A 70,520-nucleotide genomic window follows, 5' to 3' on the forward strand; every position below is an offset into this window, starting at 1 on the left:
CAGACAACAGTCTGTCTTTTCTCATAAACCTTCTAATAAAGGAGAATTCATTAAAGGAGCTGATAAATAACTTAATTTCTGTTCACCCCAAAAATTTCATAATTACATTGTAGTACGCAGTAAACAAGAACTGAAGTAAAATTATATTTTTAATAGTAAATGACCAAAATATCATTCCATCCACATTTGTTATTTTATTATTATTAGTTGTTGAAATATTTCTATATACTACTTATAATTCACCGAAATATTGTAAATTTTTTATTAACTCTTGAAATTTTATATGTACACTAATAAATTTTGTTATTATTAGTTGCTAAAATATTTATATACATGTAAATTTACTTATAAAAATTCATAAATTTTTGGACTACTATTATAATATAAATTGGAAGTTATAAATTTTTATATATACACTCATATTTTTTTTATCGCCACATGTTAAAATGCATATATATACGTATAAAATAATAAATAAATAAATAAATAATATTTTGATAATTTACCATCAAACATATATATATTTTGATTTTGATGCTTTGGTATTACCGTATAATTTCAAAAATCGCGTGGTGCTTAGTAAAGTCACTTTTGCCGCGCTAAAAAATTTTCCCATAAGATAGAAATATGAAATTAAATAAAAAAGAATATAAAAAAAAAGGGCCCTTTTCAATTGGAGAGAGATGGCTGAGTGGACTAAAGCGTCCGAAGCTGGAGGACGTTGGATGTTCTGCACCCCCACATGTATACTGGTACAATGTCCCCTTATCACTTTGTCGAAGTGTTTTTATATAAATTAAAATAAAACTCTCTTAATATATATATTTGTAAATTATAATTAAAAAACTGTTTTTAATACATTTCAAATAAGCCTCTAACATGTTTAGAATCGCAACTAATACTTGTAAACGCAGCTTTTAAAAATATGAAGTAATTTATGAAATATGAAATAAACAGATAAAATAAGTTTTTTTGTTTGGGTTAAAATACGGGTCCGGATTGTCTCAGCGGCGCGTCCCTCAGCGTCCCAATATCTACCATCAGATTAATCTATAAGCTCACAATATGCCACATCATCAAGCTATTAAAATTTAAAAAATCTAATTAATGCTATAAAATTGCTTTTTAAAAAAAACTATTTTTTTGAAAAAAGAATTTTGAGTGCACCATCTAATTTCTTAGATCTATTTGTTTTATTGTAGAGTTTAATAAGAGTTCAAATTAATATAATTGAGTCAGATAGGATAATAAAAAGAGGTAGAGTTTTGCCATCAAGTATTTTAATTAAAAATTTTAAAAAATAAAATACTTGATATAGTTTTGCCACTCTTTATAGTTCTGTCTAACTCGATCTGTATCATATTAAATTTAGATAAATCTTCCAGTTTAAGATGAATAAATCCAAAAAATTATATATAAATATATGATGGTTAAGTTTTTTTATTATTTATGTTTATCTGAATAAGTCTGGAGTCTAAACATTTCATAAATTTTTTAACTGGCAAGCACCCCAAACCATGGTTTTGGGATCCAAACCATGATTTGGGAAAATGTTAGCCAAACACCCTTAAAAAAATCAAAACCATGGTTTGGGTTCAAAACCATGGTTTTGGAAAAGCAGAAATTTTTTACTTTTGGAGAAAAAAGAGAGAGTGTGAGAGCCTATAGGATATGTATCTTGTTGTTTTTTTTATAAACATATTTAATCTTATATCTTATAAATATATATACATATTAATTAATTATTAATTATATTATTTATATATTATTAATATATGTTAATAAAAAATATATTATTAACAATTTTATTCCTTCAAATTAAAATATATCATAAAATATATTTTTTCTATAATTATCATATTAATTTATGCCAATTTGTATATATAAAAAGTACTTCTAATAACAACTATCCAAACACTCACACTTCTCAAAATCACTTTTTCACAAAATCTATTTTTCCTAAAATCTATTTTTTTCAGAATCTATTCTCCAGAAAACTATTTTCCAAACCATATTTGGTTTCATCCAAACACACCTGGTAAAAAAATTGGATATTTCATGCTAAAAATATCCTAGTTGAAATCTAGTAAAAAATTCTACACTATATTTAAGATTTATTTCTAATTCTAATTTTTAATAGCACCATAATGTGGCATAATATGATCCGCGCTAGATTTATTTTAACGGCTGCGATTTGGACGCTGAGGGACGCTGAGAGAAGAGGACGCTGAGAGTATCCTCTTCCGGGAAAAGTTACGCTCATATGAGTATTTTATAATCCATCTTTTCTGATCTCGAAATCCCTAAACTTCTTAATTAATTATGGAATATGCCTATTCTTTCTCCACTTTGCGCTGAGGCATCAAAGCAGAAGCACTACTGTTTCTCACCGGAGTCAGTCTCAGTCGTCCGCCATGCTTCGATCCTCAACTTGAAATTAGCGTTCAGTAATTTTCTCATCATCATATTCCTATTCTGTGGACTCGACTCAACTACTGTTTCCCACCGGGGTCAGCTGTCCACCATGCCTCAATCCTCAACATGAAAAAAAGCGCTCACCACTCAAAACGTGCAGTGTTTTGGGTGCTGGGCACGGAATACAAATATATCAGAATCAACTCAATAATTAGATATTATATTAATAATTAGAGAAGTATTTCTTTTAATTTTTTTCCTTAAATTTGTAGTATGGATTTACTATTTAGTTTATAGAAAGCTATAAATTCAACAACCATTTTATTTACTAACTCATGGTTAAAAAGAGATGGTGATAGTATTACTGTTTTCATCGGGTCAAGCAGACAACAATCTGTCTTTTCTCATAAATCATTCTAATAAAGGGACAATTTCATTAAAGAAACTGATAAATAACTTAATTTTTGTTCACCCCAAAAATTTCATAATTACATTGTAGTATGCAGTAAACAAAGAACTGGAGTAAAATTATATTTTTAATAGTAAATGACCAAAACATCATTCCATCCACGTTTGTTATTTTATTATTATTAGTTGTTGAAATATTTCTATATACTTATAAATTCACCGATGAATAATTGTAAATTTTTGTTTTAACTCTTGAAATTTTTATATGTACACTAATAAATTTTGTTATTTTTAGTTGCTAAAATATTTATATATATGTAAATTTACTTATAAAAATTCATAAATTTTTGGACCAGTAGTTATAATATAAATTGGAAGTTATAAATTTTTATATATACACTTATATTTTTTTTAATCGCTACATGTTAAAATGCATATATATATACGTGTAAAATAATAAATAAATAAATAATATTTTGATAATTTACCATCAAAACATATATATATTTTGATTTTGATGCTTTGGTATTACCGTATAATTTCAAAAATCGCGTGGTCCTTTGTAAAGTCACTTTTGCCCTGCAAAATTTTTCCCAATTGTAAAGCGTTATGTGATACAGCTGGAGGACGTTGGATGCTCTGCACCCTCAGATGTACACTAGCAGAATGTCCCATAATCACTTAGCTGAGGTATTTTTATGTAAATTAAAATAAAACGCTCTTAAGTCTTAACATATATCTATATTTATAAATTATAATTAAAATTTTTTTTAATACATGTTTAGAATCGCAACTAATATTTGTAAAAGGAGTTTTTAAAAAACAGGAAGTAATTTATGAAATATGAAATAAACAGATAAAATAAGTTTTTGGTTTAGGTTAAAATACTTAGAAGAGTTTATATTAAACAACAATCATTGCGCATGTTTCCCGAAATCCCCAAAGCCTGCAACACTACTGTTTCAATTCATGCCTCAATTCATGACTTGTAATATCTTTTTATTAATATCAAAAAATAATAAGAAAAAAGTTGAAAATTACAGGATAGTAGTTTACAAGTTTAGTATTGTAAAGCATTAAATAAAATGTCGTCATCAAATCTAATTTGAAATTTAATAATTTTTAGTTTTTTTATCATTTTTTAAATATTTAATGTAAGAAATTAAATAGATTATTTAATGTTAATAAATGTGACATGATTTTTTTAAAAAAATTTCTTATAATATTAAATTATATATTAATTTATATATAAGATAATTTAGTCTAAGAAAAAATAATAAATATAAAAATAGAAATAAAGTAAGTTCATTCATTTAAATGCAAAATTTGATTGCCTCGGCGTAGATGCTTTGTAACAGGCTTGACTTCTTCTTTTCATATTAATTTTTAGAAAAAAAATTAATCTTCTGGTGTTCTAAGTTTTAATTCACTTATACTTCAATCCTTCAACTATGACTCGGGATAGCTCAATTTCTAATTTTTTCAAATTTAATAATTTAATCCTTATCATATACTCCCTCCGTTTCTTATTATAAGAGACAAATAATCAAATTACGTATAAAAAAACAGTTAAAATTAGTTGGGACAATTAATGTGTAAAAAGTATAATGTTTTTTCCAACAATACCCCATTAATAAGGAGAGAGAGTATGAGAGAAACAATTAAATTATTAAAAGAAAGAGAAGTGGGAGGGAGAGAGAGTATGAGTGGAAGACAAAATAAATAGGGATAAAATAGGAAATCAATACAAAAAAATAGAAACAACTTTTAAGTGTCTCTTATATATAGGAACATGCCATAAGCATCAAATGTCTCTTATAATAAGGAACGGAGAGAGTATAATTTATTTTAGTCACCAAATAATTATCTTATATGGCAAAAAATAATATTTTATGCCACTAAAGATTGCTGACATGTCATCCAACGCAAGTTATACATATTTAGTACTTTTTTTAGGGGAAAAAAACAGAGCTTGTCATCTTTCTCGTCCAGTAGAAATGAAAGGAGAGTCATTGTTATGAGGGACTAAGTTATAAGTTAGTTAAAATTTAAAAGACTAAAAAATTAATTTTTATATTTAAGTATAAAGGAGTAAGATTCGGTAATTTGTTCTCTTTGATTTCTTCTTTTCAATTTGATTATGTGAACTGAAATTATATTCTTTCGTTATATTGTGAGTTGACAAGTTGAATGCCTCGGTGTGGATGCTTTGTAATATAGGTGTCACATTCAAGAAAATTAATTTTAACTGATTTTTTATTTTGGTACACAAATTAGTCTCATAATAAGAATAAGATGAAGTATTAATTAGTTTAAACTTCAGAGATTAGAAGCTCAACAACCGATTTAAATATGAATAGGTTTTAAATAAAAAGTGTTTCCCGCTTCTGCCGACGGAGTGAATGTGCCAATCAAACAAGAATCCGTCCTCTCTCTTTTTCTTATCCACCATTCTGATAAAGCACTCTGTCATACAGCTGGACTGTACAATACACAGTAATTATTTCAGACTGACTCTTTGTTGGCGGCAGCACCTGCAAAATAAATAGTTAATCCGAGTCACGTTCTAAAGACGCTATCCTTAAGAGCTATTCCACAACCATCGGTAGATAAGGATGCGGCACTCCCCAGGATTAAACGGATCCTTCCTATATAACAGGGTGAGCAGAACAACAGAAGATAGTAGTAAACTCAGCTGGTAAGAGAACACACAAGAGGGGAAGAGAGGAGCTCAAAAACTCTAGAGCGTGTGTTCTGAACCTTAGACCAAGCACCCTTTTATAGGCCTCCATGATCTGAATATTGCTTGCCTCTTAAAGCTAATCAAATTTCAGTTTTAACGTTGCACATTAAATGATTTAATTGCATAATGTGAACGGTTGGAGGCAAAGAGATAAAGCTTCCGTTTTGTATTTCATAATCATTGTTTAATTTATTAAAAGGAATAAAACCGCACCAACACTCAAACATTTCAGACGTTACTCCATTTTGAAATTCATGGCCATCATTTAATACATTAAAACATGTTTAAAGCCCCTGGATATCAAGGGTTTCAAGGTGTTGGATAATCATAGAAAATTTCCGTTGAATAAATTAAATGCTTCAGTATTAAAGGATTTTAATGGGCCACTTTTAAATCTTGTAATGCATTGGAAATCCATTTAAAACTCTTCTACATTTGATTTTCCTATTCATAATAATAATAATAAGAAAATCTGTCCATGATTAATGCTCAATTTATTTTCATCTTCCCACATTCCCAATTAATGTAGGATCCTTTCTTTGACACACCCAAAAATATTACAACAATCCCCACATGTGTCAAAGAAAATACCATTAGTTGAGTTACACGCATGAGTACAATCATTGTATCTGGTGGTCCTTTGAACTTAAAACCAGACCTAGACCAATAATACTTAGTACACAAAGGTGCCGGTGGTTCTTATGAACTTAAAACCAACATCTCTAGGTGTGTACTAGGGGTATTAATAGTCAGACTGTACCCCCACATTCCTGTTGTTAACGGCGTTTTTGCACGTTAAAACGGCCATGCGCGTGCCTGGTGCATAACGAATGCTCTAGAGATTCTGTCACGATCTTATAGGAGCGGCCCCACTCCACATTCGTAGAGGTGATTTCATTAAGTGTACCTGCAATGAGCACACCGTCCCGTGAGACTATGAAATCATTAAGAGCTTCTGCTCAGCCTCACCAAAATGCATTCTAGCACTTTCTCACACACCATAGAAAAGGACTGCTACTTTATTTAGTGCTAGCAAAACTAACAAACGACTTGTTCTTACCCATTGAACCTTCTTCATGGGATCACCAATCACAAAGGTTGGGTTGCTATCGCTGTTAGTTTCAAATTGGCTTCAGTCCCATTCCCCTCGATGTTTCATAAATTTGTTTCCTCCCTAGAGGTTTTGTTAACAAATTCGCTAGGTTCACTTCTGACCTCACATAATCGACTGAGATTACTCCATCTTTTAGCAGCTGCCTTATAATATTATGTCTCAATCGAATATGTTTACTTTTACCATTAAAGGTTTTATTTTTAGCCGTAGCTATCGCTGATTGGCTATCACAATGTAAAGACACTGATGGTGTTGGTTTTTCACCCAATAGAATATTCGCTAAGAAGTTTTTCAACCACTCGGCCTCAGAACCAGCCAACTCCATTGCAATAAACTCAGAATCCCTTGAGGATTTTGTTAGTATAGTTTGTTTGGCTGACTTCCATGTTACTGCACCACCACCAAGATTGAAAATATAGCCACTAGTGGATTTTGTCTCATCTGAGTCTGAAACCCAGCTAGCATCACTGTATCCTTCTAATACAGCGGGAAATCCACTATATAGTATACCATAGTTCATGGTACCCCTCAGGTAACTCAATACCCTTAGCAAAGCCTCCCAATGCTTACTACTTGGGCAGTGAGTGTATCTGCTCAACCTACACACAGCATAGGCTATGTCCGGCCTGGTATAGTTCATTAAATGCAACAGACTCGCGATAATCTGTGCATATCTAGATTGAGGCATTGGATCTCCTTCATGTTTTGTTAAATGCATATTGGAATCATAAGGAGTGCTAAAGGAGAAACATCATAGTGTTCGAACTTTCTCAGGATTTTCTCAACATAGTGTTCTTGAGAAAGTAGGATACCATGTTTATTCCTTATGATTTTTACGCCCAATATGACCTTTGCTTCACCCAGATCTTTCATGTCAAAATTTGAAGCAAGAAAACATTTTGTCTCACACAATATTCATGCTAGTACAAAAAATAAGCATATCATCTACATATAAGCAAATAATCACACAATCACTATTTACAAGTTTTGTATAAACACAACGTTCTACCTCAACAGTAGAGAAGCCACCACTCAACAAAACTTGGTCTAGCTTTTCATGCCATTATTTAGGCGCTTGTTTCAAACCATATAAAGACTTAACAAGTTTGCAAACTTTGTTTTCTTGTCCAGGAATTATACACCCCTCAGGTTGGGTCATATAAATTTCTTCTTCTAAATCACCATTTAAAAAGGCTGTTTTAACATCCATTTGGTGAATAAAAAGCTTGTGGATCGAAGCTAAAGCAATCAGGATTCTAACAGAAGAAATCCTAGTCACGGGAGAAAATGTATCAAAGTAATCAACGTTTTCTTTTTGAGTAAAACCTTTGGCTACCAATCTAGCCTTATGTTTATCAATTGATCCATTTGGAAAATATTTTTTCCTAAAAACCCATTTGCATCCAATAGGTTTTGCTCCTGGAGGCAAGTCAACCAAAACCCATGTTTTATTTTGATTTAAAGAATTTATTTCAGCTTTAATAGCTTCTTTCCAAAACTGAGAATCTGGAGAAGAAATAGCTTCATGAAAATTTTTCGGATCACCTTCTACTAAATAAGTATAAAAATCATCTCCAAAAGATGTTTCTTTTCTTTGTCTTTTACTTCTCCTTAAATTCTCACTCAAACTATCATTTGAAGTTTTTTCCAAAGAAGAGTTTTCAATTCTTTTAGGGACATGCTCAACTTTCAAAGGAAATATATGTTCAAAAAATTCTGCATCTTTTGTTTCAACAATCGTATTAGAATCCAAAATATCACTTTTCAAAACTAGAAAATGATAAGCAGCACTTTTTTGAGCGTAACCAATAAACATGCAATCAGAAGTTTTAGAACCAATCTTTCTCTTTTTAGAATCAGGTAATAAAACTTTTGCAAGACACCCCCACACTTTTAAATATTTGAGGTTAGGCACAAATCCTTTCCATAATTCATAAGGTGTCTTTTTAGTTTTCCTATGGGGTATTCTATTTTATAAAAAACAAGCAGACAACAAAGCTTCACCCCACAAGTTATCAGGTGCAGCAGAACTCACAAGCAGAGCATTCATCATTTCTTTTAAAGTTCTATTTTTCCTTTCTGCTATGCCATTAGATTCAGGTGAATAAGGAGGAGTTACTTCATGGATTATACCCTCTTTTTCACAAAAATCATTTAATAATAAATATTCTTCTCCTCTGTCTGACCTAACTCGTTTAATCTTTTTATTCAGTTGATTTTCTACTTCTGTTTTATACAAAAGAAACATTTCAAAAGCTTCATCTTTATTTCTCAATAAATATACTTTAGTATATCTTGAAAAATCATCAATAAAAGTGATATAATATCTTTTGCCTCCTCTAGTTTGAACTTGTTTTAAATCCCCTAAGTCAGTATGAATTAAAGATAACAATTCAGTTTCTCTCTGAGTAGAAAAATGTGGCTTCTTAGTTAATTTAGTTTCTACACAAACTTCACATTTGTTAAAATCATTACTTTTAATTCCATGAATTAACTCAAGATTTTGCAATCTCTTTATATATGATTTATGAGCATGTCCTAATCTAGCATGCCATATGTCAAAAGAGTCAATCAAGTAAGCAGAAGAATATGCATTTTCATTAATTTCAGCAACACTTAAAACAAACAGACCCTGATTACAATATCCCTTCCCAATGAGAACATTGTTCTTAGTCATGACAACCTTGTCAGACTCAAACGACACTCTAACCCCAGCTTTCCCAAGTAGCGCCACAGAGACTAAGTTTGCCCTAACATCAGGCACATACAGAACATCATTCAGTGCCAAGATCTTCCCCGATGTGAGTTTCAGTACCACTTTTCCTTTTCCCTGAACCTTAGCAGCTCGAGAGTTGGCAAGGTAGATGTGGTCTTCCCCTTCTTCAAAGGAGGTAAACATCTCTCTGTTTGCACAAATCTGCTTAGTGGCTCCTGAATCCACTACCCATTTCTTCACATCAGTCACAATGAGGGCTTGAGAGACCACTGCAGCTATGACTTCATCATCACTGCCATCATCTCCTTCAATCAAATTCACATTTGGCTTAGGAGGATTATCACCCTTTTGAGTAGCCCTTTTTCTACATTGCGCCGCATAGTGCCCTAGCTTTCCACAAACAAAACAATTGCCTTTCTTTTTGAATTTGGGGTTAGAGTCCTTGGATTTGTAATCAGATTTCTTATTTTTGTTATTTTTGTTTTTGGGATCATACCTCTTGGAGCGCAGTTTTGATTCCACCAGGTTTGCTTTGGCAGCTATTTCCTTTCCTTTCGCAGCTTGTATAGCCTTTCTGTTTGTGTCTTCAATTATTATGTGGGTAATTAGATCTGACAGGGACAACTGCTTCTGCTTGTGCTTTAACTGTTGTTTGTAGTCACTCCATGTTTCTGGCAGCTTCTCGATCAGTATACCAGCTACGAACTCATCTGGTAGATTGATCTTCTCAGCACGAAGCTCCTCCAGCAACTTGTGGTACTCATTGATTTGGAGCTTGATGTCTTTCTCTTCAGTTATCTCCCATTTGTAGAAGTTCCCCACCACAAACTTCTGTTTCCCATCATCCTCAGCAGTGTACTTGAGGATAAGAGACTCCCATATCTTGTGTGCTTCCTTATAGACACAGTACACATCGAACAGGTCATTAGATAAAGTACTGATGAGAGTGTGTCTGCAAACCTTATTAGCATGTGTCCAAATATCTTTCTGGGCTTGATCAGCATCTGGAGTTGGTTCGGACTGAGTAAGAGCAGCAGCTACTCCATGCATGTCAAGGACAGAGTAAACTCGCTCCTGCCACCGCCTGAAATTCCTTCCATCAAATGTCTCTATTTTTGAAGTGTTAGGGAACGGCCTAGGAATAGGAACTGCTGTTGGAACAACAGTGACTGGGGCAGCATCATGGTTATTCTGAGTAGCAGTGTTGCGGGGTTGTTCCATGATGTGATTAGCTCTTAAGATTGTTGGCGGCAGCACCTGCAAAATAAATAGTTAATCCGAGTCACGTCCTAAGTACGCTGTCCTTAAGAGCTATTCCGCAACCACCGGTAGATAAGGATGCGGCACTCCCCAGGATTAAACGGATCCTTCCTATATAACAGGGTGAGCAGAACAGCAGAAGATAGTAGTAAACTCAGCTGGTAAGAGAACACACAAGAGGGGGAAGAGAGGAGCTCAAAAACTCTAGAGCTATGTGTTCTGAACCTTAGACCAGAGCACCCTTTTATAGGCCTCCATGATCTGAATATTGCTTGCCTCTTAAAGCTAATCAAATTTCAGTTTTGAACGTTGCACATTAAATGATTTAATTGCATAATGTGAACGGTTGGAGGCAAAGAGATAAAGCTTCCGTTTTGTATTTCATAATCATTGTTTAATATATTAAAAGGAATAAAACCGCACCAACACTTCAAACATTTCAGACGTTACTCCATTTTGAAATTCATGGCCATCATTTAATACATTAAAACATGTTTAAAGCACCTGGATATCAAGCGTTTCAAGGCGTTGGATAATCATAGAAAATTTCCGTTGAATAATTTAAATGCTTCAGTATTAAAGGATTTTAATGGGCCACTTTTAAATCTTTTAATGCATTGGAAATCCATTTAAAACTCTTCTACATTTGATTTTCCTATTCATAATATTCATAATAATAATAAGAAAATCTGTCCATGATTAATGCTCAATTTATTTTCATCTTTCCACATTCCCAATTAATGTAGGATCCTTTCTTTGACACACCCAAAAAATATTACAACACTCTTCCCCCAGAGTCCTTCTTCTTCATCATCACATTTCTATTCTACGGACTCAACTCAACTACTGTTTCTCACCGGAGTCAGCTGTCCACTATGCTTCAATCCTCAACTTGCAATGGCATTCAGTAACTTCCTCTCTCAATTTCCTCTGTCTTTCCTTTTGATCATTATCAGGTGACCTCATTTTCATCTTCCTGTGTTTGTTACTTCTGCTTCTGCCTTTCCACGATTGTTCATTCTCTAATTGGACAGATTCAAGGTTGGTCGCTCTCTGAAGTTTCTCTGCGCACAATAATCTTCATCCCTTCATTACTTTGCTCGATCAAATTGCATGCATATTAAGGAAAGGTAGATGATTTTGTATGTGCGGGAAAAGTAGATTAGATTTATTGGCGAAAACTCAATCCCCAAACTGTGGAACTGTATATATGACTTCAATTTTAATTATTATCACTTTGGTTCTGTCTCTGTATATATATTGCATATGCAGGAACAGTAATAATGAAAAAGGTAGTTGGTGGGAGGCCAAAGGATGATGATGTGTGGCGACACGTTGTGGTATTGGAGGAAGGACGAAGATGGAAGTGTAAATATTGTAAATTGGAATTCGCAGGAGGTGCCACCAGAATCAGATCTCATATTAAAGGAGGTAAAGGCGGAGGCATTCGAGCCTGTGCAAAATATGTTCCAGACAGAGGAAACTCCAATGATCTCAGAGACAACCTCCGACATTGTCACCAAGGTTACGCGATTATATATTATTATGCTCCCTTCTATCTTTTTAATAATTCCTGCAGAGGGGATTTTTTCTTTTTGTTTTTTTGCCAACTTGATATTTATTACATTTCTCCCACATTGCCGTTATTTAATGTTGACCCAATTATTTAGAGTTACGCTATACGATAGGTTTAAATGAAGATAAAATCAATTAGATACTCCTTTACTTTTCGGACAGAGGTGAAGAGTTTTAACTTTTAACTCTTCCCTTAGTTCTGGTAAATTTTTTTACAAGTCATGCTCAGGGAATTTTATTTCATTTTATTTATATTTTTTCCTTATAAGAAATCTCAGTGGACGGTATAATAGATTATAGCATGCCGAACGAAGCAGGACAAAGTCAAGCTGATGCCAAGTATCAGAAAGGGGTTCGAGTTGTTGGGTCTTCTTCTGTTCCGATGGGGAGACTGAAGACTTGAAGGTTATACAATATGTGTTTGAATGCTTAAGGTTAGATTCATGCTTCTCACTGTATATGTGCTTCTAATATGTGTAGATGAATGTATTTTATTTTTTGTTTTCTTTTTTCAAATCACTCTAATTCATGTTTTGATAAATATATCATTTTAATTAATTCTTCAGTCCTGAAGATAAGGTTTTTGGTTCCCCACTTTCATATTTGACTCAAGAAGAATTTGCCACGCTTAGACCAGGGGCTTTTTTGGATTCATTGGTGAGTATTTATTTATTATATTTTTATATTCTATTTTAATATTAATGAAAAAGGTTTTATTTATATTAATGACATTCAGTTTCATGCATCCTTAGGTAATAGATGCTTTTGCGGAGATGTTAACTCATATTGAGCGAAAGAAGAAAATTACACCTTCGAATTGTTATCTCCCTGTGACATTTTCGGTGATTTCCTATTCCCTTTTTTGTTACATGATGCATGTCAGTAGTTGTTTAATCTAAAGCTAGTTCATTGACAATAACTCTTAATGGTTCAACGTAATGTGATCATAGGAGGCAGCACTCAAATACAGCATAGCTCGCTTCTTGGACTTTGTCGATCGCCAAAAAATAAGAGAAAATTATACGTCTGACTTGAAATCCTGTGAGAAGGTATGTCAAGTCTTTTTAACTCTTTATAGAAAACTTTCTTTGTCGACCTGATTACCTTTTTTTTTTTCCTGCTATATATATCAATTTAATTTTTGTTATCACAAATATTAGATATTTATTCCTGTTCACATTGGAGCGAAGTCAAATGGTGGACATTTTTATTTATATATTATCCATTTAAAGAATAAAGAGATTGAAGTGTGGGATTCTCTACTCAATACATTTGTGGCTGAAATAGAACGTGATGAGACAACCAAAAAATTGGTGAGTGTTAGATCATTGCAATATTGACAACCTTAATCGATCAATTATTCTTTTGATTTTGTAGAATTTATGCTTTATGTATCTAGTTGCTTGCCATGGAAAAACTCTTCATAGAGGTAGCATTTACGGAATTTCGTTCGAAGATGGAAACTGACATCCTCCCACAGCCCAATGGGTGAGTCGACAATTATTATGTAAAGTTATATAAACTTTACTAGAAAAAGCTTTTATCAGGACTTTATCATATATATATATATATATAAATTTGTAGATTTGACTGCGGTATCTTTGTTATGAAGTTCATGGAACAATCATGTAATTATGTGAAGAGAAATCCTTCATTTCAGGTATGACTTCTTACAAACATATAGTCATAGATTCATAGCTCAGCACTCACACATGCCCACACATAGTCCTACACGGGCACGCAAAGTAGTCTCTTCTACCCCATGAGGCAAATGGACGGAAGGATAAGGGGGAGAAAATTTTAATAAGGTTGATTTAAAAAAATTGAAGAAATGGGATTTTAAAATTTTAATAAAGAGAATATGTAAAATAAAAAGTATTAAAAATTAATTAAACATTTTTAACCCAATTTCTTCGATTTTTAAAGTCGGCCTCATTAAAATTCTTTCTTTCCTTTCCTCCCCTCCCTTTTCTTCATCCCAAACAGACCCTTGGTCATATAAATGATACGGACAACTATTTAGTTTGACAGTGAAAAAGAAAGGGAAGATTTGGCTATGAAGTTGCTCAACAGTGACCTGAACCAAGAAAAACAAAGTCTATATGATAAAGCAAGACGCCACTATGCACAAGTTGGAAAGCAAGATGGCAATAAAAGATTACGAGTTGACGGAGTGAATAGACAAGATCGTTTAGAAGAAGGTATGAGTATCAGCATGTAAAATTTATATCCACCTCCATTTATTTGTCATTTATGAATTTGTTGAAGTTTTTAAACTCTTAAAAATTTTCATAACTTTGTTTTTGGCCAAAAAAATTGTCATAACCTAAAAAAATTACTCTCGTCAGATTGTAAACTTCTCTCATATTTTCCTCTTTGCCACTCTCTTCTCCATAACTTTTTGATTACTTAGTGATTGATCTTGAGCGTAATTAATATTTATTTGTCAATTTTGTCCTGCAATTAATACTTTAATGTAACCTTTTGTATTCCTTTACAATCTTATTTAACTTGGATAAAATTGAAGGATATTTTCCATTTGAGACAGATTTGATGAGTTAAATGCCATATTTTAATTCTAATGAATTAGCTAAAATGCTTAATTATATACTCCCTCGCCTCCTATCTTTTTTTAATTCATACAGAGGGTTTTTTTTTTTGGGAAGATATCTTATGTGATGTTTGTTACATTTCTATCCCACATTGCCTTTATTTTTGAAGATATCATATGTGATATAGAGGTTTAAATGAAGACTAAATTAATTAGATACGCCTTTAATTTTCAGACAGAGGTGAATTTTTTTAGCTCTTGCCTTAGATCTGGTAAATTTTTTCAAAAGACATGCACAGGGGAATTTTTTTTTTTTTTTGGTTTTTTGTAATAAAAAATCTCATTGGACGGTCTAATAGATTATGGCGTTGTCCAATGAAGCAGGACAAATCCCAGCTGAAGCTACCCGTCAGGGAATGATTCAAGATGGGTCATCTTCTGCTTCCGATAGTGAGAATGAAAACCAACAAGGAAAAGGTACGTCTGTTAGCATAAAAAATATATGTCCAGCTCATTTTAAATGTTATTTATGAAAATTTATTAAAACTAGTTGAAGTTTTTAAACTTTCCAAAGTTTTCATGACTTCCAAAATCTTTTTGATAAACTTCATAACTTCCAAAAATTACTCCCATTCAATTGTAATCTTCTCTTGTATATTTCTCTTAGCCACTCTCTTGTCCATAACTTTTTTGATTATTTGATGAGGGACAAGTGCAGAAAAATATTTAATGCTGCCTAAATTCTGTGGTGACTTACATTTTGATTCCTGAAAAATTTCGATGATAGAGTATATATGTCTATATATGACTACTTAAAATTTGAATGCCATATGTTTAGTTTAATTTTTTATATATTCTTCTTACTCTCTTTACTTAATTATTCATTACTATTCTTGTTGCTAGGATCTTCCACGGGTTATATATTGCCTACGACAGATTTAATAGGTGGGCGTTTTCAATGGGAAATTAAAGATATATGGGAATGGATAATGGATGACAAGCCGTCACCAATTGGAATTTGGGGAATGGCAGGGTCAGGAAAAACAGCCTTAGCAACCCATATACATAACAAGCTTATTTCAGAAGAAGCTACTAGCGACATTAAAGTTATTTGGGTAACTGTATCACAAAATAGCATCTCCCATTTGCAAAAAGTGGTCGCCAGATCAATTGAGTTGGATATATCTGATGAGTTTGAGGTTAAAAGAATTGCCGGGAAATTATTTCAAGCATTCGAAGAGATGAACAAATGTGTTATTATTTTAGATGATGTTTGGGATCATTTCTTTCTAAAGGATGTTGGATTTCCTATGTCAGATAATCGAATTAAATTGATTTTGACCACCCGTATATGGAATGTGTGTCAAGGTATGGGTTGTAAGAAGGTAATAGAAGTGGCGCCTCTAGATGATGATGATGATGATGAAGAGAGTTGGGATTTGTTTAAGGAGTTTTTGGGGTCCTTCCGTGAAGAACTGTCTTCGGAAGTGGAAGATATTGCACAGAATGTGGCACAAAAATGTGAGGGTTTTCCCCTAGCTATTGTTAGAATCGCGACAAGCATGAAGGGGAGAACAGAAGCTAGAGAATGGAGACATATGTTGGAATGTCTTGAAAACCTGGGCAATGGGCAATATGAAATGGACAAATGGGTATTGCCAGTTTTGAGATCTAGCTATGATTTCTTAAATAACAAATTGCAAATATTCTTCTTGGATTGTGCTTTAAGTACCAATGGAATTTTTGACAATGACGATGCTAATTATTTGCTAAGAAAATTTGTTTATGAAAGCATAGATGAGACAAAGAAGTTGACGGTGCAGTATAACAAAGGTTACAACATGTTGTATAAATTAAAGGATCATAGCATGTTGGATTATGATGATCAACGGAATCAATGGAAGATAAATAAATTTCTTAGAATCCTTGCCATTGGTATTGCAGAAGAAACTTGTAAAATTATGGGAAAAGCTTACAAGAATTTGACAGAAATACCAAGTGATGACCAATGGAAAGAGGATTTACAAAAAGTTTTTCTGACGGGAAACAAGATACAAACAATTCCAAATGGAACATGTCTTAAGTTTTCTCAACTTTCGACGTTGTTGTTGAATTGTAATGTAGAACTCAACCACATTTCAGATGAGTTTTTCAACAACATGCCTGTTCTTAAAGTACTTGATTTGTCTGGGACTGGGATCAAGCGTCTGCCCGAATCATTGTCCAACTTGAAATGTCTGATTGCATTATTACTTTCTCGATGTAGAGAATTGAGTTGCATTCCTTCATTAATAAAATTGAAAAGCTTAATATCATTGGATCTATGTTTTACTCCAATCATTGAAGCACCTAGGGGCTTGGAATCACTGGTCAATCTTAGACGCCTATGTCTTGAGGTGGGTTGGACCCAATGCTCAACGGATGCGATAGGACAAGGTACACAAGGTTTGAAAAAGTTGGAAGTTGTACTAGCCTATTTTCGTGACATTAGCGTATTCAATAACTTTGTGAGCTTCCTGGCCCATAATTGTGTAACCAGAAGCTATCAATTAACTTTACGGGTTGCAGAATACGTTGTTGGCCGGCACCGTATTCATCATGCTTATGATAGAGAATATTCCGTGAAAGAGATATATATTGAGGATATGGACTTGGGAGATGAAAAAGTAATACTCCCAGGGGGAACCAACAAGTTGGTTATCAGGAATTGCCGCCTAGGGACAGGTAATGGATCCCTATGCAGTGTTTTATCATACTGCGACAACAGTGAGCCACTCAAAATTGAACTGTTGGAAATTAGCCATTGCAAAGATTTGGAGTGCTTGTGCTGTTGTAATTGCCCCTTTTGCACGGATAAGGAGGACTTGGAAGATTTAGTGCCATCATATGCTGATTCCTTGCCTCAATCCCCCCTATTTTCTCATCTCACAGATCTCTCTATTTCGTTTTGCGACAGCATGGAAGCTCTGATCACACCCAAGTTATTGGCACACCTACGAAACTTGCGCACCATCGATGTTGATGCTTGTCAGAAGATGAAAGAAATGGTTGAAGCTGAAAAGGATCATTCTGAATTGGAACCTATCACTCTTCCCGAGTTGACATCTCTCAAATTAAATTTCATGACACAATTAGATGTCGTATACAGAGGCATCATGGTCTGCCCTTCCCTCCAAACATTCTCTGCTAATAATTGCCCGATTCTAAGACGCCCTCAGATAACGAGATCAAAGGGTGGACCGCTGCTTAAGATGGATGAGGCCCTATTGCTATACCGTTGGCGAGCTAATATTGATCAATCAGGTCCATATCTGACTTCTTTTATATTATGTTTATGATTCTGATTGAATCTCAGCAATTTATGAATATTGTTACTGTTTGTGTGTACTTCTCCTCAAGCTTCAAATATACCGATGAGCTTCTCATCTCTAATGACACCAAGGGACGAACTTTGAAAACCTAAAATTAATTTATATTAGAGCCAAATAATCATATGTTTCTTTTGTTTATTTCTCTCTGCCTGCTTGTGTTGTACTTGATTTTTGTATTCACCACTGACCTTGCACGCTCATATCAATTTCAAAATTGCTGACAATAAAAAAAAATTTAATGTTCCAGTAATTGAAATTTTTTGTTACAAATTATATCAAAGTAGAAAAAAATTTAAATTATAACGTGACCATCCCTCGATGTGTTTTATTTGAATGCTCAAAGTGTGCACTACACAATATAGGATGTTAATCATTGTGAATATATTTCATCTCCTAAGTTCCTAATGATATTGTCAGTTATTCAATCAGTCACAAAGTATAGTTGCAAAGTTGTTTTTGGCAGGTGTAACATCTGGAATGTTTAAATTTTAGGGGAACAAGGGAAATAAATTTATTAAAATTATTTAAAGCCTAAGAAAATTTGAGAAAATTTATTGAACAATAATTTCAAGGACTTAGAAATTTTATGGAAAAGTTTATTTCCTCAAAATGTGGTATAAACAATTTGAAAGTTAATTTTGAGAGTTAAAAAGACCTTTTTTTTTTTTGAAAATTCAAGAAAAATAGTTAGAGGTTAATATTTGAGATAAAAATTTTAAAATAATTATTTTATGAGGCAAAGAAGCTAATTGAGGCATAAAATCCTCAAAATGAATTAAGCATTGATTTCTGAAATTAAGGCCTATTTTCTTAAAAAAATCAAGAAAAATAGTTAGGAATTGATTTTTGATCCCGAAGTTTAAGAAAAATTATTTTATGAGCCAAAGAAGCTAATAGACAAGAAAAATCCATATAAAATATGATGGATTAATTTTTGGATTTATTTTATATTTCAGAAATTAGTTGAAAGGATGAAAGTGAATACAAAACTTGTTGATCATTTCTGACCTTTTTTTTTTTTTAATTTGATTAAACGCATCTACTCCTTCCATCATTTCGATAGGAACCAGAGAGAAAAAGAAACGAAGAGGAACGTGAGAGGGAGACCGTGAGAGGAGAAGCCGTCCGAGTAGTGATCGGTGGCCTTTTCATTGCATGCCGAGCTTAGTGTCTGAACAAGGTGAGTCCTCTGATCATCATTCTACTCTTCTTTCTTCGGTTTGCTAAGTGTTTGAAGAGTTAATGACGAAAGAAGTTTGGGTTCTAGTGAGAGAAACTCTTGGTTAAGTGCGAACTTGATGAGGAGGAAAGAGTAGTGTTTGTTGATTTTGTTGACGATAAAGGAGTATGATTTTTAGCTTGCATGTAGATTTCCTTGCTCTGTTTTTGGGTTGGCCGAAACAGGGGAAAGAAGGTTGTTTGAATTTTTAGCTCCGAATCTATTAAAATCAAGACCCATAACAGTAAACATCTCATTGCATGTGAGTATGTTGGATTGCATGTTCTTTTCTTCTTTTGTTTAGTGGATAATGCGACTAAATGGGGAGCAGAACTTGAGCTCCTTTCCTTATGCGTGTTGTGATGCTGTTAAGGGAGATTAGATGGATCAATGAGTGTGATAATTTGAATGCTAAATTTGAATTTGAATACATAGCTATAAATCTGGAAAATTTCCAGATCTGGAGTAAAAGTTACGTGTGTTAGAGGACAATTAAATTGATTGTATATAAGGCAAATCTCAAGAGCTTAAATGTGATCAAGTGCCAATCACAAGAGGTTAAATAGAATGAGTAACTTTGAAAACTAGGAATCAGTTTGCAGTTTTTGTCTAATGATCCTAAAAATGTTTTGCAGTTATTTTGGATTGTTAAAGTTGTCTAAAGATATTAAAAGTATGGTTTGATTATCATCTTACACCCGGAAAATTCTTAGATTAAGGTTAAAGTTCCTCAAGTGAAAAAAAGGGAAAAGAAGTTTATATATATGCTAACGGAATTTTGTACATTTAGATTTATATATGTATGCAAGTATTTAGGGAGTGAGAGGTGTTTAATTTGAATTGGTGATCTCAAAGGATTTTAAAGAAATATTGTGATTAGATGAAGGTTTGGTATTTAATAAGTACAAAGATGGTTTTTTATGCTAAGTAATTAACCTGGCTAAATAAATTCTGTTTAGATGCTGGAATGCAAGTTAAAAAAAAAAAAAAAAAAAGCTTGGGCTTAAGTTGCCCAAAACCTGGAAGGAAACAAGTGAACCTAAAGGTTAATGGAATTGCATTATATAAAGTGGGATTTATATGTATGCCTTGTGTTTGGGAGAAGTTTTCAAAATAATTAATGAAATAATTCTGTTTTTTTCCCTAAGGATCAAACTTGGCTTAGTGGCTCGAAGTTAATTAAATAACCCCATGGTGTGATTAAAGTAGGTGTTACACCATGTGTCTTAATTACAAGGCCATTTTACTTGCAATTCTAATTCTAATTCTAATCTTTTTGGTCGGTTGGAGGGATTGATTTTTAATGGAATGGGAATGGTAATGGGATTGGGAATGGGAATGGTAATGGGATTGGGAATGTGGTTTTTATTTTGTGTTTGGTAGGAGGTAATATGTGAAAGGAATACATGTATTTATTTTATTTTATAATAAAATATATAAAATTAAAAGACTATAATACCCCTTGGTATTTTAGAGCTTGGGACTCCAACCTTATGCACTCCTTTTCTAATAAAAAGAAGACCACATGGTCATCTATATTGTTTTAAAAATAAATATATTAAAATTTTCCTCATTTTACAATAAAAATAAGTAAAAATAAATTAAATATTTTCAAAATCAGAAAATTTTTCACCTGGTATTAAATCACACAGCATATTTTTCAAAGTGTTCAACACACCGGACCTCAAACCATTCTCACACATAAGTTCACCCTTAGCATGCAATACCATTATGCAATGAATTAGCAGCTCATCCTCTTCGGGTGTCCACACATGCTTATCTAACTTTCCAGATTTTTCTGACATGTTTGGTTGACTATAAACATAGAATATTCCAGCAAATAAAGTTAGCACAAAGTTAAAACCATATTCCAACAAATAAACTATATTCCAACAGGTAAAGTCATAAGGTTAAAACCATATTCCAGCAACTACACTCTGTTCCAGCACAAAGTCTCCACCATATTCAGCAAATAAAACTATATTCCAGCATAAAGTTACAGTGGTACGTATGGTAGAAATGAAATTACAGCAAGTAAAGTCACAAAATTACAAGGCTTAAAATAACTCTTTCATGTAGAAGCCCTATTAGAAGTAAAAGCATTGAACATTTCATTTGCAAGATTATCCCTAAATGTAGCCCATTCATCAGATGTGTCCAAGTTTTGAATTGGAGGGTTATCCATCCTGTCAACATCAACTTCAAGCTCTTCAACTTCATCTTCAAGTGGATCACCTTCTTGACGAATTAAGTTGTGAAGGAGGCAGCAAGCAATTATTATTCGGTTATATGTCCTAATGGGATAAAATGATGGGCTTCTTAGGATAGCCCATCTTGACTTCAAAATGCCAAAGCACCTTTCAATGACATTTCTTGCAGATGAATGTCTCATATTGAAGTACTCTCGTGCATTTCTAGGATGTCGCCCCTCTCTCCATTCACTTAAATGGTATCTTTGTCCTCTATATGGTGCAAGGAATCCCTCACAATTGGTGTATCCAGCATCAACCAAGTAATATTGACCTTGTGGAACTCTCAAGCCATTCCTCCTACTAATGGCATCGCGAAGAACTCGTCCATCTGCTGCAGACCCTTCCCACCCAGGTAAAACATATATGAAGTACCCATCTTGTGAGCAAACACCCAACACATTTGTCGTTATCTCTCCTTTCCTATTTCGGTATCTAGCCTTGTCAAGAGAAGGAACTCTCATCTTTACATGAGTTCCATCTAATGCACCTAAACAATGCTGTAACAAATAAAACACATATTATATACTTCTCACATATCTTTAAAAATTAATGATAAATATATAACATGTATGTCTACCTTGAATCACTTCCACTTATCGTCATTTGAGTCTTCTGGTACAGGCTCTGGTTTCTTCAACAACATATTTCCAAGTCTCATCATACCATTAAGCACTAAGTTGAAATACCTACTAATGGTTTCTCCAGATCTTCCAAAGTTATGTTGTATCACTCTATTCTTCATATGATGCGCTAATATGTGTAAAAATATGGCAACTTGCTCATCTATAAGCATATGCTTACTAGGTTTGAGACCACCCACATCTCTTAGCGTATAACATAGCTTATCAAATGTTGCCCTATTCATTCTAAGTAGGTTGAAACATGCCACATCACTAGTAGACACCATTCTCGTTAGATAACACCTCTTAGCAAAAAAGTCCATTTGGTAAGTTGTGTTTGACTTGTTGTCTCCTTAACATGATACTCATACATATACAGAAAAACAATCCCTGCACTGCCTCAGCCATGCTCACCCACAAAAGCAATACACGTAATAGTTCTCTCTTTTCTTCAGATAATGCCATAACTGTGTAACCAATATACACATATAAGAACAATTAAATCACAAATCTACTAATGTCACAAACCTATTATTCATGAATTAATCCAAGAGATACTAAAAAAAAAAAATCTCTAATCTTGAACTAAACTCATCCTTCAACAAAAAAACCATATACACAGATTAATTACTCTAATCAGAATATATAAATGTAATATATATACCCAAAAACAAAAAAAACAGGAAAAAAAACCAGTAAGTTGAGATTATATTGTTACTTTCTGCTCAAAGTTTAAATGAACAATTAAATTAAATTTCAACTAAATGATCATTCATTGCTATAATTAAGCATATTGTGGGCGTTAATGAAGCTTTCCCTTTATGCATATGGTTGCTGTTATGCCACCTGGACGACACACACACGCATATATGGCCATTTTAAATTGGTTTGGTCCGAAAATATATAAGTCTAATTTTCACTAACACTATTTCTATTTTTTTTGGGCCAAAAATTACTAACACTATTTCAGCTTAATTAACTCGTCTACCTCCTCATCAGTTAAAGAAACTGGAGTATCTGGCGGGCTACCTACAGAAAGTTGGGGAACTCTACTTTCATGAAAAAATGAAGGACTCGCATGGTCCCTTTATATTCTTCTAACTGATAAAACATCTGGTATATATCAGGTATAACTGAAAATGCCCATATACTGTCATTCTGCTATTTCTTCTTTTGGAATATATTCTAAAAACTTCCTTAATTATTGCATCTTCTTCAACATTTTCCTGTCATCTTTCATGCACGTATATAATCATATATTACCTTCATTGAAGTTTGGGATATATATATATATATATGGTGCTTTTAGATTAGACCGATGGGTAATAATTAAGCTCCATTAACTTCTTCTTAGATTTTAACATATGGGTGTTACCGAAATATTTTTGAAATTGATGAAATATATGAGGACCGGTTTCATAATTCAGGATATAGGTGAATGTAATCTAGCATAGATAAAATCGATTAACAGTAAGCAGGTAAACTGTAAACTACCTGATGAAGATAAAATCGATGAAGCGCTAGCATGGCAAATCAGATGAGGGAGATCAAATCAGTAACTATAAAATCATTGACAAACTATTTACAATCTCAACATTATTAAACGGATTCATGTTTGTGATGCTATCCATCTTCCAAATCCACCAAAATTTGTGAATCGAAGAAGATTCAAAAAAATTGTTGATGAAAACTGAAAACAGGGATAGCATTTATCTTACCAGTGATTGAAGATAAACAAAGTGACTGAGAGCGACTATGTGAGCGATGGCGTGAACAACTGACTGAGCAATGGAGTGAGCGACGGAGGAGAGCGGGCGTGAGAAAGATGGAGATTGAGAGCTGAGAGGAGATGAGATAGAGGCAAAAATGAGAGGGGTAATTTTGTCTTAACATTATTGTACTATGGGTATTTTTGTCTTTTATGCTTTTTAATCCCTGGATTAAAATGGCATTACCGGGGGGCAAGGTGGGATTGTATAATCCCACCAATGTGGCATTGAACAATCCCTGGTAATCTTTAATCCCTCCAACATGACAATTTCACCCAATCCCTAGTCCATTCCCATTCCCTCCCCCTCAATCCCCCCTACCAAACATGGCCTTTAGGTAATGTAATTTGCAGGTCATGGTTCTACAGAGCGTGACACGGAAGCCTACCTATCATTCTTTAAATAATCATTTAAGAACTGCTTTTGATTCTGTATTTATGTTGAGTGCTTCTATATATATTTGTCTATTACACTTTTTTCATTAGCACATTATTTATGATGAACCTTGGTTTAATTTGTAACACATTATACTTGCTTATAGCAGATGACATGTAGAAGCTTTATCCAAGAAGTTGCTCAAGTATCTTAAAATTGCTTGTACTCAGTTTCTATTTGTTGGACAACATTTTGGAGAGTGATTTCTTTCTATTTATAAGACAAATTCGAAAATTTGACAATTATTTAATACTTTTTTCTAATATGCTCCTATTGAGATTTGAGAGTATGAAATTATGACTTGCTATAAATGATGCCTTTCCTATTAAAGGTTAGCTGATAAAGTGGGCATAAATGGAAGTAGGTCACACAAAAGAATTTAGTATAGTTGGTGTGTGAGAATTTTTCTTTAGTCCTATGAAGAGGAATCAATGGAGTGATTAATTTTTCATAAATGGCAAATTAACCCCCCGACGCACTCTTTTTTTAATTAACGTTGCTGACTTGTCTTCTTGTTTTTTTTTTTTTTGTCTAAATATCCCCATTTCATTTAATCAACAGAAGAACCAAGTCTCACGTACAAGCAAAATGAAACAAAGAAAGGAAAATAAAACAATCAAAGAGAACTAAAGACATGCAAACACCAGTAACTAGCCTGGATCAACATTAACCCAATGAGCATCACAATCCAAAATCTTCAAAAGAGGAGCAGGCGGTCTCCAAACCCAATTTTCTGGGCATGACCCATTAAGAATAGCCTTAGTAAGCCAATCAGCGGTAGCATTAGCTTCTCTGGGAATCATTTAACTAAATGGTTCCTAAACAGTTTCCTTGATTCCAAGATATTATCAAGGATAGCAATGCATCTCCAGTCTGGAAGCTCCTGTTGAATATTAATATAGTTGACAAGAATCTGATTGTCTGACTCAAATTGCACATCATCAATTTGATTTTCAATTGAGTACTCCCTTCATCATTAAGAGCAATTCCTTTCGCCATTAGTGCAGAATCAGCAGCAGTAATCCTGGCTCTACCATCAAGCACCATTCCATTCAAGTCTCTGACCAAAAAAACAGAGGCGGCCAACTTGTTTTCTGAGCTAAAGGCACAATCAGAATTGATCTTTAGGGTATTTCCAACAGGAGGGGCCACTTCATGTCAGCCTTCAGAGAAGGATTAGCTGAGTTATGCTTTGTAGCCTCAGAGTTGAGCTAACCATTTGCCTCCCAAAATTCGGAGACAATCCTCCTTGCTTGAGTAAAAGCAAAGACAGGATCAGGAGAGATATTATTAAAAATAAAAGCATTCCTACATTTCTAGATTTGCTGCAAAAGAGCAACCAAGAACGCTTTCTGCTAAGGCAACATAGATAAATCGCAAAAGCAATTAGCAATCCATTGATTCAGACCAATATCTAGATTGTCATCCAACAGAAAGGTGAAAGGACCACCAAACCAAGCCAGCCTTGCCCATTGGCATCGTAGAAAGAGATGACCCAAGGACTCTACACTACTTTTGCAAATTAGACACATATTGGTAGTGCTACAGTTCCTCCTCGTAAGATTCTCAAAGGTAGGTAGGGCTTTGGAAATTAATCTCCAGACAAAATTTTTTAACTTTATGAGGAGTTTTAAGCCTCCAAACCTCCCGCCATAACTTCCTGTGGTCATTATTAGAGGCATTGGGAAAATAATCATATCTATGCTGCACATTTGTTCTTGCCAAATTATATCCCTGCTTGGCCAATAAACGTTCCTATTACCTTCTCTCAAGATCCATTTATCATTTCGACTATTTCTAGAAACATTTGTGTTAAGAATTGCAGATTTTTCCTCCTCTGAAATCCATCGTTCAATTGGAAGAAGGTTTCATCCCCCTCCTTCTCTCAAATCTGCTACTTTTAGATTAGCAAGGGAATCATTTGGGCATGGCGAAAAAAGTTTTTCTACCTGGGAGATAGCCAAGCCATGGATCCTTCCAAATATTCGTATCCTCCCCATTTCCAATACTTTTCAGGAGATTGCCTTGTAAGACTTTCCTTCTTCAATGATGCTAGCCCACAACCAAGAGGCCGAGCCACCTTTCTTTGCTTCCATAAATTAAGTTGCATCTTTGGGAAATATCTAGCCTTAAGAATTTTTACCCACAGTTGATTTGGTCACTGGTTGGTGTTGACTGCACATTAATTGATAAGCACCCAAAGAAATATTACGTTTTAAAATATTTTTATTAAAATTCTTATTAATGCTATAATTTTTAAAAGTCAAACTTCATACAATTTATTACAAGTAAACTACTCAAATTAAAAGTGAACTTCTGAAAATATTAATACTTTAATACTGTTTTTCACCCTTATTATAATGGTTCATCAACTAGACAACTAATTCACACATACCAAAAAAGACAGTCATGTTATGAAATGTGCTCCAAAATTATAAAAAATTTTCAAAGATACTCTTATTTAATAATGTGATTTATGTTATGAATATAATATCTTTATGTATGTCTATGTATCTACCATTATCTCCCAGTATCTTCAATATCTCTCATTATCCCCATTAACTGTAATTATCTTTTATTATTATGTTATCTGTAGATTCTATCAAAGATATAAAGTTGTGTCTATAAATAGAGGCCATGTATAATGTACTGAACACCCTTGAATGGAATAAGAAATACTCTCTCACATTGATATTTTTTTCTTCTCTATTCTTCTTCTTTCTATATAACACGTTATCAGCATGAGTGCGCTAACGAAGGTTTAATATTATGATCTTCTTATTATTACTATGTATTATGTTTCATGATTTATCATCTATCCTTTATACTCTTCTACACTATGAGTATTTTTTTTCCTAAATGTTTTGAAGCCATATGGTTTAATTTTTCTATTTTATGGCTAGAAGCCATAAAACTTTGTTTTCTACTTTATGGCCAAAGTGATAAAACTTTATTATTCTTTCTTATGGCCAGAAGCCGTAAAACTCTATTATTCTTTCTTATGGCCAGAAGCCATAAAAACTTTATTTTCTATTTTATGGCCAGAAGGCATAAAACTTTATTTTCTATTTTATGGCCAGAAGCCATAAAACTTTGTTTTCTTTCTCATGGCCAGAAGCCATAAAACTTTATTTTCTATTTTAAGACCTGAGGCCATAAAAGTTTATTTTCTTTCTTATGGCTAGGAGCCATAACTTTGATTTTTCTATTTTAATGACTAGAAGTCATAATTTTGATTTTCTAGCATATGGCTAGAAGCCATATAATTTTTAACTCATGACCAGAAGTCATTCAAATTTGATTTTATCTTATTAAATGGCTAGAAGCCATGTATATATTTATTTTTGAGAAATATTTATTGTTTATTTGTTAATTTATTTTGATTTGATAAATATGATTTTAAAATTCTTATATCCACAAAGACAATATACTAAATTTTGTCCCTTTCTCATTTAATTTTCTTTTCATTTGTTTTCTTTCGGTAATTTATGATTCTTTTTCTTTTATTCTCATTAACGAAGAGTAGTGTAATTTCCATACATGCCAATTTTTTTTAATATTATATTCTTTTGTGATAGTGTTATCATGTTAAACCTTACAAAACTTGAGTTTGTGGCTCTTGACATTACTGGGAAGAACTAGTTATCTTGGATACTAGATGGGAAAATTCACCTAAATGCCAATAGTCTAGGAGACACAATTAAGGAAGAAAATAAGGCATCTAATCAAGAAAAGGCTAAAGCCATGATCTTTTTACACTATCATTTACATAAAGGACTAAAAATGGAATATTTGACCATTAAAGACTCACTCGTTCTTTGGAACAGTTTGAAAGAAAGGTATGACCACTAGAAAACTGTCATTCTCCCAAAAGCTTGTTATGAATGAATGCACTTGCGCCTACAAGATTTTAAATCTGTTAGTGAGTATAATTCTGTGATATTTAGAATCAGTTCTCAACTAAATTATGTGGAGAAAAAGTCACTAATGAAGACATGTTAGGAAAAACATCTCCATATTTCATACATCCAATGTGCTCCTGCAGCAGCAATACCATGAAAAAGGCTTCAAGAAATATTCTGAACTAATTTTTTGCCTTCTTGTAGCTAAGCAAAATAATGAGCTTTTAATGAAAAATCATGAATCTCGTCCAACCGGGTCCACTCCATTCCAGAAGCAAATGTAGTAGTAAATGGACCAACACGTGGTAGTGGACAAGGACATGGACGTGCACGTGGCTGTCGCATTGACTGTGGACGTGGTCATGGTCGTGGTCGTAATCGAGGTGGCTCAAATTCCTACTCAAAGAGGGCAAAGAACGATGAGAATCACAAAAGAAAGACTAGTGGAAGTAATAACCACTCTAAAGATTCGTGTTATCGTTGTGGTGGGAATGGTCACTGGCCATGTACCTGTCGTTCACCAAAACATTTGGTTGACTTTTATCAAAAATCGCTTAAAAATAAAAGTAAAGGCAACGGCAAAATGCCAATGGTAGAAACCAATTTTGTTGATGAAGAGGGAGATCCTGATTATGGCAACATGGATGTCACTCATTTGGATTTTGCTGATCCTAATGGAAAGATTGATCACCTGATTGGTGATGGGAATGTTCAATAATAATTTACTTTAGTGAAGTTAAATTTCTATGACTTAGTTTTTCTTTTCATCTTCTTTTATAAAGTTTCTACTTTTAATGTTGTTATCTTTCCAAATTAATAAAATTATGAGTATTTCCCTTTTATTAATTTTGTTTTTTTCCCTTTCTTCCCCTCTCTTGACTATGTTCCTTGTAACGAAGAATGGCTCCTATTGACATCAATCATGAAGATTTATGTCTTGTTGATAGTGCAACAACTTATACAATACTTAGAAATAAAAAGTATTTCTCTTCTTTGGTAATGCAAGAAGCCAACGTTCAGACTATAGCTGGAAGTGCAAAATCAATTGAAGGCTTCGGAAGAGCTAATATATTGTTACCTGGAGGAACAACATTATATATTGATAGTGCATTTTACTCAACTAAGTCTAAAAGAAATTTGTTAAGTTTCAAGGATATCCATAAGAATGGATACCATATTGAAACAACAATTGAGGAAAATCAAGAATATCTTGCCATTACAAAGTCAACCTCTAGTAAAAAATGTATTCTAGAAAGATTGCCTGTATTTTCTTCTAGCTTGTACTACACAATTATTAGTACAATTGAAGTGCATATCATTATAAACCAGAAGTTTATAAATGATAACAAATTTAATGTTTGGCATGACCGGTTAGGCCATCCCGGGATAAGTATGATGCGAAAAATAATTGAGAATTCATGTGGATGTTCATTCCAAAGTCAACAAATACCACAATCCAGTGTTTTCTCATGTAATGCATGTTCCAAGGGAAAGTTAATTGTTCGGCCATCATGAGGAAAACTAGAAAGTGAGCCTCTTACTTTTCTAGAACGCATATAGGGAGATATTTGTGGACCGATACACCCACCATGCGGACCATTTTGATATTTTATGGTTCTGATTGATGCATTAACAAGATGGTCGCATGTCTGTTTATTATCTTCACGTAACCTAGCGCTTGCAAGATTATTGGCTCAATTAATCAGATTAAGAGCACATTTCCTTGATTTTCCCATCAAGAAAATACGTCTTGATAATGCTGGTGAATTTACTTCACAAGCTTTCAATAATTATTGTATGTTTCTTAGAATTGATGTTGAACATCCTATGGCTTATGTGCACACACAAAATGGACTTGCAGAATCATTGATCAAATGCTTACAATTAATTGTGAGACCATTACTTATAAGATCAAATCTCCCAATTTCTGCTTGGGGACATGCAATTTTGCATGCAGAAATGTTAATTTGCATCAGGCCAACAAGTTATCTCAAGTCCTTCCATTTACAATTGGTTTTTGGTCAGGAACCCAATATTTCCCACCTAAGAACCTTTGGATGTGTTGTATATGTTCCAATTGCTCCCCCACAATGTGCTAAGATGGGTCCTCAAAGAAGGATGGGAACATATGTTGGATATGAATCTCCTGCTATAATAAAGTATCTAGAACCATCAACAGGAGATTTGTTCACGACTCGATTTGCCGATTGTCATTTTGATGAGTCAGTTTTTCCAACATTGAGGGGGAAAATAAGAAGTTGGAAAAGGACATTAGCTGGAAAGAATTATCACTATCTCATTTTGATCCTCGCACAAAAGAATGTGAACTGGAAGTTCAAAAGATAGTCAATTTACAATGTTTAGCTAATCAATTACCAAATGCATTTACTGACCCGAAGAGAGTAACAAAGTCACATATTCCAGCTATTAATGCTCCTATTAAAATTGATGTCCCTGATGGACAACCAATTGTGAATGATTCTAAAGCACACATGAAGCGTGGCAGGCCCATCAGTTCCAAAGATAAAAATCCTCGAAAGAAAAAAGAAGCTAAAAGTATAGATGGCCTAGTTAAGAATAATTTAGAAAAATTAGCAACTCCAGAAGAGTCATTAGACAACACTAACGTCCCAATTCTCAAAGAAAGTCAGGTACTTGAAATATGTGAAAATGATGAGATCTCAATTAATTATGTTATGAATGGGATAAGATGGGACTGAAGTGAAGTCGATGTCGATGATATTTTCTCTTATAATGTAGCGTTTGATGTGATGAATGATAATGAGGATCATGTATCAAAGTCAATTAGTGAATGTAAACAAAGAAAGGATTGGCCAAAATGAAAAGATGCAATTGAGGTAGAATTAAAATCGCTAGAAAAGCGAAAAGTTCTTGGACTAGTAGTTCTTACCCCTGAAGATGAAAAGGGTGAAATCATAAGATACAAGGCACGATTTGTTGCCTAGGGGTTTACACAAAGACCTGGTATCCATTTTGAAGAAACTTATTCACCAGTAGTGGATGCAACTACTTTTCGATACTTGATTAGCCTCACAGTAAATGAAGGGCTCAATTTACATCTAATGGATGTTGTTCAGCCCATCTGTATGGCTCACTTGACAATGACATTTACATGAGATTCCCTGAAGGGCTGAAATTGCCAGAAGCATACAATTCAAAGTCTCGAGAATGATACTCAATTAAGTTAAACAAATCCTTATATGGATTAAAGCAATCAGGACGAATGTGGTATAACAGGCTTAGTGAGTATCTATTGAGGGAAGGATATAAAAATGATGCAATATGCCCATGCATTTTTATGAAAAGATTAGGAAATGAGTTTGTTATAATCCCTGTGTATGTTGATGATATAAATATTATTGAAACTCCTGAAGCGCTTGAAAAGGCAGTGAATTGCCTAAATAAAGAATTTGAAATGAAGGATCTAGGAAGAACAAAGTTTTGCCTTGGATTATAAATTGAGTATTCGAAAAATGGGATTTTTGTATATCAAGAAACTTATACAAAAAAGATCCTGGAATATTTTTAGATGGATAAATCACATCCATTATGTACTCCAATAGTTATAAGATCTTTAGATGTGGATAAGGACCCTTTTAGACCTCGAGAAATCGGGAAAAAGGTGATGAAGAGCTACTTGGTCTAGAAGTACCATATCTTAGTGCAATTAGAGCACTAATGTATCTTGCTAATCATACGCGACCTAATATATCATTTGTAGTTAACTTGCTAGCAAGATATAGTTCTTCACCAACACGAAGGCATTGGAATGGAGTTAAACACATCCTTCGTTATCTTAAGGGTACAATGGACATGGGATTATTTTATTCGAATGCATCCAAGACTGATCTTGTTGGCTATGCAGATGCTGGATTTTGATCTGACTCACATATCGGTAAATCACAAACTGGCTATCTTTCACATGTGGTGGTACAGCCATTTCATGGCAATCTATGAAACAAACTATATCAGCCACATCATCTAACCGTGCAGAGATTCTAGCAATGCATGAAGCAAGTCGGGAATGTGTATGGTTAAGGTCCTTAATACATCATATATGAACTACTTGTGGCTTATCTTCTAGTAAAATGATCCCAATAATACTATACGAAGATAATACTGCATGTATTACCCAACTAAAAGAAGGGTACATCAAAGGAGATAGAACAAAGCATATCTCCCCAAAATTCTTCTTCACTCGTGACCTTCAAAAGGACGGTGAAGTCAATATCTAGCAAATTCGTTCCAGTGAAAATTTAGCAGACTTATTCACCAAATCACTTCCAACCACCATGTTTGAGAGACTTGTTCATGACATTGGACTTTGCAGATTCAGAGATATCAACTGACGTTGTCAAGAGGAGGAGTAAACGCATGCTATACTCTTTTTTCCTTATCTATGGTTTTTTCCATTGGGTTTTCCTAGCAAGGTTTTTAACAAGATAGCACTATGAAATATATCAATAAATGTTGCACTCTTTTTCTTCTACTAGGTTTTGTCCCACAGGGTTTTCTTAGTGGAAGTTTTTTTAGTAAAGCACATATTTAGTTATGGACATCCAAGGGGGAGTGTTATGAATATAATATCTTTATGGATATCCATGTATCTACCATTATCTCCCTTATCTCCTAGTATCTTCAATATCTCCTATTATATGCAATTATCTTTTATTATTGTGTTATCTGTAGATTCTATCAAAGATGTAAAATTGTGCCTATAAATAGAGGCAATGTATAATATACTGAGCACCCTTGAATGGAATGAGAAATACTCTCTTGTATTGATATGCTTTTCTTCTCTATTCTTCTTCTTTATCTATAACAATTTACATGAATGTTTGCTAATAAATATTATAATAATATTCCCCAGGAACTATTTATAAGAGCTCAAAATTTGAATTGGATTGGTTCTTTTTATAAGATCTTACTAGGAATTGTCTAAATATTTTTTTTTTACCAATTTTGCCCATAATTTTCTTATTCTCTCTTCTCATTTTTTAATCATATTTTATTCTCTTTCATCATTTATCCTATTATTAGTATTTCTCTCTCTTGTTTGCTCCCTCATTAAATAAGGATATACTTGAAAAAAAAGGTTTAATTTTTACATATTTATTGCTTTTAACTAATTTTAACAGTTTTCTTCAATGGTATAATTTAGTTAATAGGATCTCATAAAAAAGACCCGAGGGAGTAATTTATAAGTAGAAGTAAATTAGGAAAAAGGATCATTAATGACCCTATTGACCTCTTATAGTAAGAACCAAGAGGGAGTATTTACAAGTCAACATCTAATATTTACTCACAAATTGATGAAGTTTGAGTGGTAAATATTGAATACTTCCTCTAGTTCTATATATAAACTTCAAATAACTAATTCGTGGATAATGAGCAATCAATTAAAATTAGTTAAAAGCAATAAATAGATTAAAAATATAATATTATTTTTAAATATGCCCTTATAATAAATGAGAAAAAAATAAAAGAGAAGTGTGAAAAAATATGATAAGAGAAAGTATGGTAAAGGAAAAAAAATAATTAAAGCTAAAATTAAAAAAAAAACATTTAGACAATTCATTCCCACACAACGAGTAGCAGCAATACTGTTATTGGGGTTGCTCAATCAATCAAGTAGAATAAAGAATGAACATGTAGATGCCTTTGGTAATAAAAATCTCCAAAAAACACTATAAAAAAAAGTCCCTACTAAAAGTAAGACTTTCAGCGGTGACTTTTTATGTTGCCACTGAATATAAGACCTTCGATAGTGATGTCATCACTGAAAAGTTCACTTTCAGTAGCGACTTTCTAGAGCTGCTGCTGAAGGTCTGACTTTCAGTGGCAACTTTCTAATGTTGCCGCTGAAGGTATTGATAACCTCTCAAAATTCCTACTGAATTAAGCTGATTTAACATTCTTTTATTGGGTTTATAAGTCAATTTTGCAGGAAACAAAGCCTGAGGAGAGTAAAGAATGGAGAAGAGCTGAAAAGAAGCCATCTGCAATGGCCTCTGGAAGAAAACGCCGCGGCGGATCAAACAGAAAGGGAGGACTGCGCCTCTGTGAAATCCGCTGCGGCGCCCAAGCTACCTCGGAAGAAACCTGTTCGGTGAAATCCGCCACGGCCGATTATCACGTGCGCCACAGCGCCTGAGTCACAATGCCATTATGTAATAGGCGCCGCGGCGCCTAAAGGAATCCGCCGCGGCGCCTGGCCCCTCGCAGCTGTGCGTTTTACTTGCTAACTTAAAAAATTAGGGCATATAGAGGTGGAGACGGGGTTTTTTGGGGGGAGTTCAACTTTTGGAGCAATTTTGGAGGCTGGCTCTGCTAGAGTTTGGAGTTTTGGAGGCTTGGAACCTTTGGGCTTGAAGCTAGAAGAGATTCAAAGCTTGTATCTTGAATTTTCTGGGTTTCCTTCTTCTTCCCTTCTTGTTTCTGCTATGACTACTAGATACTCTTATAGTTGTATTTTTACTCGATATGTATAGCTAAATCCGTTTTTCTAGGGTTATTTTGATCTATTGTATGGATTGAGACTTGGGTTTTACTATCTCTTTAGTGTTAATGATAATATTCAGTTGTTTTTATTAGTTTAACTTGAGAAAGTTAAACTAATTCGTGAACTTTGGTAAAAACATGCTAGTCCAGAAATTTATTTGAGTGAATAGATGGTTTGTCGATTGATCAGAGATGTATCTGTTGACCTAGCATAGATTAAATGGGTTTTGGTTTTTAAAGAGCAACCTTTTCAAACAAATGCAAGAGATTGCTGTGTTTTAATTGTGTTTGCAACATTTGGTTTTGACTTGAGAAAGCTTAATCAATTCTATAAACCCAAGCTAACTGAAATTATTGTAAATCACTACTTGAGAAGTAATTAATCCAGTTTCATGAAGTACTTTAGTGAAGAATAACCCTAGTCCATTAAGTGTTTCAAGGTCGATTTGATTTTCTACTGCTTTAAACCATTGTTTTCTTAACTTTTATTTCACAAACTCTTTTACAACAATTATTTCTCTTAACCTAATCAAATACACAATTATGATTTTTCAACTCATCTAGCCTTAGTCTCTGAGGGAACGATACTTTTTATATTACTTGCGACCCGTCTACTTGCGGTCAAGTTATTTGGTGACCAAGTTTTTGGCACCGTTGCCGGGGACTAACGGCTAGAGTGTTTGAGGTTGATTGTCCTTATTGTGTAATTGGTTACGCTTAAGTCTCAATTAGCATTTATAGTGGATATAGGTAGTAGTAGTAGTAGTTATTTTGTTCATTTCTCTTGATAAGTTTGATACTTGTGTTTTTGATTTGAATGTGCAGGTAACCCCTGACACATGCAAGGAAGATTGGAAGTTATTGTGGAAGAAGTTACTGAAGAAGTATCCAGGTCGGGAGAAACTGAAAACACACCGGAGATTCAACAACAAACTCAGTTACTTCCACCACCACCACCGCCGCCACCACCACCTGAATCAAAAGAAGAAAACATGGCGAAGGAAGATGAGAACGATGTGTACACCCTGGATGATTATTTGGATAAAGAAGGGCAGACTTTTCACTCCAGTATCTGGCTACCAAACATTCAAGCCAGGAATTTTAAAATCAAGCCCGTTATGATTCAACTACTGGGGATGATGGGTACTTTTGAAGGAAATTTTAAGGATGATCCGACTGAGCATTTGACCAAGTTTAGAGGTTTGTGAGAACTTCAAACAAACTGTGGTTACTAAAGATGCACTGCGATTGAGATTATTCCCCATGTCATTATCTCACAAGGCGAAAACATGGTTGAATTCTTTACCTGAACACTCCATTAAGACTTGGGATGATCTTGTGTCTAAGTTCAAGGGCAGATTTATTCCAAGGGGCAAACGTGCTACATTAAGGGGTGAATTGCTTTCTTTCGAGCAGCATCCGGATGAGTTATTCTACGAGGCTTGGGAAAGATTCAAGGATATGTGGAGAAATTGTCCAAATCATGAGCAAAAGAAATATGTTCTAATGGAAGCCTTCTAGAATGGGTTGAATGATCAGACAGTGACAATGCTGAATACCGCTTCAAACGGAGGAATAGAGAAGATGAAGGTAAATGAGCTATATGAACTGTATGAAGAGGTAGCATCTAGCACTATGCAACAGTATAACAAAAGAAGGCAAAGTTCTGGGAGATATAAGGAGCCTAGTTCTTCATCATCAAGAGATATTGCATCGCAACTTGAAGCAATATCTAAGAGATTTGACAATCTGGAATTGCAGATTAAGAAAGGAAATGCTGCAGGAGTTCATGCACTTCAAGCTCCGAGATACACTTGTGACCATTGTAATGAGGAACATCATTCTGATCAATGCCCATACACCTTGGAGACAGTCAATTATATGAATAATGCGCAAAGAAGACCACAAGGAAACCCTTATTCTCAAACTTACAATCCAAATTTGAGAAATCATCCAAATTTCTCTTGGCGAAATGGGCCAAGTTTAAATCCCCCACAAATATTACCATCTGGTGCTAAACAAATGGGGCCTCCTGGTTTTCATGGTCAACCACAGCAACATCAATTGCAACAGCAGCATCCTCAAAAGGAAGATTCCAAAATTGAGAAGATGTTTGCTCAACTATTAGCAAATCAAGAATCTGCAAGGGCTGAGAATAAGGCAACATTTTCTCTCCATGAAACTGCTATCAAGAATCTTGAGGTGTAGATGGGTCAACTAGCTTCCTAAATGAATGTACTCACAAGAAGCAGCTTACCAAGTGATACCATTCCCAATACAAAAAGGGATGGTAATGAAGAGTGCAAAGCAATCAGTTTGAGAAGTGGAAAGCAATTACCTGACATTCAGAGGCCTAGTCAGATCGGCAAGGACATCACTAACAGTACGGTGACTGACCTTGATACAAATGAGCTTTCAGAAGAAGGTGGTGTGGTAGAGAGAAGGAAGAAACGAAGAAAGGAAACAAACAGAAGAAAATCTCAATGATGTGGTTCGAGGAAAGAATGTAGAGGGTGAAATGGTTGATGATAAAAAGAGGAAGACAACTCCCCCTCTTGCTACACAGATGCCGCCGCTTCCATTTCCTCAAAGGTTCAAGAAGAAAGATGAAGATGTCCAATTCAAGAAATTTGTGGACATGTTTAAGCAATTACACATCAACATCCCGTTTGCTGAAGCATTAGAGCAGATGCCTAAATATGCTAAGTTTCTTAAGGATGTTCTCTCCAAAAAGAAGAGATTTGGTGAATTTGAAACGATGGCTTTGACTGAAGATTGTAGTGCCATCTTGCAGCGAAAACTCCCACCCAAACTGAGAGATCCAGGCAGCTTTTATATTCCTTGTAACATTGGCAAACACTTCAATGGAAAAGCCCTATGTGATTTGGGAGCAAGTGTTAACTTGATGCCTCTAGCTGTATTTAATCGATTAAATTTGGGTGAAGCAAGGCCAACAACAGTTACATTGCTCTTTGCTGACAGAAGTATCTCATGTCCAAAAGGGATTGTAGAAGATGTCTTGGTGAAGGTAGACAAATTCATATTCCCAGCTGATTTCATTGTGTTAGACTGTGAGGTAGATTGGAATATCCCCATTATTTTGGGACGGCCATTTTTAGCTACTGCAAGAACCCTCATTGATGTAGAAAAGGGTGAGATCACCATGCGCGTAAATGATGAGAAGGTGATATTCAACATGAATCAAGCCTTGAAGTTTCCAGATGATTCTGCTCACTGTAATTGTATCGATGTGATTGATTCCATAGTACAAGAGGAGCTGATTAACTCTTTGACCAAAGACCCATTAGAAGCATTGTTGATTGGAGAAACAAGTAGTATTGATGGCAAGGTTGAAGCTTTTGCAGAAATGATGAGTATTGAAGCATTTCCGTATCGAAAAGCTAAGACTTTTGAGCCTCTGGATGTGACTAGTGCTTTGAGCTCTCCTCTAAAGCCTTCTGTGGATGAACCGCTGGTGTTGGAGTTGAAGACTTTACCATCACATCTCAAGTATGCCTACTTGGGTAATTCTACTACATTACCTGTGATTGTTTCTTCTCAGTTGTCCACGCTGCAAGAAGAGAAACTGTTAAGGGTCTTGAGACACCACAAGAAAGCTATTGGGTGGTCCATAGCTGACATCAAAGGGATCAGCCCTTCTATTTGTATGCACAAGATTTTATTAGAGGATGGTCACAAACCTTCTATTGAGCATCAAAGGAGATTAAACCCGGTTATGAAAGAGGTAGTCAAGAAAGAGATCCTTAAATGGCTTTCTGCTGGCATAGTCTACCCTATTTCTGATAGTTCATGGGTGAGCCCAGTTCAATGCGTCCCTAAAAAAGGCGGTATAACTGTAGTGGCTAACACCCAAAATGAGCTAGTTCCAACTCGTACTGTGACTGGGTGGAGAATTTGCATGGATTATCAAAAGTTAAATACAGCAACCAAAAAAGATCATTTCCCGCTGCCATTTATTGATCAGATGTTGGATAAACTTGCTGGGCAAGAATTTTTTTGTTTCTTGGATGGGTATTCAGGATACAACCAAATTGTAATAGCCCCAGAAGATCAAGAGAAAACAACCTTTACTTGTCCATATGGCACGTTTGCTTTCAAAAGAATGCCATTTGGTTTTTGCAATGCTCCAGCAACATTTCAAAGATGCATGATGGCCATCTTTGCTGACATGATTGAGAAAACAATTGAAGTGTTCATGGATGACTTCTCTGTTTTTGGAGATTCTTTTGTTGTTGTTGTTTAGATAATTTGGCGGCTGTTTTGCAAAGATGTGAAGAAACTAATTTGGTTCTGAATTGGGAAAAATGTCACTTCATGGTGCAAGAGGGCATTGTCCTTGGTCATAGAGTATCCAAACAAGGCCTAGAAGTTGACAAGGCAAAGATATCTGTTATTGAGCAATTGCCTCCACCAACAAGTGTTAAGGGTATTAGAAGTTTCTTGGGTCACGCGGGATTCTACCGTCGTTTCATTAAAGATTTCTCTAAAATCACTAAGCCTTTGTGCAATTTGTTGGAGAAAGATAGAGAGTTCAAGTTTGATGACACTTGTATGAACTCTTTTGAAGAATTAAAGAAGAAGCTCACCTCAGCACCAATTTTAGTGGCACCTAATTGGGAGCTACCCTTCATCATTATGGCAGATGCTAGTGATTTTGCCGTTGGAGCAGTTCTAGGACAAAAAGTAGATAAGGTCTTCCATCCCATCTACTATGCTAGTAAAACTTTGGATGATGCCCAACTTAACTACACTACTACTGAGAAAGAATTGCTTGCAGTGGTGTTTGCTTGTGAGAAATTCCGGTCTTATATTGTGGGCACCAAAGTGACTATCTATACGGACCACTCTGCCCTAAAGTATCTGTTTACCAAGAAAGATTCCAAAGCACGCCTAATTCGATGGGTCCTTTTGCTTCAAGAATTTGATTTGGAAATTGTTGATAGGAAAGGCACTGAGAACCAAGTGGCAGATCATCTATCTCTCGATTAAGTAGTGAGGCTCAACATGATCATTGTCAAGAGATCAATGCAGCTTTTCCTGATGAATGCTTGTTCTTTGTGGATAACTCAACTACTCCATGGTATGCAGATCTGGTTAATTATCTGGTTTGTGGAACTCTGCCACTAGACCTTAACTCCCATCAAAAGAGGAAATTTCTTCACGATGCAAAGATGTACTTTTGGGAAGAACCTTACTTGTTCAAAAGATGTGCCGATCAGATGATAAGAATGTGTTCCGAAGTTGAGCAGCAAGATATTCTAGAGTGTTGCCACTCTTCAGCTTATGGTGGGCACTTTAGAGGAGAGAAAACGGCTGCCAAAGTCCTTCAAAGTGGTTTTTATTGGCCTTCACTATTTAAAGATGCATATGCCTTTGTGATCCGATGTGATCGGTCGTGTCAACGAGTGGGAAACATATCAAGAAGGAATGAAATGCCTCTGAATAATATTCTGGAAGTTGAACTCTTTGATGTATGGGGAATTGACTTCATGGGCCCGTTTCCAAAGTCTCTCAAATCAAGAGTACATTCTGGTTGCTGTGGATTATGTCTCGAAATGGGTTGAAGCTACTGCATGTGTATCCAGTGATGCTAAAACGGTGATCAAATTCTTAAAGAAAAACATCTTCACGAGATTTGGAGCACCTCGGGCTATTATTAGTGATGGCGGTTCTCACTTTTGCAATCATCAATTTCAAGCTCTGATGAAGAAATATGGTGTAAAGCACAGGGTAACTTTGGCTTATCATCCTCAGTCAAATGGCCAAGCAGAAATATCCAACCGAGAGATCAAAAGCATTCTTGAGAAGGTAGTAGGTGCAACAAGAAAAGATTGGTCATTAAAACTGGATGATGCTCTTTGGGCCTACAGGACAGCATATAAAACTCCGATTGGGATGTCTCCCTATCGGTTGGTGTTTGGAAAAGCATGTCATTTGCCTGTAGAATTGGAACATGGAGCTTATTGGGCCATAAAAAAGCTCAACTTTGACTTTCAAGCTGCTGGTGCAAAAAGGCTCCTACAACTGAATGAGTTAGAGGAATTTCGCCTTAATGCCTATGAAAGTGCAAGGCTCTATAAGGAACGGACCAAGAAGTATCATGATCAGAAAATTATTCCCAAGATCTTTGAAGCGGGGCAAAAGGTGTTACTTCATAATTCCAAATTGAGACTATTTCCGGGCAAACTCAAATCACGTTGGTCAGGGCCATTCACTGTGGTACAAGCTGCTAACCATGGTGCGGTGGAGCTGGAAAATGAAAAAGGTGAAAGATTTCATGCAAATGGCCATCGTTTGAAGCATTATTGGGGTGGAAAGGTGGATCGTCAAGTTTCCACGATCTACTTTGCTGAACAATCATAACAAAGCTGAAGAGTCAGGCTGAAGACTATAAACCAAGCGCTACTTGGGAGGCAACCCAAGCTCTAAACTTGCCTTTGATGTGTTTTCTTTTATTTCAGTTTTGTTTTGTAGATTTATGTTTGATCTTTGTTTTTGTAGGCCTTTTGGTTTATTCCTCAAACTTTGGAGCTTAGCAGGAGTGGTTGATTTCTAATTAGCGCAACCAGGGAAGTGCACCTAACCTTAATCTCCAGCAGTGGCATTGACCTTGATTGGTTTGAATTTGTGTTAAATTGAGGCTTGTGGGTTTTGCTTTTATGTGGTTGTTTGTCTTGTGTTTGTTTTTATGCTTATGTGCTTGTGTTTAGTCTTGTTTTATATTGTGTAGGGTGTTGATTTTGGTAGGTCCGGTCTGTGTTTATTAATTTTCGTGTAGGCCTTCTCTGTGTGAGGCGCCGCGGCGCATTTGATGATCCGCCGCGGTGCCTCTGCTGTTTCAGAGTGATCTTTCTGTGATAGGCGCCGCGGCCCCTGAGTAATCCGCGCGGCGCCTTAGTCCGTGGCTTCCCATCCCTCTCGGTAAAAACCGCCGCGGCGTTTGAACATAGACGCCGCGGCGCGTTTACTTAAGCCAAGATTCTGTTGTTTCGTAAAAGGCACGCGGCGCCTTGTGAATCCGCTGCGGTGCCTTGAAATCCACCGCGGCCCTCCTCGCATTTCTGATGTTCTTCTTTGTTTCCCGTTTTAACCTTGCTCATTTGTCTCAATACCCACTTTGCCCCAGTGTATCTGACCGTTTTTAGAGTAAGTTCATTGTTTTAATTTTAAAAACCTAACCCTTTGGTCTTTTCACTCCCATCCCAATTTCAAAACCCCCCCAATCCTTTCCTCATTCCATCATACCATTTCTTCCCCTTTCTTCCTCTCCTTCAGTTTCCCCTCCATTCAGATATCCTCCCCATTTGAAACTGCCGGTCTCCCATTTTCTCCCTTCCCCAAAGCTGGCCGTTCGATTCTCCTTTTCCCCTTTGCTGAAACCGCGGCCGTTGTCTGTCTCTCGTCCCACCGCAGTTGTCTTTCTCTCTCCTCCCCCGCCCTCCTATCTCTCCCCTCACTGACAGCGCCAAGCTTCAGTCCAGTATTTCGGTGCTTTCCCGTTGTTCATCTGTTCTCTGAGGTATGCGTTCTTTCTTCTTTTGTTTATTTGTTTTCTTTTAGTTTAGTTTTGCTGAGGATGGGTAGTGCTAGGGTTGAGCATTGTGGTTAGATGATTTTTTGAACTCTAGATGGAGTATTTTGATTCTCTGAGGTTACATTGTGGTTAGGTGATAATTCCTTATTGCCCAACTATCTGTGAACATGTTTGATAAAATGTGATACATGTGAAATTGAGTGATCATAACTTGGACCTGATTTGAGAAAATGATATGCTTGTCTAAATTTTCAAATAACACCGTTCATTACCCAAGTTATGTTGTTCTTTTTCACTTGTAGCTGATTTGGAAATGTTATTCTGATCTAGTGAAATTAGTTTCAATTGGCAGCTACTGATGGTTGTCTGATTTTGAATTACCAGATATAGGAGAACCTTTGTAAACTTGATTTGAATTGGGGGTATTTTATAACTCAGGTTTAGAAAGGGATTAAGTAATGGTGAGATGGTGGTCTAGCTCCTTGATTTAAGTTTGGGGGATAGTTTTTCTTTATTTTTAGGTTAGTTTTCTTCTTTTTCTTTGTCGGTTTTGTTCTGTGATTGTAGTGTGTTATTTGCTTAGTTTGTTTGGTGTGCTTTGTTTTCTCTCTTGCAGGTAACAATCCAATGGCCCCCGAAGAAGAAAGCCCGTGCCACCTCCCCTGATCCTCCAATTAAAGAGCTCATTGAAAAAAGAGGTTTGCATCAAGAAAGAGAATTTCCGTGCAAAAATAAATTCGGGTTCTATAAAAAAGCAAGGAAGCTCAACCTCCTAAATCTGATTGGTCCCAAAGGTGAAGGGAATGAGAAGCTGGTCAGAAAATTCTATGTTAGGGTGGCAACAAACTTGAGTAATGAGATGTTTATATGGTACAAGCGTTTCCTCATTACTCCGGTGAGCATCAGAGATCACTATGAGCTTCCCGAGGTGGACAAGTGCCAATATCAGTATTATCTCAACAATCAGGAGATTCCCCTCGATGCCATCTCAGCAACACTCACCGGTTCTGCTGAGATGTGGGTGCGGCCTAAGAGAGGCCAGGCATATATTATGAGAAAGACATGATACCGGAGGCCAGAATTTGGTTGCATATTGTCACAAGAAACATTATGCCAACCACGCATCTCAGTGAAGCCCCAAGGAATCTGGCACTCCTGATTTATCTACTTATGATCAAGGCAACAGTAGATGTACCAAAATTGATTTTTGATGCTATCTGGGATGCCTGCAGAGCCCACAATACAAATCTCGTCATGCCTCACCTCATCTCAGATCTGCTATCTAAAGTAGGGGTAGAGTGGAAAGACAAAGACCGAAAGTTCAAACCTGTTTCACCATTCAACTACTCTAATCTGGTTCCTGAACGAGAACAACAACAGATCACTGAAGCCATGTTTGCTGAACAATTCCCCGAGGAATATAGGAGGCAACAGGAAGCTCGAGCCAGTGCCAGTGTTGACCCCACCACCCAAAGCTTGGATCTCCTCCACGAGAAATTGGACAGAGAGATACGTCACAGGAGACGTAGACAAAGGCGCATGGAGGAACTATTAGTCCAGATTGCAAGGAAATTGGACATTGACGCGCCGGATGTGGAAGATACAAGCACTGAGGCAGAGTCACCGAAAGATGAACATGAAGCTGGAACTTCTGGGGCTGGTATTGGCTCGGACGATGATATGGCTGTCGATCCATATGAGGGTGATGAGGATCAGGGGGATCAGCATTCTGAGGAGGAGGATGACTAGCTGGGGCCATTTCTCTGCTGCTGTTGTTGCTTGCTTTGCTGCTTTTGTCATTTGTGTTTTTGAATTTTCTTGCATTTTGGTCTATTTTGTGTGTTATTTGCTTCTATGATTCTGGCAAGGCTACTGATGGCCTGTTGAACTGATTCTGACTGTTGACCAATATCTATCATTGCTGATTTTCACCGCATTAACTGTTGCGAAATGATTGAAAATGTGAATGGTTAACAGATATTTTGATTGATTAATTTGTGGATGTCTTTAGTAATTGATGATTTCATAATGATTATCTGATGATGATACTATTGATAGTTGTGCATACTGATATACTTGTACAGGAAGAAAAGCGAAATTTTGACCTTTCATGCAGCGAATATATTGTTTTTTTTTCAATTCTGCCTGCATGCTCTGATCTTTACTTCCTCTTGTTGACAGTGAGGACACTGTCAATGTTAAGTTTGGGGGTGAGGATTGAAATTTTTGGATAATAGGATTTTTGTGGATAACAGGACAAAATTTTGTGGATAACAGGGTTATATTTGAAAATTTTTGAAAGGTCATTTTGTTGAGAAAATTTTGAAACAGCTGAAACAGTAGAAATTTTGTCAGCTTAAATTTTTGCTCGGTTGATTTTATGAAATATAAGTTGAAGTGGCAAGTGGTTAGTTGAGGATGTATGAATGGTCCAATGATTGAACAAAATGCTTGGTTACTATACTTGATAGGAAGTTTTGAATTGCTCTTCGATACTTGATTTGTGAGGTTAAAACCTATGTTTCTTTAAGTTTGGAGAAGCTAATGCACTAAAAGGGTCAAGACATTTCAAGGGGTTATGTTGAGGTTGAGTGGATAATTTAGCCTCTATACTTTTGTTTCAACTAAATTGTTTCATAACCTTCTTCTGATTTCTCAAAGTTTATAGTTTGTTCTATATGAATTTGAAAAAGGATTAGGGCAGTTCTTAAATGCGTTTGAGCCTTTCAAGCTGACCTTATAGGTTTTATCCTTTGAACCCATGCTTTGAGCCAAAAAAAATATATATATATGTTCAAGTTTTGTTTCAAACCCTAACCTCTTCCTAACCCAAAACCAATTGAGAAAAACCATGAAATCCCTAGCTTTGAGATAAATGGAAGTTGAAAGGATAAGGGGTTTGATGAAATGTGGAGATTTTGAAAGGTTGGCAGGGGTAGTCAATTATTCTGAAAATTAAAGTGTTAGGAGCTAAGCTGAATTTTTTGTTTTCAATGTCAAAAAAAAAGCAAAAAAAAAAAACAAACAAAAACAAAACAAAACAAAAGAGAAAAGAAAAAATATATGTATATACATATCTATATACAAATAATTGTGGTACAAGTTTGGGAGAATGAAAGTGGTTGAAGTAAGTTTGATTATTAATATCTATTTATCTCAAAGTATTTGTATGATCTACTTTCCCCTTTCTTTCCTAAGCCATTACCTCTTGGCCACGTTATAAGCCGAAAAGTCCCTTTGATTTCAAATGTATATGGGGTGAGTTGTAGAACAGAGAGAGAAGAAGTTAGGCTTATGAAAGGATGCGGTTGAAGGTTAGTATGTTGGCTAAAGTCTCTCATTCCACTGAAACAGTATCTTAAGAGATGCTCATTGACTCTATACACACACTCACACTCCAAAATCATTGAAAGTTTGTTTTAAGTTCATGAAACTTGTTTCTTTGGGGGATTCAGTAATTTCCTATCCTGTATAATTTCTTGAGCATTTGATGAGGATACAACTGTTCCTACAATCTTTAATGTGCAATGTTGTCACTTCGTTGCTGGTTTGTTGTTTTACTCGAGGACGAGCAAAAGTGTAAGTTTGGGGGTGTGATAACCTCTCAAAATTCCTACTGAATTAAGCTGATTTAACATTCTTTTATTGGGTTTATAAGTCAATTTTGCAGGAAACAAAGCCTGAGGAGAGTAAAGAATGGAGAAGAGCTGAAAAGAAGCCATCTGCAACGGCCTCTGGAAGAAAACACCGCGGCGGATCAAACAGAAAGGGAGGATTGCGCCTCTGTGAAATCCGCCGCGGCGCCCAAGCTACCTCGAAAGAAACCTGTTCGGTGAAATCCACCGCGGCCGATTATCACGTGCGCCGCGGCGCCTGAGTCACAATGCCATTCTGTAATAGGTGCTGCGACGCCTGAAGGAATCCGCCGCGGCGCCTGGCCCCTCGCAGCTGTGCGTTTTACTTGCTAACTTAAAAAATTAGGGCATATAGAGGTGGAGACGGGGTTTTTTGGGGGGGGTTCGACTTTTGGAGCAATTTTGGAGGCTGGCTCTGCTAGGGTTTGGAGTTTTGGAGGCTTGGAACCTTTGGGCTTGAAGCTAGAAGAGATTCAAAGCTTGTATCTTGAATTTTCTGGGTTTCCTTCTTCTTCCCTTCTTGTTTCTGCTATGACTACTAGATACTCTTATAGTTGTAGTTATTTACTCGATATGTATAGCTAAATCCGTTTTTCTAGGGTTATTTTGATCTATTGTATGGATTGAGACTTGGGTTTTACTATCTCTTTAGTGTTAATGATAATATTCAGTTGTTTTTACTTTGAGCTTAATGTTTCCTTTTGTCTGGCCATCATTTGGATTGATTGATTTATTAGTTTAACTTGAGAAAGTTAAACTAATTCGTGAACTTTGGTAAAAACATGCTAGTCCAGAAATTTATTTGAGTGAATAGATGGTTTGTCGATTGATCAGAGATGTATCTGTTGACCTAGCATAGATTAAATGGGTTTTGGTTTTTAAAGAGCAACCTTTTCAAACAAATGCAAGAGATTGCTGTGTTTTAATTGTGTTTGCAACATTTGGTTTTGACTTGAGAAAGCTTAATCAATTCTATAAACCCAAGCTAACTGAAATTATTGTAAATCACTACTTGAGAAGTAATTAATCCAGTTTCATGAAGTACTTTAGTGAAGAATAACCCTAGTCCATTAAGTGTTTCAAGGTCGATTTGATTTTCTACTGCTTTAAACCATTGTTTTCTTAACTTTCATTTCACAAACTCTTTTACAACAATTATTTCTCTTAACCTAATCAAATACACAATTATGATTTTTCAACTCATCTAGCCTTAGTCTCTTAGGGAACGATACTTTTTTATATTACTTGCGACCCGTCCACTTGTGGTCAAGTTATTTGGTGACCAGGTATAACATAATAATATATATTTTATTTTACAATAGTAATAAACAAATTCAATCCAGCTCAATAACAAGAAGATTGGACATAAAAGGAGGTGGTCACGAGTTCGAAGCTTGAAGAAGACACATTTAAGGTGAAAATATTTGGATAGTGATATGGCAAGGAGGAGTGATGTGACATGAGAGTGGTGATGTGACAACGATGTGGAGGCAGTCGATGATGAGGTAGAGGTGGCTAGTGATGATGTGGCACCCGGTAGGTGATGACGTGGTGCCCCTGGCAATGATGAGGTGGAGGTGGCCAGTGATGATGTGGCGTCAGTTAAGCCAATTTTTCTTGGCATCACTTTTAGCAGCGACAAAAAAGTTACTGCTAAAAGTCACTTTTGGCGACAACAGATTGTTGCTGCTAAAAGTTCTTTTAGTGGCAACAAGAAGGTTGCTGCTGAAAGTATCTTTTAGTGGTGACAAATGTCACCGCTGAAACTTCTAAAAGCCGTTGCTGAAAGTGTCTTTCAGCGGTGATCTTTTTTGTCGCTGTTGAAAGTTTTCAGCCACGGTTGTTACGATAATGACTTTTCAGCTAGCGGTGACTTTTTGTCGCCGCTAAAAGTCAATTTTTATGTAATGAAAGGATAATCAAGTAATTTATAGAAAGCATAAATCATCCTATAAATTTGTGCTTCATCAAATCTTAGAGCATCCATTGAGAATTTTCGTGTAGCTACTTGCTTAGCTTCCTATTTTTTATAAGCTTTAATGGCGGACAAACTAGTAAAAGAGAAGACTTGGATAGTAAGTATGGTTTTCTTCTTCTTGTTATGTTTTGTTCATGTGACAATGGCAGGTCAAGATAAAGTCACCAAAGCTAAGGAACTTGAGGTTGAGAAATTTTTGAAGAAGCTGAACAAACTAGTCGTTAAGTCTATTAAGTAAGGCTATGTAAAATACCTGGTAGTCTAGGTAACCTGGTTTGACTCTAGACAATTTAATCTTGTTTAGTCAGGTAAAAATCAGTCAGATGATGAAACCATACCAAACTGATTGATCAGGCTAGAGCGGCTTCCAAACCAAGTGTTCAAACCACTTGGTCTAGTTTAGTCTAGCCTGAGTATTTTTTTTTTTTAAATTTAGTTAGACTATACGCTGTCGTTCTTGACACTCTCAAGTTACTTTTCACTCTCACCCTCACTCTCAAACCTGAAGGCGAAGAAGAGAATCCCTAGGCTATCAAAGCGGCGGCCTCCCTCCCTCACCCTCAGTCCTCGACGTCGCTCACATTTGGTTCTCCCCACTTGGCCTGGTTTTCAGCATCGCAAACTTTCTGCCTATTTTGTGGAGGTATGCAGTTGCTCCACTGATGGGAAAAGGAGAGGGATTGCAAAAACTAGAACCCATTATCTTCAAGCTTTAATGGATGCCTTTACTCAATCATAGATGAATTATTTTGTGCTTCTGCTTTTACCCATGGAAGCTTCTTTTAACCATTCATTTTTGTGCTTCTGCTTTCACCCATGATCTTTGATTTTTTTTTTTTGACGAGATTCATTTGTTTTGCTTTGAGTCTTCTTTGTCGGTGAGGCTGTGTTTTTTCATTTGCTAGTTATTTTTGTGTTTCTTTTATTCCAGTTGTGAGAACAAAAAGTATATACCGCCCACATCTAGAATGTGATATTCATCAACTCAAGATTTTCTCGTACTGTATGTTAATGAATTTCTATTCTAGCACTTCTCTCTCTTATTCCATTCAAAGGACAAAAAAAAAATTGTCCTTCACTGTCTTGACTAGTCCAAGTAGTCTAGTAGGCCAATTCTAGTCCAACTCGACTTTGGGTTGATACTAAACTAGACCAAACCTCTAACTATCTTATTAAACTTGAGTTTTTAACTAGACCAGATATTGGGTTGATAACAAACTAGATTTGGTCCATACACACCTCTACTATTAACGTATATCCAATTTAGCCCCTTCCTCGGTATTATTGGTTAATTATGATTGACATTTGAACTCAAATGTTCCTACATATATATACAATAAAATTTGACCATTATTCATTCAATTTTAACTTTGTGTTTGACTACCAATTTTCCCAAAACCTAATTCCCATCCATTTGCAAAACCTAGTTTAATTTCATGTGGAAAAAGAGATTACATCATTCATTATATAATAGAACATATTAATCAAGAAGATTATGCTAATTCTTGTCTTTGAGTTCCATTTAAGAAGAAGAAATTATTTGTGGGTTTTATAACCTATCATTATTTTTTTGCCCAACTTTATAATTTATCATTATACATATTTGGGTTCACATTTGTCACTATAAAAAGCAGAGTCCTGGTGGTGACATAATCGACTGCGTACATATTTTAAATCAACCAGCTTTTGATCATCCGAAATTAAAGAATCACAAAATTCAGGTAAAATAATTCATTTTGATTATTTGTCCTTTTTGTTATATAAATTGGATTTTCTCGCTCACAATTCTGAGGGTAATAATTATATCCTATATTCGATGAAGATGAAGCCCTCATTTTATCCAAAAAGAAGCAATTTTTCAAAATCAAATCCAATTGCTCAATGGTAGTACCAAAGTGAAAATTGTCCAAAAGCAACCATTCTTGTAATACCCTAAATTTCAAGGTATTAAAGAAATCAGGAAGAATTATAAATATATAATTATTAAAATTATTTAATGCTTAATAAAATTGAGAAAAAAATTGTGAAATATTAATTTTGAGAGTTTAGGATATTATGGAATAGTTAATTTCTTCAAAAATGGCTTAATAATTGGGGAAATCACAAAAAAAGACCCTGAAATTTGAAAAACTCAGATAAAGACCCGTGATAACTTCATCATGGGTTTTGACAACTTCATGACATATTATTATTGTCAAAAGCCATAGTGAAGTTGTCACGGGTCCCTATCTGCGTTTTTCAAATTCTAGGGTTTTTAATTGCGATTTTCTCTAAATAATTTTGAAGCTTGTTTTCGGAGGAAAAAGACTTATTTTCTCATAAATTTAGGGAATTAGAGGTTTATATTTGGATTGAAATTTTTAGGATAATTATTATATGAGTTAAAGAAGCTAATATAGGTAGAGAATCCTTAAAATGAAATAAGGATTACTTTCTAAAATTAAGGGCCATTTTCTTAGAAATTAAAGAAAGTAGTTTGGAGTTAAATTTTAACCCAAACTTTTTAGAGGAGTTATTTTATGAATCAAAAGAGGTCAATGGAGAAGGAAAATCCATATAAAATATGGTGAGATATTCTCTGGAATTATTTCACTATTTCAGAAAATAGAGAAGGATTAAATTGTAAGCAAACGGTGATCAAGGGGCATATTGGTAATTTCATTTTCTCTCAAAACCTAACCCATCCGATTCGCTCTTTCCCTTCCCATTTTCATTTATGTGCGATGCTGAGAGAAAAGAGGGAGAGTTGAGAGAGTCGGAGGGAGAGTAAGAAGAACAAACAAAGAGAAGGGGTTGAGTGGGAGCCGGTCACTTATATGCAAGGTTGGATTTGGATCAAGGTAAGCCTTTTAAACTCGTAGAGCTGTACTCAGTTAATGAGGTCTTCCTATCTATCCTATGTTGACCGTGCTGTTAGAAGAATTTTAGTGGGCACATTGTTGATTGAGGTTTTGGATGCAGGGGAGTATATTTGGATCTTGTAGGATTTGAAAGGGAAGAATGAAATATTTTATATATAGGTCTGCATGTGTGTGCTTTTAGATATGGAAATAGATGAGCTTGAGAAAACAAATTTTATAGATGGAAAGAGGTTATAGTGACCCTTTCCCTCTCACATTCTTATGCAATAGTTCTGCATGTTTGTTTATACCATAGTGTTTATATTCTTTAATGAATATATGGTGGGTATATTCTGTGATGCACGATTGGTAGCTTGTAGGGTTGTACTTAGGTATGAGTACAATGAATTTGCTTTGCATGAGTTTGTAGAGCTGTACTCAGTTAATAAGAGTATGTGATATTTGTTTTGTATTGAACTCATAGAGCTGTACTCAGTTATGAGGATATGATGTTGACTTAATTGCCATGGCCATGTGCACTGTAGAGCGTGAGATGCATGAGAATCATTGATTATATCTGTTTGCAAAGTTTATGATGTTTGAGTATTGTTGTTTATGCTTGGTTGCAAGCGCTATTATTATGGCTTATTTTACATGCGTTTATGAATTTTGTATAATTGTATGATGGGTTGCTGTTGCTACTAGATTCTTAGAATCTCACCTCCTTCTTCCATGACGTATAGCGGCTTGAAGCACAAAGGTGTGCTAATTAAAGAAAGTTGAGAAGATTGGGAGCAGATGTGAATAAGATAGATAGTCATTTGTGTAGTCTTTTGCTGTTTATATTTAGATTTGTTGCATAGCCATGTATGGCCATATATATTTTGTGTATGTCTATATTTTTATGTTGTCACCTCTATAAAGATGAAAGTGATGGCTATGTAGCCAGTGGGTAAGTGCCATCACCTCTGATGGCTGCATGATGGTATATAAATGTTTAACTATTATTATGACATCAAATATTAACGGTTTAGTAGAAATAGCTCAATGATGTTTGAGCCAAGGAATTAATTGGATATTTGAGCCACTGAACAGGTCGTTCTGTAAGTTATTTCAACAAGTTTAAATTTTTTCAGGAAATTTCATCCCTGATATAGGATTAGCCCCTATGTTTGGGAAATATTTTAATAGAGTTTAAGAAAAATATTCTTTTGCTTTAGGATCAAACCTGGCTTAGTGGCTTGACAGTTAATTAATTAACTTTTATGGTGGACATTAAGGTGGGCGTTAGAATTCTCATAAGAAGAACAACAAAAGATGACATATTGAGGGCAGATTCTATCCAACAATTTGGGAAGAAGATCAACCAAACCATTCCTGATCTGCCTGGATCATTATACTCTACTATTGGCCACGAGGTATACTAATAACTAGAAATTTCTCCCCCATACAATGCATGAATTAACATATTTGATTATTCATTTAATGGAATTTGAATTAAAGATGCAAAATTTATGGGGAGTGGATGAAAATTTGAAATTAATTATTTATTTCTCCATTTAAGCCTCTTATTGACTACTATTTAATTATGATACCCCCTATTTCATTTAATATATTCAAATTTTAATTAAGATATTATTCAAATTCAAAGTTAATTATTAATTTCTTCATTTGAATCTCTATTTGAAATTGCATTTACTTATAACGTTTCCTATTTAATTCAATATATTCAAATGTCAATAAAAATGTTATTTAAATCTTATTAATTGAATATATTCGGATCCTATAATCTCATGCCCAATCTATTTTCAAATGAATCGGTATTACAAGTTTTCAAGAATATAATTGATTGATGATTGATGCTATAGTATTATCAATTTCTCCACATTAAGAAAATAGAAATCAATATGCAAGTCCTAGGCTATGATATTTTTACCTCACTTTTAATAGTTTCTTTAATGATTGGTATCAGTTCCTATGCTCATAATTCTCATAATTTGTTAGTTTGTAAGAGAAAGGGCATGAGTAACTGATGACGTGGTTCTCATGCACTCACCTAGAATAATTTTCCGTCACTAATGACCTGTTTTTTTATAGTGAATGAAGAAATTTTATTCCATCACTTTATTTTAAAGCTTTTTAATTTTGTATTTTGCGGCAACTTACACATGTGTTTTTAGTCAGTATTCACATGAGCCCCACTTAAAATGTTGCATAAAATGCAGAGATTCTAAACATATATTGTGGTGTAAGTGAAGACACTAGAGATCAGTGATACACGTTCATATAAAGGTATACGCTTGAATATAATTAAAAGCAAAATTAAAAATATAGTTTATTGAAAGTAAAATTAAAAGCCGGCAAGAACAGATCTATCCAATGGCGTACATGTGAACAAATGCCAATTTTTAATACTTTTTTTTTCCCACTTCTATAATCTAGAACTCCAACAATTGATTTTCAGTTGCGAACAAAACTAAAACCCAAATGTATCTAGTGGTGTTCGTCAGCCTAATTAGCTCAATGAACTTAGTCGTATCTAGTCACTTTAGACCAAACAACGTCAGGCGATACACACAATTTTAAAAAATATTGAATAATTTTTTAAATTAATTACTTTAATATTTCATGGAATAAATTTATTTATGATTATTACAAAATTTTTATTTAAAATTTCAAATCGAGTAGTTCTTAAAATAATATATAATATTATGGAAAAATAATGGGGAATAGATCAGTACTTTTATTTTTTTCTAAAAAATATCTCTTCCCAAGTATTATCTTCAGGAAACTTACTTTAAATGATAATTATGACATTGTTAATAAATAAATATTTTATTTTAATTTTAATTTTTTGTATTAGGCCTAACTGGGCCCCGTACTTGCCCATATCAACTTGCCCCAGAGCTAGTCATCCCCAAGCTAGGTTTGTTGAACTTGACCTGACATAGACTCGACCGAACCAATCCATAGCCCAATATTCAAGCCTCTTGTTGTTGTAAGAGGAAAATTCTCTCTTTAAAACCAAATGAAAGACATTAAAAATTCGTAAGAGATGTTGTTTACTATTTGCAACTCTTTTTACTGATTTTGTAATCATCCTTACTTATTTTTAAGGATTTTTCACATTTTGCAACTTGTACTTTTCAAAAAATAAATTATAAACCAGTTGTGCTATTAAATAAATTAAGATAATAAAAATATATATTCACTGTTAAATAAATCAAATCCCCATGTGGAAAAAAAGGAATCAAATCCCCGTGATTGTTGGGCTAGGAATCCCCTTGATTCAGACATTAAAACATTTCTTTATTTGTTTTTTAATCCTTGTTTCTAGATTCATCCTACAAGGAAAGTCTTGTGTCAAGAAGGATAATATAAAGTAAATTCAGATTGTAAGAGAATAAATCAGCCTATAAATTCCTGTGTCATCGTCTTGAACATTCACTTGGGAATTTCCACAACGGTCCTCCTTATATTTCACACCATGGCGAACAAATTAAGAAATAATTAAGAAGACTTGGGTAGCAAATGTGGCGCTCTACTTTTTGCTTCTTTCTGTGCAAACGGCAATGGCAAATCGAAGCCACAGAGATGGTAATTCCATTCACAAACTTGATGCTCAGAAGCTTTTGAAGAAGTTGAACAAACCGGCTGTTAAGAGTATTAAGGTAGACACATGCGTTTGTGTATATAGATCAAGCAAGCAACTGATTTTTTTTTTTTTTTGGTGCGCTTTTACTGAAAATTTGAAATGATTTGTGGGTAACAATCTGTGATGCTCTGTGCTAACGATTTGTATGATTAAATGCAGAGTCCTGATGGAGATATAATTGACTGTGTTGACATTTTGAAACAACCAGCTTTCGATCACCCAAAACTGAAAAATCACAAAATTCGGCTATGATGTTTCCCTTTTGTTTTACTATTTCTCTGGTTCAAATTTTGAAACCAGGCAATTATTAATTATTTCTTATATGATTGTGGATAAGGCCAAGCTCTTACCCGGAAGGGATAGTATTTGAAGAAAGCAATGAGGTATCAAAATCAGCACCAATTTCTCAACTTCGGCACCGTGGAAGTTGTCCAGAAGGAACCATTCCCATTAGAAGAATAAAAGCAGAAAAAAAAAAAGTAACATCCCGAATTTTTAAATTTTAGAAAAAAAGAAATTATCCAAAATTTTTAAGGCCTAAGAAAATTAGAAAAAATTATGAAATAATAATTTTGGGAGACCTGAAATTTTATGGAAAAATTTATTCCTCAGAAAGTGAATTAAATAATTTTAAAAGTTAACTTCAGAAATTAAAAATACCTTTTTTTGAAAAATTAAAAAAAATACTTAGGAGTTGATTTTTGACTCAAAATTTTTAGAGAAATTATTTCATGAGACAAAAGAGCTAATGGAAGGAGAAAATCCATATAAAAAATTATGGATTTATTTCTGAATTTATTTCATAATTTCAGAAAAATAGAAAAGGATGAAAGTGGAAATAAGAAAAATGTTGAAGGGCATAAATGTCATTTCACTTGATCGCCACCCCTTTAACCCATTTTACTCCTCCCCCTTTCTCATTTTATCATCTGCAACCAAGAAAAATAGGCAGAGGGTTGAGAGAAAACGTGAGAGACAGAGAGGAAGAGGATGACCAGATGAATTAAAGCTCATTGGAAGAGGATCTCTTACATGCCATTCTGTTTACTGGTTAGGGTGGGTATCCTGAACGCTCTCCTACCCTTCTTTCATCCATTCTCTGCGTTGTTGAGAAGTTGATGACAGATTAAAATTTTGGGTTACGTTCGAATTAAACTAAATATTTTAACGGTTTAAGGGTAGGGGAATTTTCGTAGATACTTGATTGTTTGAGTTATAGTATTGCGTGTTGATTTTGGTGTTGAATCTGCTTGATTTCCTCTGGTTTGTGGCCTTTGAAAGAGGGGCTGTTGTCCTTATGAAGCTATTTTTTAGTTTTGATTTGATGAGAAGAATGAAACACCGAAATGCCAAAGTACTTAGGCCATATATATATATATAGAGAGAGAGAGAGAGAGACTGACGTTGTGGCTGTTTGGGATTAGGTTTTTAGGAAGTCATATAACTTCAATGGTGTTTATTCCCCTCTTTTCTGTGCAAACCGAGACTGTGAGGAGATTTAATAGGATTGTTGGATTTTTTTGTTGTTGCTCAGAGTATCTTCCCACCCAAATGGTAAGTGGAGACCCCTCCCAATAGTGTTTTTTTTTTTCCATACACACCGTCCCAAGGATCAAACCCAGAACATAATGTTTAAAGTGTTTAAGTCCCTTCCACTTGGACCAAACTTGTTGGTAGGATTGTTGAATTTGACATTGCTGTGCATAGGGGAGGAGTCTGTTATGGGCTCGACCACGAATGAGGATGATATGGGCCAAAGTGGGCCAAATGACGAGGTAGGACCACGACACAGCACTCGTGAATGTAGGCTTACCTAGAAATTACGGAAGGAGTGACAAATATATTCCGTTGGAGGAGAGAGAGACGGGTGTGCATTCTGTGATTGATTCTTGTTCTCTCTATCTGGACTTTCTTCCCCCTCTCTGAAATTTCTACCTTTCTCTCTGGCAATTTCTTCCTTTCCTTGACTTTTTTGTTATCTTGTGGCTTTAATGCTCGTATTTGGATATATATGTATATCAATATTGTGCTTGACATTATATATGCATAAATAAATCCAGATTTCATATTCATTATTTGGCTAACTATTTATTTGCTGAGAACATTCCATTTGGTGCTTTCGTTGACCAACTACTATCATGGCAGAGGCTACACATTTCAAAGACATACAAGTTGAGGTGAAAAATGTGCAGGTTGAGGTGAAAACTTATTAGTACATGGACCAGGTAGAGAAGTCATCAAAGGAAAGAAATGGATGGCATTGAGGCTAATACTAACGCTGGGTTTGATTGGTTGGAATTGACTTTAGATGTTCTGACGAACACTACTTAGCCTCGTTTTGACAAGCTAGAAATGGTGATAGAGAACTTGGGTAAGAATTTGGGCTTGTCGAGCCGCAACTATGAGAAAATGGGAGAGACTTCACATACTGGTGAGGTTCATCTTGGAATGGTCCCTTTGGTTCTGCGAAACCCATTAAACTAGACTGCCCAAAGTTTAGTGGGTGTGGATCCAACTACTTGGATTTGTAGGGCGGAACAGTACTTTGGGTACTACCATACACCAGATATACAGAGGATCATCATCGTCTCTGTGAATTATGAAGGAGAGGTTGTGTCGTGGTTTCAGATGCAGTAAAAAGCAAGGATGATTATGAGTTAGAATTCATTAGTAAGTTCAATAGAGAATGAATATGGACCATCTCCATATGATCAACCTCAAGTTTGTTTATTTAAGTTAATGCAAGCAGGGTCAGCTGATGAGTACTGCAGGGAATTTTTGACTCTGGCCAACTAAACAAAAGGAGTGTTTGAAGAAGCACTATTGGATTGTTTTACGGGTTGGTTGAAACCTGATGTCAAACATTATGTGGTGAGTCAAAAACCATATGATATGATGAGGGCGGCTGAGTTGGCTAAATTGTTTCGTGGTAAAATTGGAATCCTAATAGAAACAAACAAGCCCAATGCGTGATGCCCAAGTAGCGGGGATTCTAAACCCTTTACTGCTGTAACTAGCAGTATGGCTTCTTCATCGCCAACAGCAAACAGTAATCTCCCTCTCCTATTACCCACTCCACTGATGAAACTGATGACAACTGTCAAACAAATGTCACCTGTGGAGATATTGATGCAAAGAGAGAAAGGCTTGTGTTATACATGCGATGAGAGGTTTTCAAGAACTCATCATTGTCCTAAAAAATAGTATATGTTGATGGAATCTGACGACAATGAAGGGGATGCATCAGAGATGATGGAACATGTTATCAATTGAGGGAAAGAGGAAGCTATGAGTATCCATCATCTTTCTCTTCATTATTTTCACGGACAATAAGGTAAAGCTACCATCTGATTTGAAGGGTCTATACATGGATCGGTGGTACAAGTTCTATTGGATAGCAGCAGCTCTGATAGTGTCATTTATCCACGGATTATCACATATGAGATCACCTGTTGAAATGGTGGGTCATGTGAGAGTGATGATTGGAGACAGACATTCCATGAAAGGTGAAGGTATGATTTGAGTTCTCCCTGTCCAAATAGAAGGTCACATGATTGAAATTCCTACTTTTGTACTGCCCATTGTGATGTCAAACATGATGATTGGGGCTTCTTGGATGGCTACTTTGGGTTTGCATTTGGTCGATTATATGATTGGGAACTCTAGCATAAAATTCTTCAATAATGGGACCTTCGTTACTCTTCAAGGGAAAGGTCAACCGTCTATCACAATAGTAGAATTTCATCATTTGCAGCGTCTAGTGCATATAGATGCAGTGTTAGAATTTTTCATGATGCACTTGGATATATAAGAAGAGAACAAGCTGCACTTGGACGAGAATATACCTGGGGATATGCAAAGTTTGTTACAAGGCTATCAGAAGGTTTTTGCTAAACCTAAGGGGTTACCCCAAACAGAGCATAGAAACATTAGATTTTGTTACAAGAAGGCATGAGGCCAGTCAAAGTGAGACCTTATCAGTATCCTTTTAGCCAGAAGGATGAGATTGAGAAGATGGTTAGTGAGTTGCTCTAGGAAGGGTTGATTCAAACTAGTAATAGCTTGTTCTCTGCTCCTGTTATATTAGTCAAGAAAAAAGATGGTACGTGATGGTTTTGTTTTGACTACCAAGCTCTTAATGCTGTCACGATCAAGGACTCTTCCCATGCTAACAGTGAATGAATTGTTAGACGAATTAGGGGGCTCCACTTACTATTCTAAATTGGACTTATGATCTGGGTATCACCAAGTACTGATGTATGTTGAAGATAGAGAAAAGACAGCTTTTAGGACCGATCAAGGCTTATATCTAACAAATGCGCCAGCCATATTCCAAGCTCTTATGAATTTGGTTTTTGGACCATTCTTACCCAAATTTGTGTTGATATTCTTTGATGACATCTTGGTCTACAGTACAAGTTGGCAACAACATTTCCAGCATGTGGAAGAGGTTCTGAAATTAATGGCTGCTCATCAACTCTTTGCTAAATTATCCAAGTGTTCCATTGGCCGAACCACAGTGGAGTACCTAGGGCATGTTATATATTTATATATGTTTGTGTGCGGCCAGTTATGTGTACGGAAAATCTGGAGTTTTGGAAGTCAAAATCCTATGTTTTGTTTTGTATAGAATTGAGTGTCGAAGAGATTGGGAAAATATGTAATGGGTATTGATGGTCCCTGTTAGAAAATCACAAGTTACAGGTTGTCGGATTTGACCGTTAGTCATTAAGAGGAAATCAGATTCCTTTTCTAATATACCCCGCCACGCCATCAGTTTTCGTTTTTTTTCCCTTTCGGCCACACTCACACCCCACTCACACACCGTTTTCATATACCCCCCGTCCCCACCTTCAATTCCCATATCTTCCCTTTGGCCAAATACACACCTTCATATCCCTCACACCCGCACGCGTCATCCCTCTCACGCCACACAACTCCTTTTCCTTTCCATCAGGACTTGTGACGCCACCACACCCCTATTTTTCTACGGCCAATCCTTATATTCATTCTTTCCCTATAGCCTCCATGGATTCTCATTGTTTCAAATATATTGTGGATTCTTCTAGAGCTATGAGAGGCTAATTCCATTGTGCTTCTTGAAGATGGAGGAGTAACTTGAGCTTGGAGCTTCAACTAGGAGAGTATTTAGTTTTCCAATTAATTTTCTTCTGGACTTCGTTAGATTTTTCCTGTGTTAGGAATGTTTTCATTTGATTTGGAGACTAAGATTATGCGTTATAATTTCTGTTAATTGGATTTTTGCAGTTTAATTTGAGTTGTATTACTTGGGATTTGAATTTATATATATTTCCTTTGTAATCATTAAAATTATCTTATCTGGCGTGTTGTTAGATTTTATAATTGCGATGTATTGCAATTGAGTGTCTCCGTGAGCATTCTTTGAGAGGGAAACAAGTTTTATTAACTCAATTTAAATTGCACATCAAGTGGTTTTTAAAAGTAACTTAATAACTTGATTACTATCTAGCGTTTAGGGTAGTTAAGTGTTGAGTTTACTTGACCCAAACCGTGTTTGGGGTTGTTTTTCTTAACTTGGTGTATTATTTTGCTCCCATATCTTTTATTAAGCAAGGATAGCTATATTCCATTTTCAAGAAGCATTCTCATTACTAATTTTCTAAAACCTAATTTTGAATTTTTCATTCTCTCTTTATTTAAAAAAATACTAAAAAAATAGTTTAGATTTAATTCTTATTTTCATAATTAGTTCTATTAGTTGAAAAATCATTTTCCAAACCTCTCCTTTTAATTCTTTGTCACTTAGTTAACTCAGGAATTAATAAAAGGCTCCTCAAGAGACACGACCCGAGTTGTGCTTTACTGCATAATTTGGTTTTATTTTTTATTTAACCCAAGGTGACTAAAAAGGTTCATGCATTAGGGACAATGCATGATTTAAGTGTGGGGGAAGTTTTTGTATTTCTTAGTCCTTCCATTGCTTGCTGTGGTCCTATAACTGGTTGAGTTTTGCTGTTTTTGCTGCTGGTTTTGGTGATTCTGTTGCTCATTATACCCCGTATTTAGATTTTTGCTACTCCATGTTTTGAAAAGAGAGAAAATGGCTTTCACTATTTCAATTTGGAGTTATGCTTGTTCATGATTGAATATAATGCTTTGATTTATAATACTCCTACAGCTAGTAATTTGAGTAGTTTGATTAATGCTTTGTGATTAGTTTAGTGTCTAATCAGCCAATGTGAGTGAACATGAGACAATAAACCTTGTTGGAAGATTTTTGGGCCTAATTTCCTTTCTTTGTGTGTGATTATCCACTTAATTTTTCATTCTGCGGAACTTGTTTCAACTCTTAGTCTAATTACATTGTGATTATATGATAAAAGTGATTGAGGCATTCATATTTATAACCCTATTATCTCAAACACAAACCTTTATAATTTTTATCCATTGCATACCCCTTTTGAGCCGTCACTTTCTTTTTACTCTCGTTTTCGACAAGCAACAATGCATATGCATCTCAATTGCATTCTCAAAGCACCTTAACATACTCATGACTTGTCATATCATAGAATGTTGCTACTATCTTTCATAATGTGTTTGAATGCCAATTTCAAAAAAAAAAAAAAAAGAGGAGTGAAAAAAAAGAAAAAAAGAAAAAAATTTGAATATGAAAAAAAAACAAGGAAAAGAAAAAGAAAAAGAATAGAAAAAAGAAGAAGAAGAAGTATGGGAAAATAAGGCATTCCTTTGGATTCTGTGAAGTAGCAAAAGTAGCTCTATAAGACATGATTTTATAAAATATCTAGTAGTATTTAAGATGCTTATCATTCATATGTGCATGCATAATTCTTGTCATTTTTCTCATTCATTCCATGTGGCCTAATTCCATCATTACAACCCTTTAAAGTCCTCATGATGTATTGTATAATTGTGGTAGTAATTGAGACAGTAGAGTTGTTACAAGCTTATGATAGAGTGTGAATTAAAGTAGATCTGAGTGAAAATTACCCTAATAAGGTGACATGAGTGAAATATTATTATTCTTGAGAGCTTTCTCTCATTTATTCACTTTCAAGGTTCATTGCATACTTGACTAATTCTTTGCATTGGTTTTAACTATGGATTTTGCTAGCCTGTTGGATGTCATTTATCAGACTATTATATTCTTTCCATGAATTTGTATAACTCTTTAATTGCTCTTGGTGTTAGTCTTGGTTTTTCACATGATTGACTGTTTTGCCCAGGAGTGCAAAAGTTCAAGTGTGGGGGAGTTGATAAATCCTAATTTTAATATATTATTTGATATCTTTTTGAGGATATTTAGCAATTAAAATGAGATAATTTGTATTGATTGTGGATATTTTGAATTAAATACTAGTGGCATAAAATTAGAAATTTAATAGGGAATCTTATCATATTTTTATCTTCGTTTAAATAATTAATTTTGGGCTTTATGATAGTATCTTAATTTATCTTTTACAGGTCTCAGAAAAGGAAATAAATATAAAAGGAAAGTTGAAGGGAAAAAAACGAAAAGAATTTAAAAAGAAAAAAAAAGGAATTAAGTGATGGAAGCCATAGATTTGCATTAGGTTATTATATTAACCTAATCATCAATTGCCATAGGAGGAGGCTATATATACAATAACGCCGCACGCACACGAGGATGGCCAATACCCTTAAAAGATTCATTCTTCAAGTTCGCACAGACACCACCGCCGCAACACTTCAATTTCAATCTTCCAAAATTCATTTTCATATTCTTCCATCAACCACGTCCCACACATCATTGCCACCAACTTAACCGTCCTCCATGGCTGCTAAATCTTTGGCACGAGTTGTGGCTTGGTTCAAGACTATGAGAGGCTAAGTTCGCTGTGCTCTTCGGGATTGAATTCAATGGCTTGAGTTTGAGAGCTACAAAGGGGAGTTTAATTCTAGTCCTTAGTTTAGACTATTTTGTTGATGATTTCTGATTTGAAGTTTGTTATATTTGGTTTAAAGCTAAGAATTGCTAGTTGTAATTCTTGGTTTGGATTGGAATTGCTGAGATTTGGATTGGTATTTATAAGTTTGAGTACTTGGTTTATACATATATTTATGTTTATGCCTTTGTTAATTCATTGTTAGTGTGATTTTTATGCGAGTTGTACAGAAATTATGCTTGAAGTGAATTTAACAAGTAATTAATGTTCTAGTTGAGTATTAATTTAAAAGGAATAACTTATATAAACCAGTCTTAACCACTTAAGTTACTCCCATATCATTAAACAAGCTAGGATAGTCATTGATTCATTCCTTAAGAGCACTGCGAACTCAGCCTCTCATAGTCTTGAACCAAGCCACAACTCGTGCCAAAGATTTATCAGCCATGGAGGACGGTTAAGTTGGTGGCAATGATGTGTGGGACGTGGTTGATGGAAGAATATGAAAATGAATTTTGGAAGATTGAAATTGAAGTGTTGCGGCGGCGGTGTCTGTGCGAACTTGAAAAATGAATTTTTTAAGGGTATTGGCCGTCCTCGTGTGCGTGCGGCGTTATTGTATATATAGCCTCCTCCTATGGCAATTGATGATTAGGTTAATATAATAACCTAATGCAAATATGTGGCTTCCATCACTTAATTCCTTTTTTTTTCTTTTTAAATTCTTTTCTTTTTTTTCCCTTCAGCTTTCCTTTTATATTTATTTCCTTTTCTGAGACCTGTAAAAGATAAATTAAGATACTATCATAAAGTCCAAAATTAATTATTTAAACGAAGATAAAAATATGATAAGATTCCCTATTAAATTTCTAATTTTATGCCACTAGTATTTAATTCAAAATATCCACAATCAATACAAATTATCTCATTTTAATTGATAAATATCCTCAAAAAGATATCAAATAATATATTAAAATTGGGATTTATCAATCTAACAAATGCGCCAGCCATATTCCAAGCTCTTATGAATTTGGTTTTTGGACCATTCTTACCCAAATTTGTGTTGATATTCTTTGATGACATCTTGGTCTACAGTACAAGTTGGCAACAACATTTCCAGCATGTGGAAGAGGTTCTGAAATTAATGGCTGCTCATCAACTCTTTGCTAAATTATCCAAGTGTTCCATTGGCCGAACCACAGTGGAGTACCTAGGGCATGTTATATATTTATATATGTTTATGTGCGGCTAGTTATGTGTACAGAAAATCTGGAGTTTTGGAAGTCAAAATCCTATGTTTTGTTTTGTATAGAATTGAGTGTTGAAGAGATTGGGAAAATATGTAATGGGTATTGATGGTCCCTGTTAGAAAATCACAAGTTACAGGTTGTCGGATTTGACCGTTAGTCATTAAGAGGAAATCAGATTCCTTTTCTAATATACCAACCCAGACTCACGCCTCCCTCTACGCGATTTCATTAGAATTTATGATTTATGATTGGAATATTTTCTTTTATTTTGATTGATTGTAATCAGATTATAGGAAGTTTCCGTCACCTATATATACCTGTATCGATTCCCGTAAAACAATATACATGAATTATTCAGTGAATTACAAGATGGTATCAGAGCATTAGGCAACGAAAATGGATTCTGAAAATTTCCCACTTCTGTTTGGGAGTATTCGGCCGAACCAGGGAGCATCGACTCCAATCCCGACAGCGTACATGTCGGGTTCAACTTCTCAAAGTGGGTCGACGGTGACACAATCCACAATGGGTCCTACCAGCTCTAATGCATTACCGAACTCGCACGTCTCGTCGGCCACAACAGAGTTTGCTCTATCAACCGAAACCTAGATGATGACAATCGGGCACAAACTAAACGAAAGCAACTATATGCAATGGTCGCAGAGCGTTCTTATGTATTTAAGGGGCAGACGCAAAGAAAAATATATCAATGGAGAAGCACCTCAGCCTTCTCTAATGACACGACTTTTGATACTTGGTTTGCTAAAAATAACTAGGTCATGACCTGGTTATGTAACTCAATGACGTTAGAAATCAGTGAAGGTTACCTGCTTGCTAGAACTGCAAAAGAGATGTGGGATGCAGCAAAGAGAACGTACTCCTCAGTAGACAACACAGCTGTACTATTCCAACTCAAAAGACAACTCAGAGAACTCAAACAAGGTAACCTCACAGTAACTCAATATTACACCACACTCATGCACATTTGGAAACAAATAGATTTGTTTGAAGTTCATTCATGGAAAAATGTTGAGGATGCCTAGTACTATAGGCAAATCATTGAAAAGAGAGAACCTATGAGTTCTTACTAGGACTCAGTGACGTCTTTGAAGGGGTAAGAGGTAGAATTATGGGAATTAAACCTTTACCGTCCTTATTTGAGACTTTTAATATGGTTAAATGTGAAGAAAGCCATAAGAAACTGGTTCAAAGTACCATAACTCCAGTGGAATCCTCGGCTATGGCTATAAAGGGACCAAACTTCTCAGATCAAAGAAATAAGAAGGGAGACAAGTGGTGTGAGCACTGTAACAAAAAAGGTCACACCAAAGAGATATGTTGGAAGTTACATGGCAAGCCTTCCCACCTGAAAAATAGACCACGACCTGATGGAAAACGCTACCATAGTGAGAGTAGAGAAGTTGATGGAGACCACCTAAGCAAAGAAGAACTTCAACTTCTACGATGACTGCTGGAAAAACAAACAACTAAACCTAATGTAAATTTGGTGAAGTCAGGTAACTCTATAATTGCCCTTAACATTGCTTTGAATGATGATAATATTTGGATTGTTGATTCTAGAGCATCAGACCACATGACCAATAATAAATCCTCCTTTAAAACTCTTCAATATTGTCATGAGGATCTTAAAGTTAAAGTTGCAAATGGAATTAAAACTCGTGTGTATGGTATTGGCACCATTGAGTTATCTGAACATATAACCATTGAAAATGTTTTATATGTCCCTGAATTGGCTTGTAGCCTTCTCTCTGTTAGCAAACTAACAAAGAGCCATAAGTGCTCAGTTTTTTTTAATGAAGATGAATGTACCTTCCAGGATCTGACCACAGGGAGGAGGATTGGCACTGGTGAGGAATGGGATGGACTCTACTACCTTAGAAAAACTAGCACCAGTAAAGGGATAAGACAAGCAATGGTTAGCTCTACCAATTCTCAAAATAATGATGTACTGTTGTGGCATCATAGATTAGGCCACCCTAGTTTCAATTACATGAAACACTTGTTCCCAGACTTATTTAATAAAAATTCTATGCCTTTACAATGTGAAACTTGTCAATTTGCAAAGCAAACAAAAACTGCCTACCCCAAACAGAATTATAAACCAACCACACCTTTTACTCTAATTCATAGTGATATTTGGGGTCCTGCTAAAACTAAGAGTCTCTCCAACGCTCACTTGTTTGTCACATTCATTGACAATTACACATGTGTCACTTGGGTTTATCTTCTAAAAGAAAAATTAGAGGTATTTACAATATTCAAGAAATTCTATTCTTTTATCAAAAACCAATTTCAAACATCTATTAAAATTCTTAGGAGTGACAATGCTCGTGAATACTTAAGTAACAACTTCAAAGAATTCCTTGACCAGCAAGGTATTCATCACCAAACCTCTTATGTCTACACGCCCCAGCAAAATGGAGTAGCCAAAAGAAAGAACAGGCACCTGTTGGAGGTAACCCGGGTAATCATGATAGGGAAAAATGTGCCAAACTTCTATTGGGGGGAAGCCATCCTAACCGCAACCCACTTAATTAACCGAATGCCCTCAAAAATACTTAACTTTAAGAGTCCTATTGATGTTCTCTTTGAAACCTATCCCAACTCACCCCTTCTCAACAACTTGCCTCAAAAAATATTTGGGTGTGTGGTTTATGTTCACAAAAAGGATGGCAGAAAACTACATCCTAGAGCAGAAAAATGCATTTTCTTAGGTTACTCCTCGACACAAAAAGGATATAAATGCTATTGTCCTACTACCAAACAACTTCACATCTCAAAAGATGCTGTTTTTTATGAAGAAGATGCGTTTTATCCTAAATTACCCATTCAGGGGGAGAACTATGGAGTAGAAGAATGGCTAATTCATGACCTAAACATTGACCTAAACGTACAAACAACAACACCAGATCACTTAAATCCACCCATCCCAGACATTGAAAGAGACGCTAAAAGCACTCTTCAAAACAAAGCTAAAAATAATTCCCACACTAATAACAGCAAAAATCATCAAGACATTGAAGAACAAAGAGAAATTGAAGACAATTCACATATTGATAACAGAGAAACTGAAGAACGAGTCCCTTCCAATCCTGATCAAAACCAAGAATCCAATCCTACGTTAGAATCTGAAGAGTTGGGATGGCCTATAGCTCTCAGAAAAGGGGTAAGATCTTGCACTCAACATCCTATTCAAAGATTTGTATCTTATGGCAACTTATCTACTCGGATGCAAAGCTTTGTGCTAAACAGCTCATAGGTGAAGGTACCAAACTCATACCAAAATGTCGTGGTTGACCCAAATTGGAGGAAAGCTATAGAAGAAGAACTGAGAGCGTTGAAAGAGAACCACACATGGGACGTCACCACTCTACCTAAAGGAAAATCTACAGTTGGTTTCAGGTGGATCTTTACTCCCAAATTCAACCCTGATGGAAGCATAAACAAGTACAAAGCAAGATTGGTAGCCAAGGGATATACCCAAACATATGGGATTGATTACCAAGAGACCTTTGCACTTGTTGTTAAACTTAACACAATCAACGTCCTTCTCTCCCTAGCAGCTAATTTGGATTGGCCACTTTACCAACTAGATGTAAAGAATGCCTTTCTAAATGGAAACCTAGAAGAAGAAGTCTACATGGAAATACCTGAAGGAGTGCGAGGGCCTGACAGAACTACAAAAGTATGCAAACTCAGAAAAGCTTTGTATGGTTTAAAGCAGTCACCCAGAGCATGGTTCGATAGATTCGCCAAAGTCTTGAAAAAGATTGGTTACTCACAAGGCTAGGCTAATCACACCTTGTTCGTAAGGCATGACCAAGGCAAAGTCACCATACTCATTGTGTATGTGGATGACGTAGTAATAATAGGGAATGATGAGGTGACAATTGAATGCCTAAAGAAAGCCCTAGTTGCAAAGTTCCAAGTAAAGGGTCTTGGACAAATGAGATACTTTCTAGGCATGGAAGTAGAAAGAACCAAGCGAGGAATCAATGAGTCAATGAGAAAATACACACTGGATTTACTCCAAGAAACAGGCATGCTAGGAGCTCAACCAAGTGAAACGCCAATGGAGCCAACCTGTAATTTGGAGATAAGACCCAAAGGAATACCAGTAGATTCAGAAAGATACAGAAGACTTGTGGGAAAACTAATATACCTAACTCATACTCGGCTTAACATCAGCTATGCTGTAGGAGTAGTGAGCCAATTTATGAACCAACCATAAGAGGAACACATGGAAGCTGTATATCAAATACTCAGGTATCTTAAACTTAACCTAGGAAAAGGAATCTTCTTTATGAAAGGTACAAGAAGAGATATTGAGATATATACAGATGCGGATCATGGGAGGTCAGCAGAAAATAGGAGATCCACTACTGGATATTGCACCTACTTATGGGGAAACTTAGTTACATAGAGAAGTAAAAAACAACCTGTAGTGTCAAGAAGCAGCGCTGAGTCAGAACTAAGGGTAATGGCACTTGGGGTATGCGAAGGAATTTGGATCATCATATTACTAAAGGAACTAAAAATCCCATATAAAGGACCACTACAGCTCTGATGTGACAACACAGCCAGTATTGAGATAACAAAAAATCCGGTCTACCACGACAGAACAAAGCATGTGGAGATTGATAGGCACTTTATCAAAGAAAAGATTGAAGGGGGTAATTAATCTCTCCTAGATTAGGTCTCACAATCAAATTGTAGACATCATGACAAAACCACTAGCCAGGGAACAGTTTGAAGGATTACAAAGCAAGTTGGGAATGCTAGATATATATTCTCCAGCTTGAGGGGGAGTGTTAGAAAATCACAAGTTACAAGCTGTCGGATTTGACCATTAGTCATTAAGAGGAAATCAGATTCCTTTCCTAATATACCAAGCCCAGACTCATGCCTCCCTCTATGCGATTTCATTAGAATTTATGATAGGAATATTTTCTTTTATTTTGATTGATTGTAATTAGATTATAGGAAGTGTTTTGTCACCTATATATACCTGTATCGATTCCCGTAAAGCAATATACATGAATTATTCAGTGAATTACAAGAGTCCCAAATGATTAAGAATTGAGGTTAGCTAGTTCACGGAATCAATCAATGCACTTGAAGTTTAATTTGTTAGATTAAGGGAGTTTAATTGGTTTTCATAAAGATTGATTAGAGCTTGTGAAGATGGTATGAAAATGGTTTCAAAACCTGGAAATATTTTACAAATTTTAGGGCATAGTTGTGTCAAAGTTTTTGAAGGTTGAAAATGTCCAAATGATAAGGAATTGAACTTGAATACATGAATGTTTTCTTTCTCCCCTTCGCGGATAGTGATTTCAAGCTATTGGGAGTTGGACCTTGTGTGTTTGGTATGGCTCCAATAAATTTAGAAGATAAATTGTGTATGGTTAGAGAGGAAAGGATTTATAAATAAGGAAAAAGGCAAAAGGAATTAAAGCAAGAAGCCAGATTACTGAAATGTTGTTTATAATATTGGTTAAGACTATGTTTTTATATAAATGTATTAGATTGTGCGGATTAAGAAGGGAAGATATTTCAAGTGCTTTCAAATATATAGTATAAATGTAAAAATATTGTCCAAGATTACCAACTATTTAATAAAAAGAATAGAGTTCTTGAGTGGGTTAAGAGAGACTATATTTTCATTAAAAATATAAATGGATTAACTGTTGACCCATCTCCATATAAACCTACATTATAGGATTTGACATTTGTCTGAGCTCACCAAGAAAGCACGCAAGAAAGAAATCAAGAGAAGGTAAATTTCAAGAAGGGGATTCAGGTAGTGACACCTTCCCTCTTATATACTTATGTAATAGTTTTGTGTGTGTTTATGTCATAGTATCTATATTCTTTAGTGAATATATGGTAGATATGTTATCTGATGAACAATTGGTAGTTTGTAGAGCTGTACTCAAGTAAGAGTATGTGAAATTTGCTTTGCATTAAGCTCGTAGAGCTGTGCTCAGTTATGAGTATGTGATGGTTGCTTTGCGTGGTGTGTGATGTATGAGTATCATTAATTATATTTGGTTGCAAAGCTTATGATGTATGATCGCTGCTAATTATTATGCTTGGTAGCAAGGGCTATTGATACAGCTTGTGTTTACATGCATTTATGAATTTTGCATAATTGTATGATGGACTACTATTACTATTGAGATTCCTAGAATCTCACCCCTTCCTTCTATGACATATAGCGAAGGCAAGTGACTCAAAGAACAAGAGTAAATTGATAGAAAGAAGCTAAAAAGGTTCGTGTTGAAGTCAATAGTATAGTTGGTCATATATAAAATATTTTTGTTTTTTGTTTTACCTATTTGGCTAAAGTATACTTTTGGTTCTGTAACTTTACAGAAAGTTTTATTTTGATCCCTTAACTTTAAAAAATAAACTTTTAGTCCTCTAACCCTAGAACTGTTAACAAAAATTGATGATATTAAGCTCTTAAATGTTGATAAAACATTACTAAATACTATAATATTAAGTTTAATTTTTAAAACAATTATGATTGTTACAAAAAATCATTTAAGACCAATAATTTTAGAGTTAAAAGACTAAAAGTATACTTTTTTAAAGTTAAGAGATTAAACTAAAATCCTACATAAAGTTAAAAAAACTAAATGTATACTTTAGTTTTACGTATGTAACTGTAAATATGTAAGAGATTACGGTTTTGCATATACTTCCATAAGGAGGAGAGTTGCTTGGTAGCCTACAAGTAAGTGCCATTTGCACTGATGGCTATATAATGGTAGTTCAATAGTGATATCAATAGTTAATTCT

General features: G+C 35.1%; 2 protein-coding genes and 1 pseudogene across 2 annotated transcripts; 2 read left to right on the forward strand and 1 right to left on the reverse strand.

Annotated features, from left to right (window-relative positions):
• Positions 1–11,939: 11,939 nt before the first annotated feature.
• Positions 11,940–18,120, forward strand: LOC114747996 (disease resistance protein At4g27190-like). Its single transcript, XM_028936352.1, has 9 exons — positions 11,940–12,180; positions 12,510–12,597; positions 12,798–12,888; positions 12,984–13,073; positions 13,182–13,280; positions 13,631–13,719; positions 14,263–14,432; positions 15,167–15,259; positions 15,686–18,120. The coding sequence occupies exons 1-9, from the start codon at positions 11,940–11,942 to the stop codon at positions 18,118–18,120; spliced, it is 3,396 nt and encodes a 1,131-aa protein (XP_028792185.1).
• A 3,267-nt stretch (positions 18,121–21,387) lies between these two features.
• Positions 21,388–22,352, reverse strand: LOC114747995 (protein ALP1-like). The gene is made up of 2 exons (XM_028936351.1): positions 22,202–22,352; positions 21,388–22,121 (listed from the first exon to the last, which is right to left on the reverse strand). The coding sequence occupies exon 2, from the start codon at positions 22,083–22,085 to the stop codon at positions 21,444–21,446; it is 642 nt and encodes a 213-aa protein (XP_028792184.1). The 5' UTR covers positions 22,086–22,121; positions 22,202–22,352; the 3' UTR covers positions 21,388–21,443.
• Positions 22,353–37,390: 15,038 nt separating this feature from the next.
• On the forward strand, positions 37,391–43,493 carry LOC114747997 (uncharacterized; annotated as a pseudogene).
• The last annotated feature ends 27,027 nt before the right edge of the window (positions 43,494–70,520 follow it).

This window comes from Neltuma alba, unplaced genomic scaffold (genome assembly GCF_004799145.2).
Source record: "Neltuma alba isolate B1F8T4 unplaced genomic scaffold, ASM479914v2 tig00005552_pilon, whole genome shotgun sequence".
NCBI lineage: Eukaryota > Viridiplantae > Streptophyta > Magnoliopsida > Fabales > Fabaceae > Neltuma > Neltuma alba.

What these genes read in the sequence shown, in the direction of transcription:
- LOC114747996 (XM_028936352.1), top strand. Translation starts at nt 11,940, where the DNA reads ATGAAAAAGGTAGTTGGTGGGAGGCCAAAGGATGATGATGTGTGGCGA. An exon ending in GGGCTTTTTTGGATTCATTG is followed by an intron (nt 12,889 to 12,983) that starts GTGAGTATTTAT and finishes ATGCATCCTTAG; the next exon opens with GTAATAGATGCTTTTGCGGA. An exon ending in ACTTGAAATCCTGTGAGAAG is followed by an intron (nt 13,281 to 13,630) that starts GTATGTCAAGTC and finishes TTATGTATCTAG; the next exon opens with TTGCTTGCCATGGAAAAACT.
- LOC114747995 (XM_028936351.1), bottom strand. Translation starts at nt 22,085, where the DNA reads ATGAGAGTTCCTTCTCTTGACAAGGCTAGATACCGAAATAGGAAAGGA.